Source organism: Cucumis sativus, chromosome 1 (assembly GCF_000004075.3).
Source record: "Cucumis sativus cultivar 9930 chromosome 1, Cucumber_9930_V3, whole genome shotgun sequence".
NCBI lineage: Eukaryota > Viridiplantae > Streptophyta > Magnoliopsida > Cucurbitales > Cucurbitaceae > Cucumis > Cucumis sativus.
In genome coordinates this window covers 3668295-3735198 of record NC_026655.2, presented here as the reverse complement: position 1 = coordinate 3735198, position 66904 = coordinate 3668295, and the positions used below count along the sequence as shown (strand labels likewise).

Genomic DNA, 66904 nt, shown 5'->3' with positions numbered 1-66904 from the left:
TAGCTTCTTTTCTTTCCATGTTCACCATGATTGTTCTGCTCATGAGATTTTGGGTTAGATTGGCACTTGGTGAATTCTGTCCAACTGATCTGTTTATTTGCTTATGCATAATTTGTAGATGATTTAGTAAGAAGAAAGGGCAACCATTTAGAGCAGAAGGAAAGGTTAGGATTGACTCATCATAAGGAGAGGACCAGTACAAAAGCTGCATTTGCTGAACCTACCAATGCAATTCAAAAAGTTGAGGTTTGTATTTGCTATCTATGAACAATTACTTAAAAGCAGTCAATGACATTTAAACAGGGCATGAATTATTGTATTTGCTTTTCGCTTAAGTATAGTCTTAAACAATTCTGTACCATGTTGCCCAAAAAGCATATTTATCATTCCCAAGGCGCAGTATCATTCATCTCACATAAGCTGTGTGTTTCAAAATTATACATGAAACAGGTAGAAAAGATGAAGCAAGATGATGCACTATCTGATATGAGCGATATCTTGGTACAACTGAAGGAAATGGCTGTTGACATGGGTAGTGAAATGGACAGGTTTGTTTCCATCTTATATCTTCCTGAAAAACTTGGATCTTTCTTGCAAGAGAAAAACAAAAGGACTAGGTGTATATTGGAAATTGAGATGAGCTGTTGTGCTTATTACAGGCAGAACGTTGCTCTGGATCATGCTTCTGTTGATGTTGAGGTGCTTGGTGACCGAGTTAAAGATGCCAACCGACGCGGTCGTCGTTTGCTTGGAAAATAGAGTTCAAGGTCCTCACTGTTGCAGTTGGCCGGCTGATGCTTATTTGCATCTTCCGTTTTCTTGGCTTTGTTTTCTTTTTGCTTTGAGGCATATCATTATGCCCCCTGTTCTTGATGACATTTTCCTTTACTTGAGATCAATAAATACTTCATTAGTACTAGAAAGTAACTGCACTGATTCAATAGTTCCAAGCATAATTCACCTTGAGCCATGTATACCAACTGTTAATCAACTAGAATCGTGCATTTTCGAACACGGGAATTTTTAATGATCCAAGTTCTGATCGGTCTAAAGTGATACGAACAAAGATGCAACAATGCCTTCTTTATAAAGAACTTAAATTTAAGCAAACAAGTATTCTTCATACTTTCAAGCTGAAATGAGCTCAAACGAGGTGAAATAAGTTCCTGGCAAATCAATTCTATTCCAGGATACGTATGAAAACATTATGGTATCAGCTAAATCATAAGAGTCCTGCAAAAGATCAGTTGCAAGATTCAACCTCAAAGCAACCAATTTTTTTTATTGAGTTAAATATTGAAATGGACAAAGTATTTCTCCAAAGTAATAACGTTCATATCCCAAACATGATTCATTAACATTCTGAATTTCAATTGGATGATCGGACATTATTTCATTAAAACCCAGAAGAGAAACCCAGGAATGCATACCTACGACTGGATAAATTGGCGAAAAGGGAAAAAAAAATCCCTAATTTCCCTTTCGGAATTAAACTCGCAAGAGAATTTCAGGATGGGATGGAAAATACTTTGCTCATAATTAATAACAACAGAACGTAAGTTTACAGTTCAATCCTCACAAAAATTGTCAAACACTACAAATTCATCGAACCATAAAAAAAGAAAAAGAAAAAAAAGAAATGGAAATCAATGGTTGACATCCATGATACTCTTGACCTTAGGCGCGTAAAGAGAGTAAACAATGGCCTGGCGCTTGGCAACCTCGAGCTGAGCTCTGCCGCCAGCGTAGACGGAGGAGATGGATGAAGCGTCGGAGAGGGTCTGATTTTCTCGGAAAGAATCAATGGTACGGCGTTTGATGTATTCTCTGATGTTGTAATCAGGAAATTGACGGGCGGTTCGCAGGAGAGAACGAAAGAGCGAGAGGATCTCAGAGGTGGACGGAGTTGCCATGTGTGGAGGAAGAGCTTAGGGATAGAGATTGTAATGTACATAATACTATATATATATGGATGTATACTATTATGTATATCAATTATAATATATGAGAATGTACATTACATGTACATGTATAGTTCATTCATTACCTATGTACAAAATCCACTATTTATTTAACCTATCCTTTCTTACCAAAATTACATAAATAAGAATTAAATTCAATCGACAAATCTGTTTAGAGTGTACATAAATCGGGTTGGGGAAAAAAATATATACTAATCTAAACTAATCCAGTTGTATAAAATTGAACCGATATGTAACGATCAACCCAATTCAAAAAAATTGGATTAGGCCATGTTGGATTGTAGAGTTAGTTTTTTTAAATTATATTGTTTTTCAAATTTTCACTCGTTTACCGGTCAAGAAAGAATAGTTTAAATTTCAAGCATTTTTTCTATAGTTTAATAAGAACTCGTGGATACAATTGTTTAAATTTGAAACCCTTTTAGAAATAATTCTACGATTACTTGCATAGATTTGAAACAATGACTACATGACATATGTTAGGGTTTTTTTATTTATGTATTATATACATAATCGGGTTGGTTGGATTTGGTCAATTCACCATTATTTGCACAACGTGAGACCCAACCCAAGTATTTTTTTTCTTCCACTTTTCTAACTCAACCCATGGATTGGATAATCCGGATTGGTCGGGTTATTTTTTTGAATCTGTTTGCATTTATCAAATCAGACTCCATCCATTTTCATCCTCTCCCCAAGATTTTGATGGAAACGTTGCTGCTTGAAAGGAATAGGGAAGTTCCAGACTTCAATCCAACACCACGACCTTCATTTCCTTCACTGACATCTCATTAGCCTATCAACAATTACACAATATCCCATTCTTAGTCTCAAACCTATAAGACAGAAGAAAAGCTTGTCCACAGTCCACATAATGGGATCTCATTTCCATAGACTTGTTCCTATACAATAAATTCAATTAAGCTTTTTTTTTTCATTTTGATCATCATAGTTTTACTTTTACATTACCATATCTAAAAGGGGTCTCCTTTTCTGTGGTCCTTTGGGTATTAAACATAGCAAATCATAATCACAACCTCTTGCAGCTATGGGTCAAAGTCAAGTGAAGAATTTGTTGGAAAACAAATTAATATACATATTCTAACTGTTGCAATATAATTTTATTTACTCTCATAACTATTTATTGTATTTAATAGAGGGGACAAAGTCAAAACCAATCATATTCATTTGGATAGAGATTGGTATAACTAGTTGAAAAGGACAGGGATGTGAGAAGTAAATGAAAATTCTAATTTGGAGAAGTCAGAGGGGTTTGTCACTGAATGGAATGGACCATGTGCATAACATTATGTATGCCTTTGACGTTGATAAACAAACAAAACCAAGGACAATTCTTTCTTTAGGATAAACAGGTTGATAGTTTTGTTATTTAATTGGTTTAGGTACTGCTGTTCGTTATTTATATGTAAGTACAATATATTCATTCTCTCTAAGAAACAACAGGATGAAAATAACATAACTATGGAAAATACTCTCATATTATCCAATAATTTTTGTAATAGAAGTCAGTATGTGTGTAGCTCAAGACATCTCTATGTTCTATAATGATTTTTGTGTTAGGCAACCAACTAAGATACTCTTTAGATCGGTTAGAAGATTCTTTCAATTTGCTAAATTAAGTTGAGAAGTGATCTGATAACGATGATTGTTCCTTAAATAACGATCAAGAGAAAGAAAAAACAATAGAAAAATCTTGGCATCACTTCTCTTTTCATTTCAAACATGAATACACCATGAGAAATTTAATATTTAATAATGCAAGATCATGTTTTTACATAATCCAATACCAATAATTCCTCGTAATAAATCATGAAATACAGATATTTTCAAAGTTCAGTCCTTGTCAACTAAACATAGAACTTATCAACAAATAAAGTTGAGTGCGAGTGCTCCTGTTCTTATCCAATCTTTGAGTTCCTTTAGCAAAAGCATTAACTTCCTTGCATATTGTTTGATTGTGTTGGGCTGCTCATTGCATTTGTTGTCTGATTAACTTGTTGGCGATAGAAAGCTGCCATTTTGTTGTAAATATCCATATTCATGGTCTGCACAAAAAAAAAACAAATAAATAAATAAAAAAGAACAAATTATGACATATAAAGAAGAATACAAGAACCAAAGAAGGGTATAAAAATCCAATGTCCCATACTTGTGCTAGAAAGGCACAAAATGGATCAACAGAGCCATTGGTGGCAGGCTTGGCTTGTGTTGGATCCTGCCTTGGAATTGAAGGGGGTAACAAGAAGTGTGGCGGAACAAATGCAGGAGGTGTAGTGGGAACGGATGTAGGATGGATGAGTGGAGGAAGTGTTTGCTGGGCTGAACGTGCCATACCACTCATGTCAAGCATCCCCATTCCCATGCCTAGACCAACCCCCATGCCCATACGAGCTAGGAGCGACATTTGAAGTTGTTGCTGCATTCCTATAGGCATTATCATCTGTTGCATACTCCTCACACTCATGAACTGAACTTGTGCTTGAAGCTGCTTTAAGTATTCAATTACCTCATCCAACATTGAAGCTTTATCAGTCTGCCTTAAGCAATTGTTATAGAGTTCAACATTAGCACTACAAAACCTCTATGGTGCAAAGACTCGAAACTTGCATACAACACAAAGAGTCTTAAGATATCAATATTTGAAAATTTAGAACAGGTAAATGGATAGGATTTAAAAAGAACAGATACAAATATGAGACATAACATGAACACAACTACACACTGTTTTTCAAAAATCTAGAACACTAACACAATAAGGACTCATTTATTAAGATATATATTATTTTCAACCCAAAGAAAGTTCAAAGTAAATGAGTTGATGCACTTGTATGTTTAAAAAATTATTTTGATGTATTTTACCCTCAAAATTTATTATTATTGTCATGTATGTGTGTTGGACTAAAGTGGCCATGCTTATTAGGTTAAGCTAGTCAATCTCATATCAAGTAGTATTTAAACGGCTTCTACACGGAGAATCTTGAGTTTTTATATTGATGAATGTCAAAAAGAAGATATTCATGCATACCTTGCTTGCATTTGGCACCAACTTCTGCAGGGCTTTCATCTTCTCATTAATTCTGTCTCTCCTCCTCTATGCAAATAATATAGAGCATGGATTTTATAATGTAGTTCTCTTAAATACTACCACTTCCACAATAAAACTTTTCAAGAATACTGCAGACTTTCAAATAACGACCATGTTTTAGAGACCAGATTGTTACCCGTTCTGATTGATTATGTATAGCAGCAGCTCGACTTCGTCTAGCTGAATGAGAACGATTCGCTACACGCTTTGTATCTTGTTCTTCCTCTTGATTTTCCTGAACCATGTAAATTTAGTATTAGTACATGCCATTTTACACTCTTTTTCTACCTTGCCACTTATCAAGTATAACAGTAGAGTTAAAAACACAACTCAATGACTATTCTTACAAGTTACCTTGACTTCTGAAAATCATAAGGCTAGAAACAGACAAAAACGTAATTGTAAAATTATAACTAATCCAGTGGCAAGGCTTATGGAGATGGCCACTGTTTTGTACATCCTCAAAGATACAAATCATCATATTTTTTCCGAAACAAAGAACATTCCAGTTGGTAGCTTGACTGTGCAATATAGTTTTCATCTTTCAAAACTAGCTTCTTAAAAGAATTTGTTGAATAATTTTCTTGGGTCCTTTTCGGCTGAGATCAATCCAAGATTCAACTACAAATTTAACTTTTACTTTTACATCGTACACTCAACCTATCGATTTTTTTATTTTTTTATTTTTTGGGGTTTCTCGGAAGGATCTTGTCCAGGACAAAGAATGAGATTGTAGATAATCTTTTCCAAATCATATAATCTTTCGTAAACTTTAATTCATCGTAAATATTAAAATATTGTAATTTTGGAAATCTCGGCAAATATTGTTTAGCATAACTCAATTAATAACTACAAACTTATGGTTTAAATCACTTGCTCAATTGAACTAAACAAATTGAAAATAGAAAATCTCTAGACATCATTTTGCACCACATTTCATCCAACTAATGAAGATTGTACTGAACATAAATGTTAAAATCAATCATTGAGAACTCTTCGAATGAAGAAAAACTATTACAACAAAACTAAAGATTACCGATTCAACATGACAAGCAGAATCTTCATCGATGGATTTAGTTTTCAAGCTTCGGGGGGAATCGAAGGAAGCCCATGTCATCAAAGTAGTCTCATTATCCCTACAAAACGCTGCACTCGCACTTCCACACACACTGTGATCACCGTGGTCGACTTGCATAGTATTGCTGTTGTTGTTGTTATTGTTGTTGCTTGTGCTGACATTTTTCCCACCATAATCGGAAGTTGATCGTGTTCTTTTTCTCGCCGTCGGTTCTTGGTTGTTCCCCCTCTCAACCCATTTCCCATTCGCGCCAGAGGGTGCGAGGGTGCGGCCAGTATGAACCACTGGCTCGCCTTGCTGGATCAAGTTTGGGCCTTGAGTTTGGAGTTTAGCTTGATTGACTACGGACTCCAACGTGTCATTGGCTCGGTTCCATGTGGGCTTTGGTGGGATTGTTGGCTGTAGCCCATCAATCCCATGCAGAGCGAGTTGCCCATTTTGCCAGGTTAGTTCTGTAATTCCTTGCTTTGCCCTGAATAAGACATAAATAATATATAAAAAAAAAAATCCAGCTTTGTAACTTGGGTTCGTGTAGATAGCAACTTGTATGAATGTTCAAGAAGAGAGTAAGTAAGAATACCAAATGGGTGTGCTTAAGATATGTTTTTAAGTGAAAATAGTACAACTTTCATGGATTTTTAGGAAGAAAAAGGGTTTTCTAACCTTTCAACAAAAAAAGGAAAAGGAAAAGGGAACTGAGTTTTGTACAGCAAAATTATTCAATAATAATGAGGGGAAAAGAATCAAAAGAAATTATTAGTAGAAAGGCAGTATTTTGAGCCTGAACTTGAAAAGGAAAAACTGACAAAAAGAACAAGAATGTCCTTGGCATCAGAGAATAGGGGTTGAAATGGATAAGAACCGTACATAAAAAGGAAAAAAACTTCAGAGGGGAAGAGGAAAAAAGCAACTTTTTGTTTGCAAATGGATGAATATTAAAGCAGAGCAGAAGAAGCTGTCATCAAGAAGTAACAATCAACAAGAGGAAATTTGATAAAGCCAGCCAGAGCATTATTTTTTTTTCCTCCTTATTTTGCATCAGAAATTATTCAAAACTTTCCATGAAGGAATTGAAATTTGTAGAAACAAAAGCGATAATTTACATTTGCTGGTAGAATGGGACAAGAGGTTTAGTGGTGGTACTGTGTTGATTCTTCTCAGCAGGCACGTGAAAAGATCTCTTTTCTTCCTCTTCTTCGACTTGCACTTGTCTTTCGTGGCTCAGATTCCATTTTGGAACTACACAATGACTCATGTAGGCTCTCTCTCTCTCTTTCTCTCTCTCCACTCTCAAGCAACACATAAACAAATGGAACAGGAGATTTAGGGTTCAACTTTGGACACTCTGTTATATCCTTGTCACCTGGTCCATTTCTTGTGTTAATATTAGCCACTGAACACGAGGTTTTACAACAACTCTTTTACTTGTGGCAGCAACCAGAAACTTGAGACACCTCATTGCTGAGTGTGGTAATATTTCTTTCTTTTTTATTTTGTTAAGCTTTTCTCTTTTTCCTTCATTACACACTAGTCAAATTCACTACCTGTGTAAAAAAGAAGAAGTGAAGGAGCCTCTTCAAAGGAATACCATAAGATGGAGGAGATGAACAATTTAAGTAACTGTATGCATCTGTTTCTAATTTTTAACTTGAAACAAACATATTGCAATCTGTAAATAGAGTAATTTATGATTCATAAAGTGGGTAGAAGAATAGAATGATGGAAAGAGAAGTTTTCATTTCTGGTGGGTGTGAGTATAGGAAGTGGAATTAATTGGATAGCATAGGAATTTACTTCAAATCATTATCACAATAGTAGGAGTCGTACAAACTCCTTCAAATCATGTCCACATTATATATTTAATAATACAATTGTCAGTTTTGTACTTATCCAATGGTAGCCATGCAAGTCTTTTATGAGGGTCCAAAGCCTATTTGATTTATCAACCCCTCAAGTTCAATGGAACCGTAAACCTGATTGATAAAGGGACCATGTTTATGTCAAAATTGAAGCTTTTATTTTTCTTTGTAGAAATAATCAATTGCATCCCATTCGTCTAGACTCCAGTGAAATGAAAGGCTTCAACCAAAACTTGTCCTTTTCTAAGTCATTGAACAATCATTATGTTCTCTGTTTATATTGTGTAGATACATAGGAATATAGGAAAATGTTTTTATTCCTCTGTTAAAAAAGGAGAAGCTGAAAACAAATAACAAAAGAAACATGATTCATTTAATCATTTCTCTAACATCATTTTGGATCACTTGAATTTTGGCAATAAACTTTCTTTACGATTTATTCTGCAAGGTACCCTTTAAAGGGAATGATTAAGAACAATCATTTTAAGTTCCTTGTTATTCCCCATTCTTTCGTACTTGTTGCAGAATGGTTTCTTTAGTTCTCCCCTAGCGTCGCAAAGTAGGCAATCCTTTGATGATTTTTTGTATGTGAAATGAATCTACATATTCCAATGCAAAGTAGGGTGGGAGCATTTAATAAAGTTAGGTGAATAAATAGACTAAAGGCTGTAACTTGACACCACAGGTTCGAGTCTCTTCCAATTTTGTTTAGAAGTTGTCATTGTCATCATTTTTTCTCTATCGAGTTTTTCTTTAACTAATGGCATGAGCTGCACTGCTGTGAAACATATAGTGCCTAAAAAGCCCTCAATAGGAGATTGTTAAATCATCCAACAGTGGAAATTATTGGATACAAACATGTGATATCACTGAATGCATTAATGTACTAGCATTTATGCGTTTAGAGTTGTTGAAGAGTTTTCCAAACCATAAGAACATGTATTCTATATTTGTAAGTGAAATATTCCTTGAAGCATAAATGATAGATTAGATGGGAGTTTTGAAGTTAATATAACAAACCCCAATCAAATTCGGTGTATCTTATACACATATTTGCATATTCACCAAAAATGAAATGTACCCATTTATCTTGTGTGATATTCAGTTTTGGCTTCAAAACATTTTTAAGAGTTTATGTGGACTAGTTTCATGCTTATTTGTTTTAGTTAGAAATTTAAAAATGATAATTTAAGATATGACCACTAGATTTTCTCTAACTTCTGCGTACGGAGGTTCACATTTGCTGATCAATTCATGGAAAAATCAGATGTGACGTCATGGATTACCTTTCAGTTGGTAAAAATGGTGGCAGATTGTGAAATTTGTTACTGAAAGAATGACGGATTAGACAAACATAGTTTAATGTCTATTTCACTGAAGCTGGCCTTGTAGTTGGGGTCCCTCAGTTGCAATTTTCAGTATGGTTTCTCTATCCTAACAGACAGGTTTGTTCACCCATTAAGAAACCTCACCATGTGTTATTCTTCTCAGATTCTGATTTATTTTCACCATGGAAGAATCTTGAAATTTGGTTGTAAATATTTAGAAATACTTGGGGAAAGAAAAGTAACATGTCCTAAGAAGACTTTTTCTTTTAAAATTTTGAAATATTTTGTGATATCATTCTACTCTGCCTGATCATCTGCTGCTTTCCTTTCTAAAATTTGATTGCTCATAGCTATCTATTATGGTTTTTGGCTAGAATTTCACAAGTTTTGTTGATTCAATTATCCTTTCCATGATTCATCCCATATAATTTGCAACTAGAAATCAAAAACTTGCTGTAACTTTTAAAAATAAATAAGTGAATGCTGAAAATCCTGTATTACTTTCCGTTCTCGTAGGATTTTGCATATTCGACTTCTTTGGTACTGTTGGATCAACAGTTAAATGCATTATAAATCCTAGAGCATAATTGTTTGCACTTGTGGATGAATAGAATTTAGACTTATGTATAATGGTGGGGAAAATTCAAACCAGGATCTCATATCATGATTCATGCATCTTTCCTTTGGCTCAAATTAGAATTATCAATGCCAATGAACTTTGTTAAAGGCCATTAAGATTTTTGTAAACTTGAGTGAAGTATGAACATTTGGAAGCATGGGGAAGAAAATTTAGTAAAACGAGACTCCCCAATCTTTCAAAACAGTGGAAGCTGTAATAAAAATGAGATAGATAACCATCATGGTTGGCCTAGAGCTAAAAAGGTCAAAAACTAACTTAGAGGTCATAGGTTTGATCCACGGATTTCCTTAACACCTAAATGTTGTAGAGTCAGGTGGGTGTCCTGTGAGATTAGTCGAGGTGTGCGTAAGCTGGCCTGGACACTTACGGATATAAAAACAAAACAAAAAAAAAAAAGAGATAGATTGTCATCTAGCGCGGTTGAAGCTAAACCCATCTCAGAAAGGGTGAATTGTGTTAGAATCTGTAACACATAGAGGGTATAGATGGAGAAAAGCATAAATAATAAATATGTTAAAAACTCTGTACTTGTATATTTTTTCTTCCATTATTTTATGCATGATTATTGTTTGAAGTGTTTGGTTCATTTGTTCCATGTAAAATTTGTAGAAGATTAAAGCTGTGCTTATCTATGTACATGCAATGAGATATATCATTCTTCGAGTGTTTGTGGCCACAAAGAAAGAAGCAAATGATACAGTTTACACCACACCACAATGACTTGATATTGATTTTGGATTAGAACTGGTTAGATGAAATGTAAGTAAATAGGAGTTGCATGATTTCATGTTTCTGTGTTCGCAAGACCAAATCTCATTCTTAGTAACACTGGAAGCAGAAACACGTCACAGGAAGTCGTCCAGTTGATCTGATTCTGTTGGCTGTTTCTCTTGCTTTTTTCTCTTCCCTTTTTCTCTTCTCTTCCAGCTGTGCCCTTGCTCCCCCCGCAATCTGGTCGATTCGTGCAATGTTTTCCTGGTAATATTGCTGGAACAATGCCTTTTTGCGCTCCAGTTCAGCCTTCATTAACATAATTTTTTTTTAATAGACCTTAAAAGAGAACATTCAAAAGGTGTGGGAAAGTGTGGACATACCTTTTTCTTTTCCATATGATGTTTTGCATGCATTTTTTTCTCATTTTCCCAGGCAAGAATTGAAGCTTTTATCTTCAGATACCTGAAATATGAGATTCTCAATGAAAAGATCTAGATAAGCAAATTTTAGGTGAGAAATCTAGTGCATGAGCTTCATGAACTAGAGAACCTGCAACTGAGGTCAACTTCTGAAGATTGATGGATGCAGCAGCAAACAGAATATTGAACTGATAAAGCACTTGGTATTTAGTATATACCTTTTACTAATCTTCTCCATCTTATTTCTCTCCCACACATCTGCTCTAGTTGGTACGAGGCTTCGTCTAGGCTGTGCCGGAGGTTTAGGAATTCCAGTCACTGATTCCCTCTTTTCCTGCCCCATTGGCTTCTTTATTGAAGATTGACCTAGTGTAGTGAACATGAACATGATATTTTTTGTGAGAAGAAGTTGTTATAAGAAATTTCTAAGCTCTACTTGAATTTACCAGGATTGGTTGTTTGTGTTTCCTTTTTGGATAATCTCCTTGTCATGCTGGGAGCAAGTGCAGCTGTGCCATCTTTTCTACTTTTAACCTTTGTTATTGAGGCTTCCACGCTTTCTCTCTTTTTTTTCTGATATTGTAAATCTGTTTCTTCTTGAGAGCGAATTGCTAATGCAGCTGATGCAACTGCAGTTGCAAACTCTATATCCTTTGAATCATAATCCTCATTCGTTTGGTTTGAAAAATACCATTGTAACGTCTTAGACTCCTTTTTATCTGGAAAGTTGAGGGGAGTAATAAGTTTTTTGCACTACAATCACATGGATGAAAACTGAAAATGCTTTAAAGTTATAGCAGTAGTTTGCTGAGGAAGCTTTCCATTATGTTTGTCAAATGATTAAATTTGGTGCAGGGAAAATATCATATCAGTACCCTTTTTGAAAGATGTTTTTTTCTGTGGAATTCCGTCACTAGGTTTGACAGTAGGATCCCTTTTTTGTTGTCCTGAATCAGAAAAACTCACTCTACAAGGCAGTCAAAGATCATATTACTTTCAATATTCAAATAAAAGAGGACAGAACCTAAGCTTCATGACTCTTGATCTAATTTGGTTACTTTTCTGTTTCAACTATAGTCATGTCATTTTAATCTTCTTTTATCTTTTACCTTTTAATACTTTTTGAGCTGTAAATGATGAACTGGATGAAAAACTGATGAAGAAACATCAAATGTTCAAAGTGCGTTATAGGAATAGAGAGAAAAACTATACCTTCTTTGACTAGTCAAAGTTTCCATATGACGAAATCTCTAGCTTATAATTTTCTGAACAAGGGCTCACAATGAACAGTGTTTGGTTTTGATATCTTTCAATTTTCTGCAACAGTTTCTGAAGTTTATATGGATCAGTATCTCTATCTTTACACAGGGGAGTTGTGAAGCAAAGGAAATGCCTTGTTTGCACACAACTCCATTATGAAGCAAGGGATTTTCTTCTTCTTCATCTTCCCCACACATAAAACACAAATAGTAATTTGATAATGAGACTTAATTGAGAAGTAAGTGGCTGTTTTGAACATGCCAGTCATTCTCCCTTGAAAACCCATCTGAGCAAAAACAAAAAGCCATCTTCTTGAAGTTCTTTGTTTCATGATCCCAAAAGCAGTCAGCCAAGTTTGGGGAAGGAGACATTAGAGATTGAAAGAATATCCTCTTTCTAAAGCTAAACTTGTAGTTATTCCTTGTTCCTCACAGAGGGAATGCTGTCGAGGATATTCAAGAAAAGCAATTTCCATTCTTTTGGATTGGAAACTTCTCCTCATAGTTGAGGTATCCTCTTCTGTATTTTTTTTTTTCTCTCTTTTTTTAGCTTTTGTTTATTCTTTTATGTTTCTCAATAACTTTGTTTTAATTGAGTGTTCGAGTGCTATCACTGAATTTCATGATTACCGTCGATGATAAAACACACTTGAATAGGCAGATTCTATCTCATTATCACATGGCAATGGAAATATAGATATTACATGCAAACTAAAAGGTGAAAGTTTTTAAAATTTTGTTTTTTTTAGCAGACTATAAATTCAAATTCAAATGACTCTGAGATGAAAATCATTAGAAAATTAAATAGTTCTCAAATAATTCTTATTAAATTCAAAAACAGACGACTTGAAGTCTTAGCTATAAAAATTATATTCAAATCCCATTAACATAGAGTGAAGTTTGAAGAGCAAAGTTTCATTGGATAAAGACAACAATGAGCTGGTCACATATTAACAACAACACATATATATAGTATGTGACAAAATACCATTCTTTTGACATGTTACACTTCTAAGATTCCATGATATGTACGTGTATGGTTGCAATAATGGTTTATTGCATGAACAATAAACATCTAACAATTTCTCAAGGTCATGTGTATAATGACTTTCTAAAAAGAGATTTCAATTTCTTTTTTCTTTTAATTCCAAACGTAGAGATACGGCGATGGGCAAATGAATACTAAGATGGAATAGATTTGTTAATATGATTTCATGTACATATGTTGTAATAGTAAATGTAACATTTTAGCTAGTGCATTGATGCATTGGTTGTGATTGCTATGAATACATAATAAAGTTTGACCATTAATTAAGCTTTCTAAAACTAAATTACATTTGACACAACCAAAAGGGGAAATAGAAAATTGAAAGTAATATTCTATTTCTATCTAACACTCAACTCTTTCATTTCTTTTCTTGGAGATAAATCTAATACTCAATTTTATAAGCTTCTTCTAACTATTTAATACACTTCTTCACATTCTTTTTCTATAAAATGGAAAAAATCCCAACCCCACTTTCTTTCCTTTGTCTCTACCCTCTTTTACAATTACAACTCATCAAGAAAAATCTTTTTTTTTTAGAGACAATACCTTTAATAATTGCATCTCTTATTTTTGTGAACATGATTCCGATTGAGATGCAATATTGATTAATTGTGTTAAAAGTTCATATCTTTCTACCTTGGAATTTTTGTATTAATCATTTAATCAACAAAAGCTAGAATTTTTAAGAGCTTGAAGAACAACCCAATTCTATTCAACTAAAAATGAAAATGAAAACTAAAGAACAAGTCAAGAACATGGATGACGAATTTTGTAACGATAAAAAAATGTTTTTTTTTTCAATATAGTATAATGAATGACATAATTACAGAATTGTTAGTCGCTATCGAATATTATATGTTCAGAAGTGGTCGGGATAATGATAACCATATTCCTTAACTATATGTGATATTGGGATTCAGTTATGGAGCAGTGGAAAGTGAAAAAAAAAAAAAATGGTAGGAAATGGAAATTTCTTGTTTTATTTGTAATTATATGAATGTTGGTGGCAGCAGGGCAACGGGAAATTTAGTGATGAAACTTTATTTTTCTTTCGGTGGGTATTACTTTTTGAAGGATATTCACGGATTGCGATGAAATGACAGAACACCCATCATCTTACCAAAATCTTCATTTTATCTATCTCAGTAAGCTATGAAGCTTCTTCATTGCTAAAACTGAAGTGAAAAGCCATCGTCAACGCTTTTGAAGATCATGTGAAGAAGATCCCAAATGGGTATTTTTCCTTAAGAATCAGAAACTATTCTTCTCAGAGCACAAGGATTTTGGTGAAGGCCTTTCCCTTTACCTTTACTTTTGAATGCAAACTTTTCTTCTAACCCATTTCATCAAGCATTCTGATATCTCAACTACCCTGATGTTATATACTTATATTATTTTATCACTATATCTTCTTCGTATTGTATCATTAGTTGTAAACTGTGACTTGTTTTTGACTAAAAAGATGCCCATCTTTTTAGTTTTTGGCATTTAGCACACATACCCTTCTGAATTCTTGATTAGTTTGATGCTTCTCCTTATTTATGTTGAAATACTAACCTGGGTGGGTGTATCAAAGGCTTACCCATGACGTGCAACTTGGTTTTCCTAGTTGTTGGAGTGGCCTAAAGTCCAAGATAGGAATTGGAAAGTCTGGTGGTTCAGCTAAAAATTCTTGACTTCAGGTTGTGGCAATTGCTTCAGAGGCCATCTCCATTTCATTTTCTTGTTTTATTGACGAAATCTCTCGAATTTGAGGTTGGGTTAGCCTTTTTTTTTCCCTTTTTTTCAATGGTTTTTGTTAAAAAGGATCTAAAAATGTGAGCATGAAATCACTTTTGATTCTTGTATGTATACTGTAGCAAATGCGAAGAGCATTGCTAGTTTACTTAACGTGTTGGAAATTTCTGGTGCTGTGGAAAAGGGGAAGGGTGTTAGAATACTGTATTGTTAAAAGCATCATCATTCAGGATAAACATATAATTTCTTGAGTTTCAAGTTGTACCTGGATCAAGCCTTTTGAATCTGATTATGCTTTTCAATTATTGTTTTGTTAATCCTCGTTATATCTTAGCTGAAAGTAATCTTCAATCAGTGTTCCCGTTTGGTCAAAATGGTTCTCTCAATTTCTTGATAGCGTTCTTTTTTCCCAAAGTTACTCATTTCCAGATCTGCAACGCCAAAGGATTGTTCTGTGGTTTCAATCCTTTTGTTGTGCTAATCTTTCAAAGATTAAATGATTACATCTGTTCTTGATTCTTGTCAGTCGGTATGTTTTGTTGAGCTGGTGAGAGACCGTATCGATTGCCCAAGCGATGGATGTCAGATCCTTCTTGCTTCTCCTTGTAGTTTCTCTACCTGCTATCTGGGCTCAAGACATAGAACATGCCAGAATTATAATCAATGCTAATGAGAAAGTTGCAGAAACAGACTATAATTTTATCTGTGCTACCTTGGATTGGTGGCCTCATGATAAGTGTGATTACAACCAATGTCCATGGGGGTACTCATCCGTCATTAATTTGGTAATGATTGTCGATGCGAATTGCCTTAGTTTAATTGGTTTATTTTTTAGATCTCAATTTTATGTAAATGGCAAATCAATTTTCTTATGCAGAACCTCTCTCATCCTCTTCTTTCCAAGGCAATTCAAGGTTTGTTCTGATCTTTTCATGTGGATACTATCGATCATTTCTTGCTCCAAATAATATTGATGTTCTTGTTCTTTTGGAAATAGCTTTCCATAATTTAAGGATCAGAATTGGTGGCTCTTTACAAGACCAAGTATTGTATGATGTCGAAAGCTTGAAAACCCCCTGCCGTCCATTTCAGAAGATAAGCTCGGGGTTATTTGGTTTCTCAAAGGGATGTTTACACTTGTATCGGTGGGATGAGCTAAACCATTTATTCTCCAGGACAGGGTAAGGTTTGTTCATTTTGCATCCCTATAATCTTTACCAGCTCTCTTAAAACTTAAATGTCCTTGTCCTTGATTTGATCAAAAGTTAAATGTCCTTCACAATGAGTATCTACTCAAGGGAGACTTACGCACATGTTTAAAGAATAAATATATAGTATTTTAATTGATTCAGATGGAGTTACAAGGAAATGAGGAATCTTATGCATAAAGGACCTTTTTTCTTAAGGCCTATATAAGTAAATTGGATACATTTTTTGAAGAAGGTAAAATGGTATTAGTAGGGAAATTTTAGTTGATTCAGTTTTCCTAAAGTTTCATTCAAAAATCTCAATTTTTTTGCTGGTTGTGGATGCACTTGGTGTTGTTTGATTGATGTATAATCATTTCAACTGTTTTCTCTCTTCAACTAATACGCTAACATGGCACATTCCCACAAGCATTGTATTCCTGCAGTCTGGTATACACTTCATAGAACTTTCTCTAGACAAGAAAGTAGAATAACCTTCTTATTTCAGCAAACAGTTGAATGTTTGATTACGTGCTTTTGCATCTCGTTCTTTTCTAATTTCTTATGATTTCAGAGCCATTGTGACATTTGGCTTGAATGCCCTTTATGGGAGGCACAAGATTGGTAGGATTCAGTGGGGTGGAGATTGGGACTCCAGTAATGCTCGTGATTTTATGAAGTACACAATTTCTAAGGGATATGTGATCGAGTCATGGGAATTTGGTATATACCATAAACTTTGTGCTCTGTTTTTATCAAGCTTGTTACCCGGAACCAAGTCAATGACTTTTTGCCATTGCAGGTAATGAATTGAGTGGAAGTGGTGTTGCTGCTAGTGTTGGTGCTGTTCAGTATGGAAAAGACCTGATACGACTCAAGAGCATCATCAACGAGCTGTACCAAGATTCCAACTCAAAACCGTCACTTATAGCACCTGGAGGATTTTTTGAGCAGGATTGGTATGCAAAACTTCTCCAGGTTTCAGGATCGAATGTCGTTGATGTCATCACCCATCATATATATAACTTGGGTCCAGGTGTGCTAATATAGAACCAACTTCTAGTTCTGGTTTTACTTCCTTTTTTTCTTTTTCTTTTTCCTTTTTCCCCTAATACATCTTATGGTAAAGGACCAGCTCCTTTGAAAGAGGATTTGAAAGGATAGTAATAATATTTCAAATGGACAATTGGAGAACAACATATTGAACATTCTTGCTACGTATGTGTAGGCTTCATTTTCATTTTTACGTAATCCTTCAACCTTTTCATAAGGGGATCATAAACACTTGCCACTGACTTTTCTTGTCTTCTAAATTTCTTCCTTTTATATCTTATTCTCTGGAATCTAGGTATCGATCCCAATCTAGTGAAAAAGATACTTGATCCCCAATACCTTAGCAGAGTATCAGAAACATTCAGCAAACTTGATCAAACCATCCAAACATATGGTCCATGGGCTTCTGCATGGATTGGGGAATCTGGTGGGGCATACAACAGTGGTGGCCGTAATATATCCAACACATTTGTCAACAGTTTTTGGTAATTTTTGGTATAACTAGTTTTTCCAACTTGTGGTTTCATGTTCCTGGAAAATGAAGTGTCTCAAAGTTTTTTTTTTCCTTTGTTTCTTGTGTTTGATGCATCACTTAGGTACCTAGATCAGCTGGGTATGGCTGCCAAGTACAGAACAAAGGTCTACTGTAGACAAACACTAATTGGTGGAAATTATGGTCTTCTAAACACTGGCACATTTGTGCCAAATCCAGATTTCTACAGGCAAGAATATAGAAATTGAAATTTTTTCTTGTCTTGGAAAGTGATGGAAGGGTTCTGTCAGTTTTTTTACTTTCATTTTCAGCTCCATCAGATCCTGAAATCTTTTTCTTTTATGAATAGTGCACTACTGTGGCATCGGCTTATGGGAACAGGTGTTCTTGATGTCAATAGTGATGCTTCTCCCTTTTTACGCTCCTATGCTCATTGCTCAAAAGAAAGGGTAAGACTTCAATACTTTTTCTATCTACCAAGTTATTATGAATCATAACTAGAGACAAGCTATGGAAATTTTTGCAATGTATGATACATGCTCTGCTTATCTTATCTTTGAAATTTGCGACTGCTTTAGGTTGTGAGCTTGTACATGTAAAGACATGCCTAAGTTGTGAAATGGCTAATTTTCCTAATCCCTAAAGCATACCTCGTTCCTCCACCCCAAATACCCTCAAATCTCGAATTTCTATAATCCTTATGAAACATGGTTTAAATGCCTATCCCAATGATCATCATTGAGTTTATGTGTTCTCGCAAAATACATTACATCTTTGGATGGATGCAATTGAATCATTGTTGTTTTCCTGTCTTATTCTTGTATCTCTATGGTTACGATTTCTTCTTGTTTACCTTCAACTTTCAATATAAGTTGTTGTGACAGTTGAAGTGAACTTGTTGCAGGCTGGTGTGACTGCACTGTTTATTAATTTAAGCAATCAGACACGTTTCGTAGTCAGTGTTCGGAACAGCTTAACTATAAAGCTGAGGAGGGTTCACAAAGGGAGCTCTTTCATGCAAGGGATTAAGAAAACAGTAAGTTGGGTTGGAAACAAGGCATCAGATTTGTCCATATCAAGAGAAGAATACCACTTGACTCCAAAAGATGGTTTCCTTCAAAGCCAAACCATGGTTCTAAATGATATCCCATTAGAACTGACTGAAGATGGAAACATTCCACAACTAAACCCTGTTCTTAATGATGTGAATTCTCCTATAGTTATAGCTCCATTGTCCATTGCTTTTATAGTGTTCCCAAATTTTGAAGCTCCAACTTGCAAATGATCTGTTTACAAACAGTAGTAATAAAGGTCTCACCTCTTTTTGAGGTTTGTTTTGTCAAATTGTAAGTTATATAATATCAAATATGTATGCCATTACCAAGCAACTCTTCATTTACTATTTAGTGTTGGGTAGATAATCATAATATGATTTCTTGATCGTTTGAGGAATACACATTCACTGAGGATGACACATGGGGAGGATATGACCTTTTGGAAAAGTTTCGTGGAGCGATTCCCCATTTAAAATTATTTGTAAATGTGTGGGATCAAATCAAGGGTATAGTGTTATGGTAACATTTTTATTTTAATATACAAATCTATTAGAGAATTAAATAGAATAAACTAAGTGCAATATATTTTCGATAATAACAATTCACATAAGATTAGATATATATGTTTTAGTAACTAAAATGAAACGTAACTCAATATCATGTTCATCCCGGCCCAATCCATAGTTATGGTAAACATATATAGAAAAAAAAAGTAGAAAGGCCTAACTCGCCCTAAGATTCATCCTCTACATTTTTCTGATTCCACAGACAAAATTAAAAGATAAAAAAAGTCATGAAAAAAGTGGAATGGATACAAGAAATAAGAAATGATCAAGTAGTAACATCCCTAGCCAAAATGAATGTTGGGGGAGAAGAAATGAAAAGAATACTTCCAAGAGAGAATCTAATAATCCTTAAAGAATTTGAATCATTTTGTGATTAAATATCTGGTCACACACAAAGAAATTTCTTCAAATTAGAGAGCAAGAAATTTCTCACCATCAACATTCGTACGCCACATCTCATTCCTTCCCGGATGAACCATTACTGTCCAAATCAACATATAATTAACAAAATTAATCGAAAGATAAAAAATCAAGAAAGAAAGAAAGACGTGAGGATGGATGCAAGAGTCATGGAGAGCAGCAAGCAACATACTAATTCCCTGCCAAAATGTTGGGGAGAGAATCAAAATGGATGGAGTCCATTTGACAAATGCGAAATGATCTCTTAACTATCCCCTTGACCTGATGTAGTTTCTCCAACTTCCTTGTCTTGGTATCATACAAGACTAAAAGAAACGAGTAAAAAAGACACAGAATCTTTCCATCCTTCCAAGGTTTGATGAGTTGAAAGTGATAGGAATCAAGACGTGTTGAACCTTTGTAAAACCTTGGTATGTTAATAAAAAATGGTAACTCCCACAATCCTTTTCCATTCATCATCAACACATGGTACTTAGAATCCGCTGTCACGTAATGACTTATATACAATTTTCCATTAAACACTCCACAGTAAGAAGTATGTTTCCAAATAGCTCCAGTTTCAGGAAGCCAAAGTTCTTCAAATTTCTCATTTGCTACGTTCAAACGCCACAACACATACACATTTTTTGCTGATGAATCAAACTTCTCTTCTTCCCCAACCCAATAGATGGCTCCGTTAAAGTAAGTACCATACATTTTATAGGTTGTAAAAGTAAGTACCATGGCGATACATTTTATAGGTTGTACTCATGCTAGCTACCTGTCTCCATTGACTTTGAACCTTCCCATCTTGATCCTCCAAACTTGTGCCAAATGCTAAAATCTCTACTAACAACTCACCATTTTTGTACGAATGTCTTCCTACTTTGTACCCCTTTGTCTTGGGACTATAACCAAGTCCATAAACGGACAACTCATATTGAGTACTACTCGGAAGCTCCATGTACTCATTTGTCATAGGATTTAACATTGCAACACGTTTGGTATTCAAGATACAAAGAAATCCATTACAACTATTGACAATTCCAGTAGAGGAGGAGCACCATGAAGAATGCAACTTAAATGACCCAATAAGATTCATCCCATCAAAATGTTTAGGATCCAAGTCCACACAGTCAAAGCGATTACGATTACGTCTACGATTACGACTAGGAGAAATTTGGGTAATGAAAAGGTTGGACTCAAACTTAAAACTTGAAATGCAATCGTTCCAAACTTTACTCACTAGCCTGCAAGTGAATAAATTGGAAAATGGTTGAAGCTTCAACAATATTTGGAGAAGAATATCGGATGGAAGCTCTGAATCTATTATGCTCTTGCTGTTCCACTTCTTCCCCATCTACTTCAACCTTGGAAAACAAATATACAAATATAATCAATGGAAAGAGAATGAAACTGGATTACTTGTTGTCTCATTCTCTGATAAATTCATATAAATTTACAGCTAAGGCTGAAGAGATCAATATACATATGATCAAAGACTCAAACAGATGCCACAAATCAAAATGGAATCGGAACAACCAAACAAATCACACCCCAATCCCAATTTTCCGTAAGGATAATATTTTTTGTTTTACTTTGTTATTCGGGTATTGAGAAGAAAGACAGAAATGGAGATTAGAAGCATACCAATCGTTAACAACAAGAGCTAAGGTAGAAAAATCAATGCAGTCTACGGCGTCGGCGTCAGCCTCGTTTAGAAAGTGATTATGGGAAATCATACAAACTAAATTATTATTAATCTATCAAAATCACTTTTAAAAAGTGAAGCTACTTAGCTTCTCGATTTAGCTTCCTGAAAATTTGCTGACTTCTCAACAATTTGTATATTTTGGCATATACGTTTCTAAATCTTAATGAATTATATTATGAGAAATGGTCAATTTTTTTTAAAAAATATCAAATATTTATACGAATTAGTTTAAATTGTTGACCATAAGTTGTTAGATATGGTCTGCCATTAAATATCTGTTCATTAATATGTAGTTGAACTCCAAGAAATTTCTTCAAATTATGGTCCCTTAACTCCAAATGGAGAACAACAGATTTTCTCAATCTTTTACGTTCAGACACCAATGGATGAACCACTTGGAGATGAGACTGTCCAAATTAATTATATGCATCAATAGAAATAAATAAAAGTAATTGAAAGATAAAAATCAAGCAAGAAAGGAGGATGGATACAAGAATCAAGCAGCAGCAGCATCCCTGCCAAAATGTTGGGAAGAGAATGGAAATGGAGGTAGTCAATGATGTAAATGCAGAAAGATTTCTGAACTTCCTCCTCGATTTGATTAAGTTTCTCCGACTTCCCATTCTTGGGATCATGCAAGATTAAAAAAAGAAATGATGAGTTGGAAGTGATGAGACTCACGAACTGTCAAACCTTCGCAAAACTTTGGATCTAAGCAGTATATTTCTAAATAGCTCCAACTATCAGAAGCCAAAGTTTTTCAAATTTCTCATCTTCTACATTAAAAAGCCACAACAGAATTTTTGTAGATATCTCCTTTTTCTCCAACTCTATAGATGGCTCCCTTAAGTAAGTACCACGGCGATGCATTTAAGCCAAAGTTGTACTCATTCAAATGACATGCCTCCATTGAATTTGAACATCATCCTGATCCTCTAGACTTGTGCCAAAGGCTAAAATCTCTACTAACACCTCACCATTTCTGAATCAGTACCCTTGCTACGTTGTATTAGGACTAAAACAAAATCCATAAACGTATTCTCTGATACCGTTCTCCTCTAGTATGTTTCATATACTCTTTTGTCAAAGAAGACCATTACAAGTATTGGCAATTTTAATAGAGATGACCCAACAAAATGCATCCTTTTCAAACATTTTGTAATACAACTTAAACGACCTTCAAATGTTTAAGATCCAAGCCCACACATTGAAGAAGATTAATAAAAAGTGTTTTAATAATTAGGAAATTTTAGATTCTTAGTAAAAACACGATTACATGATAGAATAAGTACATTTTATAATGCATTGGCATTGAGTGAAATTGATTTTTTTAGAATTACTTGGTAAGTGATTTTTTTGTTGAGATGATTGACTCCAAAAATAGCTATGTTAAAAAATGGTTGCTTAGAATTTGATATTTTTAAAATCATTGGCATGAGAAAAAGCACAAGACTAGAATTCCTTGATTACAAATACACTAATGATACATAAAGAGATCCTACAAAAGACCCAATAAACAAAGAACCTCATCACACAAGAAAAATAAAAACCAATCTTCCCAAAAGCTTTTATTGAAATAACCCAACCATTCTCCACATAGGCCATAGCATTTCCATCAAAGCTTTTTTTTTTTTTTTTTTTCTTTTTTTAACTTAACTTAACTCTCATGTCATATTTGAAGCTTTATACATATATATATATATTTATATTACCTTTTTCAGATTGTTATCTACATACAAGGTATATATAATATATATGTCATGTCACACACAAACTTATATCATGCAACACTTGTTGTTGCAGCAGGTTTGGTATCTTGAAGAGATATTACAGTTTCAAAGGCACCAACCAAAGCCTTCACCTTACTTTTTCTGGTTTTTGCAAGCTTGCTTGCTGTCTCTTCAATGACATTATTAAACAGATTTAGGATTTCTTTCTTTCCTTTTGAATCTTGATGCCTAAGGACAACTCTCTCAGATTTGAATCTACTAGAAATCAATTTACCATCCCTAAAGCTTCTCTTTTTCTTTAAATCCTTATCTTGCTGTCTTAAAGAACTATTCTCACCTTCCTTCCCATTTTGGTTCCCATCTTTACCCATGATGTTTCTCTTCCTTGAATCACCTTTAGGACTTTGAGTCTCACCGAGTAAACGTACATGCCGAAATTTGAGCCTCCTTGGCGAACTGGTTTCAGGTTGAAGTTCAACCGTCTTGCCCTTCCTAAACTTAAGCTTTCTAGACTGGCAGTCTCCATTTTCTGAATCGGTTAGAGTCATCCCTTTGGTCTTAAGCCTGTGGTCCACCTTTGAATTCTCACTTTTTTTCACATCATTTCCTGAGGTAGAGCCACGGTGCTCAACATGGATGGGTTCAGATTGGAACCTAGATGACAATGGTGATGAAGGAGCTGATCGAGTCTCGGACCTTTGAACCATACCAAATCTCTTAGGTCTAATACCTTTGAATACTTTGGATGCTGTTGGAGATGTACATAAAATCTTAGCACTGGTACCATTTCTAGCACGTTTCACGACGTTCTTTTTCACTGACATTGGTGGCACTATGGAGTTCGCAGCTGCTTCTTGTTCATGCTTCAAGTTGTTGTCTGTTGTTGATGAAGATTGTGGTTGAGATGACTCGGTTGTATGAACACTATTCTGAGAGATCTCCTCTGTTTCATCCTTGGTAGACGGTTCAATCATGTACAAAGTTTTCTCCTCCACATCCTCATTGTTAGATGGATCGGGTTTACATTTTATAGGATGGGTTTGGCTTTTCAAGCCATTCCTCCCAATGTTTTTCTTATCTGCAATTGCAACTCGCTTGACACGAGTTCTTGGAGTCCTAGAACCTACTTCTGGCACCAAGGCTGTTATGTCCTCCTCTGCGGAGACATTCATCTCTAGGCTTCTACTTGTACTATTTGAACTGCTTAAACTTCCATCTCCTTCTTTTTTCTTTCCTTTTCGAATTTCTTTATTTCTTTTGGTTCGTGAACCGCCTTGTCCTGCAAAAGAAGACACCTTTGATAAAGACAAATTAAGTTTCGTTCGACTATAATGCACTGCTGCAGCCTGTACTTCCTTGGTGGAAGGTAAAAGCCTCTTTGGAGAAGGAGTAACAATCTCTGGGGAAGATATTATATCTTCCTTCAAGTCGGTAACATTGCTGGGGTTGTACTCCAGGGAGGACTTCCGACTGTTTGATTCTTTGTTTTGTTTCGCCAAAGAAACTACAGTCCTCCTCAAATCCTGGCCATTGCCTCCAACTAACTTAGCTTTTCTCGAGATTGGACTTGCAGGCTTCCCTTCAAGATCATGTTTTGAACCATATTTGCAAAAATCGTGGCAGGAGCCTGTGTAGGGTAGAAGGTAGCGAGAGAGAACCCTTGGTCTGATCTTTGGGATATTACTATTAATGTCCATGATAACTTCTACCTTGCAACTCTCGGGCTCACTTACCTCTATAGTGGCTGGGATATCAACGATGTCGGGCTCATTTACCTCTATAGTGGCTGGGATATCAATGATGTCAATTATATCAATGATTTCCTCGGTGATATCTTCAGGCTCACTTATATTGGCAACTGCAATGACAGGGATATCAAAGCTCTCTTCTTGGCTAACTTCAGCCTCACTAACCTCCTCCATAGCAAGTGGTATATCACTATTCTCGTTGGCCATTACACGAAAAAATTATTGAACAGAACCCTGCAGGAGATTAGAATTACTCAGACAAAGAGAATGTGATAATTGTTGGATTAAAAGATAGAAGAAAGTTTAAGCATTTCGATTTGTATTTCTGAGCTACAAGAGAGTGAATAACAACCCAAGAAAACAATCACAATCATAATCTAAGAAGCACAAGTACAACACGAGAAAGCCACAATGACACGCCATTTCTTAAAAATCTAGAACACGGACATGACAATAACACATTCATTAAAATATACACTTTTGAAAATATTTATCAGTTTTGAACGAGAAGAAAATTCAAAGTTATTGAGTTTATGCATTTAAATGCTTCAAAATTAGTTTGATGTATTTTGCTCCTAAATTTTATTTTTGTCATACACGTACCTATTTTAATATACATAAGAAGTGAGATGTATGTCTAGCAAATTGTGGTTCTATTTTGACTTCGCATCTAATCCAATAAGTGTTGAACTGTCCAACTGTCCAACAGGTGTCGAAAACCAAAAAGTGTCTTTGCTTCTTAACAACAAGAGAAAGCAACAAAACGTGGCAAACAAACAATCACAACTATGAACAGATTGTTCCTAGATTGTTATATCATCTCATTGTTCATTGCAAGCGAGAGCAAAAACAATTGATGCACACAAAAATCACAGGCATGATCATATAATTCCTGTATTATTATATGAATTGGCATTTAATTATCTACAGGGGAGAGCAAAAACCAATTATTCTCATCTGCAAGAGCAAAAAAAATTACAAAAACAATCAATCGCAACTATGATCATATGTTATAAATTACGTTCTTGAGAATATATAGTTATATCAGAGCCAAGAAAAACAATCCACACAGACAATGACAACCACGATCTTAGCATTATTATTATATTCTTGAGAATATAAAACTTGCTTCTCATCACACAAAAGGGAGCTCTCTGCTCAACGATTTCTCCATCTACAAATACACAGCTAGAATATCTAATGAAATCAATGTGTTGGTGATATATAATTAAATTTGCCTTCAACCACTGACTTAAGCTTTTTGATGAATTGGTGGTTTAATACAATTCCATTGTGCTAATATCCAGAAAGGAACATTTAGGGAAGAAAAAAAAAAAGAACACAATAACCTGAAAAAAAGAACTCGTCAAACTATTGATATCTCCTTAAAATTCAATATACCAAACAGAACAGAACAGAGAAATACCATCTGTAACTTGATACTACTGTCCATTCTTATGATCAAAACACAGAAAACCCAATAAACTTGTCTAGAAAATTTCCATTTTTTTTCCGATCACAATCCTGCATTATACCAGAAACTACTAAAAGAGGCGGACCTAATTCATATAATGCAAAAAACAAAAGCAAAACAATCAGAAAAAGAGAAGTTACCTAATTTTAGGCGTTGATCAAGAAGGCAAAAAGCAAAGAAAAAAGAGAAGACCCAAAAAAGGGTCCTTCTAATTTTCTTGCTGCAGAGAGATAGGAGAAAAGATTTGGGGTTCTGACGAAAAGAGCTGAAACGTTATAAAGAACCCGCGTTTGTTGCAGCAAAACAATCTCCCTCTTCCAATTTAGAGCATATGTTATAACTAATCGGACTTGACGAACGAGAATCCCATTGAAATTAAACCACCATTTTTCTTTTCAACTTATTTTTTGGTTTCATAAACTCCCTAGTCATTTCCGCAAACAGTTGGTTTGCATGAAAAAAAATGAGGTGAGATTAATCAAGATGACAAATTTAATTAACTAACCAAAAGATTATCATAACTGTATACTAATCATCTAAGTTTCATATTCATATACTTGAAACTTTAGAGAGCAGGGACAGAACCAAAATGAAAAACTTAGAAAGTTTGTTTAATGCAAATAAAATAAAGTAATAAAACAGTACTATCATATACAAAAGACTAACAATATTTTTCTAAAAAACAATTGTTCCTGAAAGAGTTCCAAAAGTATATCGAATATTGACCTTTCTAGGCGAGATTATAATCTCTTAATGAAATTATTGAGAGCTTTATTCTTCTTCTATCAAATCAAAGCAAATGGGAAGGTTTGATCTATTTTGATATTGAAAAAGAGTTGATTGATGATACAAACAGCATGGATAGAGTTTATTGATCCAATAAGCCATATCCCATGATGGGCCCAAAGTTGAGATTCAACGATATTATATCGTGTAAATCCGTCTCGACCAACCAACGAATAGAAGTAATCTCATAAATAATGAGAATTATCTCATTTGTTGTCTTACGAAACTATAATATTAACTACTATATTTTGAAATCTTGTCGAATGTGACGAAACTGAATCTCTAATTATACCACATAAGTTGAACATCTTTCACGGTTCATTTCGCTCCCATTGACATGTCTTTTGCATAATGTCAATATACGCATTGTCATGCTATTCGACTCCGCCCACTAATGATAAATTGCATAGCCAAAACTACAACTCGTAAACCTCGTACTATAGCATAAACTTCAACGAATAAGGCATCAAACCCTAAACCCTAAATTATAAATTATCCTTTCTTTTCAGTAGAAAATTTCCACCTAAATCTACGTAAAGGTACCGAACTTATTATTTCCAACTTTTCATTCAAAACAATACCAAACATTTAACTTCACCATACAACACATAAGGGTCAAGGTATAAACTTAGGTTTTGTATAAAAATGATGTGTAAAAACATTGAAATGAATTAATATTCTTCATTTATATTAGTACTATATACTAATATTGAAATTTTAAAAAAGAAAAACTACTTTTGACTTGAGACACAATCTAGAAGGTCAAAAGCAAGAATCATATAATTTATGTAAAGGGAAATTTGTAAAGAAGTGATTTGAAGCCAAAGTGATCAGAATGATTATTGGCAATATGTATATATATCATATATTGTATATATCTATCCTTCATTATTCTTCATTTTAATTGGTTGTTTCTTGTTCAATTACTTTTATAATTATCATATTCATTCATTTCTCTAAATTTCTATATATATATATATATTATGTGAATTAAGCTTAAAGAGAAGAAAATTGAATCAAATTTGTGTTTTGCTTCTAAGGGATCAAATATGTTCATTTTTTCTTTTCCCAACAACCAAATTAAATTACAATTAATTTCTTCTTTTTTTTCCCCTCTTTTTCACCCACCATTAACCACAAGTAGCTGCCTTTTATTTATTTTATATATAATTTTATAAACATGATGAACTATTTTTATTTTTAAAAATATAATTAATATAAAATAAATTATTTAAAGGATTTGATTCTTCTTTTTGGGATAATTGGAAAGCAAATAAATTGAATATATAATTTCATTTAAGCCCCTATTTAATTAACTTTTTATTTACTCTTCTTAATTACCACAATACATATATATATATAAATAAATAAATAATCAAATTCCATTCTTCTTCTTCCTCTCGATTACGGTTCTTTTTATTCGATCACGTATGTTAGTTTTGCAGTTCAATGATATTTAGAGTTAGATCAATGGATTAACTTCTAACCTCATATATTCATTGGGTTATACGAAGAGTGATTCATATTAGTTTTTTCTTATCTAAACTAGGGTTTAATTTGAAAGTAATGGAAGAACCTCTCATGTGTAAAGAAAAAAAAGAAGAAGTGAGAATTAGGGTTTATGGTAGTGAGTATATGGGTGTTATAATTATGATATATATAGTTTAGAATTATAATGAGAGCTGTCTTGTAAGTTAATTTTCCATAAATAGCTTTCCTTTGAAATGGGAAATAACTCTTTTGGGTAATTGATAATTCACTCCTTATACTTACTTAGCTTAGTGTATATTTCTTTAACTACTACTACACATTTTATTATATGTATAATTATCAAAAAGTAATAATGATATTAATACAATTCTTAAGTTCTGTTTTATCTAATCATTACAAATTAATGGATTAATTTATTTCAATCCAACCAAATCCCAATACAAATATATAATAATTTATAAACACATAGAATGAAAAATGAGAAAATTAATTTTGTCGAGTGTAAATAAACTAAAGATATGGTAGTTGGATTAGGTAAGAATTGAACATGAATAATACGGATGATTTTTTTAGTTCGAAGATCGAATCATTCACCATTAATTATATTCGAACGGCTTATATTTACGTTTATTATTATATATTTTGTATGTAGGTATGTTTTTCACGTGGGTTACCTAATTCATTGTTAAGTATTTTTCATAGATTTTTTTTTTTGAGAAGGTGTGTTTCATAGAAATAACAATGATTGTTGTGGTAAAAAAAACTATATTTTAATTAAACACCAAATTCATACCTTTATGGATTTAATGTAAATTATTAAAAAAAAAAAAGTTGATTTGAAATAAATTGTGCAATAAAGTTGATTAAGACAAATTTTGGGAAAGCAACAAAAAAAATAAAAACATATATTTTAATAAAAATCATAATATAGTAAAATCTTATAATTAACAATAGTGTTTTTCAAATTAAAATAAGAAATGGACTTTGATTATTGAAAATTCCACATAGACCCAAATGCATCCTCTAAATCAAATTTAAGATACTCAAAAGTGTATATATTTTCTCCCCATCAAAATCATGTTGGCAAACAATATATGTATCTTTACAATAATTTTATATATTCATAACAAAAACAGCTTTGGAAGCAAAGTTAGAGAATGGGAATATAAGAAGATTAAAAGAAAAGTTATAAAATGAGAATTTGACCTAAAAAGTTATAGAAGGAATTAATTTTTGTGATTGAAAAAATAGATAATTAATGATATGATCATATGGAATTAGTTTGTGTTGAATTTGATCTCTTGACCTTTCATATTATTCTTTTCCTTAGCTTCAAGAAGTGGCATTCTCTTCCCCCAACTTGATTATAATCAATTATATTTTCAAACTTTCAATTGTAAAAATCGAGTATTTCAATTTATATGTATGTTAAAATTAGACCCTTATGTTTATATTTGAACATTTTATAACATTTGAATGAAGATAAACACAAATGACAAATCTAAAGGTTAGAGTGAAAACTAAGCTTAATAATAACTATGCTATCAGTTAACGTTTTGTTTCAAAGGTTGGAATGTTCGATCCTTCTTCGTCCCTATAAATCTCGAAGTCTATATCGATACACACATCATATCATATATAAAGTAGGGGAAAACAAAGAAAAATGAGAAAATCTAGAAATAGGGTTTGGTCGGTAAAAGAAAAAATGATGGGTTTATGCATTATATGTTCCCATGCATTGCTGCTCATTGATTGCTACTCAATCCTACGTAATCCCCACTACCTTTGATCTTCTTCTTCCTTTCTAATTTCACCTTAAAAAATGTGCACCAAGATCTAGGGTTATTTTTAAATCAATGAAGTACTGTTTCAATGTTAAACAGATTAATACTAATTAATTATATTCAATCTACTTTTATAGTAAGTTTTTCAATCTTAAATCAATTACATTACAATTTAAAATAGTTTCTGAACATATATATACATGATGATCATCAAAAGTAACATTTATATATATATATATTATATAGGGTGATATAATTGGTTGTTATCGAAGGTCGGTCAGTATAACTTAAAGCTAAGGGAAGTCTTAAAGTTATGGGAGTTGAAAAGTGTATGGAAGCAGGACGAAGAACGAAATTAAACTAAGTTTCATGATTGTTGAAGGGTCATGTGTGTCTCCTTCCTAGCAAACCATCCCCATTCCCAACCATTATTGCCTTTTCTTTGGACTCAATTCTCTTCCACAACAATCTATAATAACTTTCTTCTCCTTATACATATGCTAATTTAATCTTTTCATATAATTGAAAATTTTTAGTACGTATATACGTAGTTCGATTAAGTTTATAATATAACAGTTTAAGTATGTCATTCAGTCTTGATTTGTTATCTAACAACATATAAAGATTTTTAAATCATCTACACAACAGTACTGTTGTGGTGGACTTGGATTGTATATAAATTTTGAACTTGAATTGTGTTCTCTTTGTTTCAAGATTAAATCATCTACATCAATAATGATTTGTTGTCTTGATTTGTTTTCCATTAAAAAAAATTCAAAAGAAAAAAGAAGCTGCCCACATGGCCAAATTTCCACTATAAAACCCCACTATCTCTCTGTCAATCTCTCCCCACCAAAAAAAAACTCACATAATATTACATACTATCTCTCTCTCTCTCTCCCTATTACCGTAAGCAATGGTTTCAGAGAGAGTAAAGAATGGTGTAAAAGTTGATGATCATCAGTTATTCAGGAACAGTACAAACATGAAGAAGGTTTGTGTAATTGGAGCTGGAGCTTCAGGCTTGGTAGCAGCCAGAGAGCTAAGAAAAGAAGGCCACAAAGTTATCGTTTTTGAGCAAAACGACGACGTGGGTGGCCAATGGTTATACGATCCAAATGTACAAAATGAACATCCTTTAGGAAGATCCAAATTCCTTAATGTTCATAGCAGTATTTATTCTTCTTTAAGGATTGCTTCTCCAAGAGAAATCATGGGTTTCTCTGATTTTCCTTTTGTTGCTAAGAAATTTGGGCATGATTCTAGGAGGTTTCCTGGCCATTATGAGTTGTTTTTGTATTTGAAAGATTTTTGTCGTTGTTTTGATTTGAATCAACTTATAAGGTTTAATACTAGAGTTGAATACGTGGGAGTTATTGATCATAATAAAAACAGTATTGTTGCTGGTGATATTCAATGGGTTGTTAGAAGTAGAGATTATAAGTCTAAGCATAAGAAGATTAATGGGGATGATGATGATGATGATGATGATGATGATGATGATGATCTGATTGAAGAAGTTTTTGATGCTGTTGTTGTTGCTAATGGACATTATTCTCATCCTAGATTGCCTACCATTAAAGGTATATATATTTATCTATATATATGTATTAATAGTTCTTTTTCTTTTTCATATATATATATAATTTATCTAACTTTTTAATTTGTGTTGTTGTTTTTCTGTTGGAATTAAAGGAATGGACAAATGGAAGAGAAAGCAAATTCATAGTCATGTTTATAGGGTTCCTGATCCATTTTGCAATGAGGTAAAATTAAATTTATTATATTATATGGTTTTATTTCATCAGTCTACTTTGGTTTAATTCATTTTTCTACTCTTAAAATGTTCGATTTGGTTCATGTACTATTTTATCTCTTAAACTTTTAACAAATGTTCATTTATGAACACTTTAAAGATAAGAAAAAAAAAACGAATAGAATAGAATAAAATGGTAACTTTTTGAGATACGAAAACTAAAATGAATATTAAATTAATTATAAGTTCAATATATGAACTCCTGACATACTGTGGGTCGTCGAAAGTGTTACTGATGGATTGCCTCAAAGTCTTACTGATCTTTTGTGTTGTGATTAAACAAACAGGTAGTGGTGGTGGTGGGAAACTCTCAAAGTGGGCAAGACATATCGCTAGATCTAATAGAAGTGGCAAAGGAAATTCATTTAAGCACAAAATTCTTAGACAATGTTACTCAAGGTTTATCCAAAGTCATTCAAAAGTATCAAAACTTGCACCTTCAGCCACAGGTGGTTATATCATTTTCTTTGCTTTTATTGTTTATAAACTTAGTTAATGCATAATTGATTAAATTAAATTTACTCTCTCTGATTTTTGAGTTTGCTTGCAGATTGAATCTCTTGAAGAAGATGGGAGAGTGGTGTTTGTTGATGGATCTTCTATAGTTGCTGATACTATTTTATATTGCACTGGGTGGGTATTATTTAATTAACCTTTCTATTTTTAATACCAAACAAATGTTATGATTAATAATTTATGTAGCTCAATAGATAAGACATGTATAGATTATCATTCTTTTTGTATTGTAGGTATTCATATGCGTTTCCATTTCTTGACACGAAAGGAATAGTTGTTGTGGATGATGATCGAGTGGGACCTTTGTACGAGCATACATTTCCCCCTTCCTTGGCTCCCTCACTTTCATTTATAGGCATTCCACGAAAGGTAATAACATCACATCTTTTCTTGGACAATTACTTAAACGGAAGGAATCAAACTTCTAAATTCGAGATTGATGGTACAAATAGTTTGTGTCCATTTTAAGAAATGATGTATATAAGTTGGAGCATTTTTTACCCAAAAGAAACAGTAGAGTACTTTTTAATTTAGAGGCGAAAGCTATGTATTATAAGGCAAAAGATTAATATACCCTTAATGATATATACCTTATAAAATATTTTAGGTTCTATATGATGTGAATATAGTTTTTTTTGTTGTTGTTATTTATTGGATAATTAATTACTCAAAACAGTTTAAAGTAGTTGAGTATTATTGACTGACTTTATTAGGTATAAATATTCCAACATATGCAATGATTGTTAGCAAGTATTATTGCATATGTTTCTTTCTATACAATTATGTAATGTTTGGTAGGGTAGAAGAATGGAATATTGAAGATGTAGGAACCCTTAAAAGAATATATAGAAAAAGAAAGTTGAAGTAATTATATAGGATTGTTGTGTGCAGCTCATAGGTTTCCCTTTCTTTGAATCACAAGCAATATGGATAGCTCAACTGCTGTCTGGGAAAAGGACATTGCCATCATATGATGATATGATGCAATCCATCAAACAGTTTTATCACTCGAAAGATATTGCTGGCATCCCAAAGCATAACACACATGATTTAGCTGAATTTGAGGTACTCGTGTTTTTGCAACAATCACGATCAATTGAAACTAATCATAAACTTCAAATATTTTGTACTCAAATTAGATTCTTCAATCTGACCCGATTTCTTTATGTCGTAGTATTGTGACAGGTATGGGGATAACGTCGGATTTCCACATTTGGAGGAATGGAGGAAGAAACTGTGTGTAACAGCTATTATAAATTCCTCAAACAATCTCGAAACGTTTCGAGATTCGATGGATGACGATGAGGATCTTCAAGAGGCCTATCAAAGCCCTCATTTCACTCAACTTGAAGCTCAAGTTTTTCCTTTGGACCACATGTAAAAGCTTCAAGAATCAGTTCCTTCTTTCTAAGCCTTTTTGGGTGGCCAAGTAAAATTCCACATGTAGAGAACAGAAACAATATGAAAAGAAAGAGGGCATCAAATATCATTTCACCAAGTTTATGTATTCCATTTTTTGTTGTTCAATTTGTAGTGTTCCAAAATAATTCAGCCATTGTTGTTAGTATTTGTTATACCATCAAGGTTTTTGTCTAGTTATAAATTTTGATGTTCAAGTTACTTTAAGATAAGATTTTCTTTTCCAATTTATTAGACTATGAAAAATTCAGTTTTGTAAGTGTTAAGTGTAAAATACGACTTTGTTAAATGTTTAAATAAGTATAAAAAATTGTTTAATTCAATCTAAAGGAGCCATGAAACCTATGACATAAACTCGGATGGCTTCAAACCTATGACTAAACTCAGATCAGTTTCCATGGTGTATGTGTTCTTCAAAGGCAAAGGAAATTAATTTGTAAGAGACCAGATAAGTTGGCTGTAATCCATGACTCATTAACCAAACCAGCATGAGATGACTTTATTTTACAAAAGTATGGTCTAAATGTACATGGTGAATGGTGGCTTCCTTCTTTAATTTTGTATTAAATGGAACAAACAATCGACTCAAGATGGAGTGTAGAACAGAACTCGGCATAATTTACACATAACATATAATTATTTGAAGTAACTTCTCAAGACAAGTCCAACTATACTATACTTGTCCTAAGATAATTTTTCTATTACGAGCAGGATATCTCTGCCCTCTCCGTCGCCGAGTAATATTTCCCCAAACTATTACCTTTCTTTCTTTGTTCTCTCGTTCATTGTCACTGCTTACTTGATCCGTGGTTGACCTTATAACAGTCTCTGTAGTTTTTGAAGATGAATCACACAACCGTCTCTTCCCTCTCGTCCCTGTCATTCTACCTCTACATGTAGTTTTCGTTACACCGGCGATCGAATGAGAACTTGCTACTTCCATCAGGCCTCCAATCATCTGAATATCTTCTGTAACCTCATACCTCGACAAAGTTGCAAGACTTGGAAGAATTTCTGTCTGGAAATTTTTGCGCTGACCCCGCCTTGCACGCCCCTTCCCTGGTTGACATGAAGGTGAAGAAACGTTTTTTAATGCGTCCACTTGGTGGTTACTTGCTGTCAAGGAACACCCTTTTTCTTCTATTTCTTTCAACTTCAGTGTCATGACCTCAAATTCATCCATGAAATCTGCCAAAAGCTCCTCTGAGTCAGTATCCTTGCATTTCAAGGCTAATTCATCCTTCTCTGGATCAGCTCCTATTGAAGAAACTATTTCAGCAAGCCAGCATAAGGATTCAAATGAAGGTTGAACAGACGAACAACCGGTGATTTTATGATAATTTTGAGCCACAGATGATGAAATAGAAACCAAAGCTTCAGCTGCAATCGTACTGAGGTCCTCCAACGATTTTCCATCATCTTCGATTCCAACTGACTCTAGAAAATGTGACTCCACCCGGTTATCACCAAACTCTCCTGGAGTTGAAGAGTGGTTTTCCTTTCCTGGACTCACGGGTACCTCCAGTTTCATTTCAGTGGAGCAACAAGGTGTTGCCAAAAACTCTTCGTTTATGCATACGTTGAGATCAATTTGACCTTCCATCCAATTTGCAGAAGCCTTGAACAATGGGCGAGCTTCTTCTTTCACTATCTCAGACTTGGAGCTGTTACAGAAGCTTCCTTCGACAGGGCTGACACTATCAGACCCAAAGCTAGGCCTCAAGTTCTTAACACAACAGAGATCAACTTCAGCAAGCATTGCATTTTCTACCAACATTTTGGAACTCTCGGTATCTAAAATATGGTGTCCTATAGGGCCTTGTGCAGATTTTGTCACAGATGTAGTGGATGATGACAGACTTGAATTTGCAATATCTTTGTTGGGTTGATATCTTTGGCTTCTGTCATAAAAGCTAATTGGTTCAGAATAGCCATTGGTAGAGAGTCCATTCCTTCTGCCATTGCTATCTTGCTCTGAGAAACCAAACAACTTCGAATTGGCTTTGCCATATAAATCATGGAAAAGGATCTCCCTGTGGCCAGAAGCATTCACTGAATCAATGGATCTACAGGCCGATTCTTCGGCAGAGTTAGGAGGATTATTTAAATCAACCGAGACCTTGGTTTTCTTTAATAATGAATCATACTTGAATTGTCTATCACTAATATGAACAATCTCAGGCATTCTCTTGAGATGACAGCTTGACATCTCAGACACATTTGTCAATTCATCTTGGCTATTCAAGTAATTTCTGTCAGTTGGAAGTTCAAGATCAAACATCCCTTTCCTCAAAATCTTAGTCTTAGATTCTGAATAATAAGGATTCTTAGAACTCATTCCATTCAGAGGAGAGTCAGAACCTGTTTGAGTGTTCTTCCCTAACCTTGAAAGTAATGAGGTCGTTTTTTCACCTGAAATAAATAATTGACTGTATACAGAGAAGTTACGTGCATCCTGAGCACACAATGCAGAGACCCGAGACTTATAAAAATCAGACTGAGTTGTAGTGATGCACATATCATGCTTACGAGATTCCCTCTTCATCTCAGCTATAAACTCCCTCTGTCTTTTGTAGAGGCGATGGAGTTCATAAATCTGAACAGATTATTAATACTTCAGATGAATTTATAAGCTCAGAATTACGAATATTAAGAATATCAGATTTCTAAAGAAGCAAACAATTGCAAATACATAGTAGGATTCGCTAATAATAATACATGATTCCATAATGATTCCAAGCCAAAAGATAAATTGCATACCAAGGATATACCTGATCCCTAAAAATCGCTTCTTGCTTAAGCATTATCTGCTTTAGTGCTTCTCGGCCACATTCAACATACAGACCAGCTGACAATGGTGATAAGAAACTTTTGGTGTTACGTCCACCATTCAGCATTTTATCCTCACTAATTTGAGGCCATATACATCCACCAACAACTCCTTTTAGATCCCTACTGAAATAAAAATTTGGATAGTTGCCAGAACCCTGCATATTTGCTCCAATACCAAGAAGTTCCATAAATAACACAAAAGCTTTACCGGATATTCTGGCAGATTAGGACCTGAGGACAAAAGGACAGCAAGAATTAATTGGTACAAGTAGGCTCGTGATAAAATTTAACAGAATTACCTAATTAACTTACTGAGTACATCTCAACTGCATACTTTGGTTTGATCAACTCCAGCTAAAACTTTCTAAGTTACAACCAAAACCATTTATAATTTCAAATTCCAACATTATACTTTTGGTATATACAGTCAATGATAACATTTTGTAAGGCATAATAAATTGAGAAGAATCATATGCAAAAGTTAAGAGTCTGCACAAGGATCGAATCCACAAAAGGGACGAGTACAGTTAATCAGTTTAAAATCTACCTCAGGCAGAGCTCCCCCCAAAAATGGTAACGAGATTTCACATTGAAGTGACACTGTTAACTCCATTTAATAGAATGAAATTCATCTCGATGACCTTAAAAGCTTGAAGAACCTGAACACAAAAGGACCAAAGAACAAATGAAAACTTCTCCCTAAACAACTTGCACTTAAATAAAGAAGACGACAAAGACTGCAGAAAAACAAGTTCAACACACAAAGTTGCTAAGATATTTCATAAGAAATGGGAAGAAATGAGGTCAACCATGTCAAAATCTGGGCACTCAGAGTCACAGGCGGAGAAGAAGATTTCCAGAAATGAAATCCACTCTAGAGAAAAGGGGAAGAGCTCTCAGAGCTCAATCGACAGAACCCACGAAGGAAATTCAATGAAATAAAGAAAAGAAAGCAAAAAGATGAAAGAATCACCTGGTAAACGGAGAAAAAGAGACGACCCATGAAGGAGAAATCAGGGGAAAGTGGTGGGGAATGGGTGAAGAAGAATTAGATGGAAAAGGAAATCAGATAAAAAAGAAAAAAAAGAAAAAAGAATAAGAAATTTGGATCTGGTAGTGATAGAGAAGAAGGGTAATGGGCAAATGGGCCATTTTTTCTAGGAAGATTTAGAGAGAGAGTAGAAAGGAATTGGAAAAAGACGAACAAAACTTCCATTGGAAGGGACAGGGAGACTGTTTGTTACCATTTATATTGTCTTTTTCTTTCCTTCTCTCCGATTTTAATGTCCACTTTTTTGGATTTTTTTATTACTTCAAACAAAGCTTCTACCTATCAACTAAACCCTTTATCATCTTTTCTTTATTTCTCTATTCAAATATCAAAACTTATTCCCAACACTTTCTATTCCCCACTTTCGCTCAACCATAATTCATATAACTCATCCAACATCTAATATCAATCCAACATCTAAGATTAAAAAGTTAAAAAGTTTTTTATTCTCTTGCGCTCACCTTGAATATAAAAGCTAAACCCACATTTTTGTTAGATCATTACAAATTTTTCAATTAATTTTGTTAACTTTATTTTTTTGTTGATCTTTTCTTGGTACTTTTTCTTTAATTTCAAAATAATATCTTTGAGAATGGTTCCTTGATAGTGGATTGTTTTGTCTTCTAATTATTAATATACTAATTTCATTCTCCATTATTCTAGTATTGTGTACTTACCCATGCACAAATTATGGAGAACTAGAGAAAATAGAGTTTTTAAAACAAAAAATATATTGATTATCAATGTTCAGTAAAATAAAGTATTTAAATAAATGCTAAAAATCAGAAAAATGAAATTTGAAATTCCTCAACAAAGTTAAGCCCAAAAGTACTGGGCCGGTTCACGTTGGGTTGTATCGGGCTTAGAACAATCATTTTCAAACGAGTGATAATAATGAAAGATATAATAATATTTAAAAAATTACAAATATTTACGATATCGATAGATTTTTATGATCGATAGAATTTGAAAAATTTTGCTATATTTACAATTTTTTTAAGATGTTGGTATATACTTAATTATTTTACATCTGATGGTTAAATTTGTAACTATCCCTTTTGAATTGAGATAACTATCCCTTTTGGATTGAGATACTGAGTTCATTTCTTTTTTAAAATTCCTATTCTTATTCTCAATTTCTCACTTTTCAAACTATATTTTCTTGAAATACTGAATTCTTAAACAAATTTTAGGAAAAAATATATATTTTTCAATTAATAAATAAATACTTAACACTTCATTAATGAATTAAATAATTGGTATTATATATATTACAATTTTTATAAGAAGAAGTGTTAAATATGAAAAAGACAATTGAATATGGTTATTTAATAGCTTCATATTGAGGTTACAAAAAGAGCAATCCAATCCCCCGTTAAGGTCCCAAAGACATTATTATTGAAATGTGAAAGGACAATAATGTCAATCCTTTCATTTCATGGAACTTTGAACACTTTCTCTCATTTTCTTTTCTTTTTTTAAATAGCAGACCTCTCCTACATCCGTTTATGTTGAATTTGACTCTTTAAATCGGTCCAGAACTTATATAAAACCTTTAATTCTTACCATCTATATTCAATTCTCCAACTTTAGAAATCACAATCAATGGTGTTTTTCTTTTGTGAGTACTTCAAGTGAAGACAATCAAACTTTAGTTTTGTTTAGATGTGATAATTTTAATCAAAGACAAGATATATAGAGAGAGGATTTGATTAAAACTAATTAATGACAATGTTGATGAAATGATTAGATGAAGTGGTGTCATCAGACTCATTTATCATTTCTTGCATTATAATTCATTCCCATTATTATATATCTATATGTATGTATCCATTTTGCTTTTGAATATTTGTTCTTGAAGCATCAAACCACCTCCATCACTCTCCACTTCATATCCAAAGATCGGATATCATTAAACATAGCTTTCTAGATAAAACATCAATATTGATACAATTATTAGCATAGGATTTAGGAGCATCAATGGATGCTTTATTGGTTGGATGAGAGTGACAGAGCTCCAATAACATATATGGGAAGGAAGAGAGTTTTCTCTTTTCTATTGAGGAATTAATTAAGCTTAGAGAGAAAATTAACAATAATGGAGAAGACAATGGCAAAAGTTGGGAGTTTTTGGATATCAAAGAAAGCAAAGCAAGAGATCACCACCATCACTGCTCAACTCTCAGTATGTATATATATAAAAAGTTGTTGTAGTTAATTTGTTTCTATATTTTATAGCTTAAATTGTTACATTATTATGATTTGATTTCAGTCATTCTCCAATACTATAGAGGACAAGGCAAAAATGGTACTTGACAAGATCAAAGGTACATATAAAAGTTCTGGTTTCAGTAAAGGTATTAAATTAACAAGATAAATGAAGTTTTGATAGATTGGATTTATTGATGATATGATGTTAAATTTGGTGATTGAATGTTAAATTGGGCTACTTATCTAGTGATTTGTTAATTAAATTACTAATGAAATGGAAAAAACACATTACCAACCTTTTTGTTTCCAATGGCGATGCCGATGAGAAGGGAAGCCGCAGAAATCATTGCCGGAGCTACTCCGAGAGCACAATCTTCCGGCGGGATTATTCCCAAAGAACATAATCTGCTACGAATTGGATGAATCGAAGGGGAAACTGGTGGTGCATTTGGCGTCGGCGTGCGAGGTAAGCTTCAAGGACTCGTCAATCGTAAGATACGCTACTCGCGTAAAGGCGAAGCTGGCGAAAGGGAAATTGAGTTCCGTTGAAGGAATGAAGACAAAAATTGTGGTGTGGACCAAAGTCACCACCGTCTCCGTCGAGAGTTACAAGTCGGAGAAGGTCTGGTTTGTGGCCGGAATCAAGAAATCGCGTCCCAAAGACGCTTATGAAATGCCTCGTCAAGCTCTTGGAGTTGACGATTTCTAAATGCTTAGAGTAACATTTCATGGCCTAAAATAGCTATGAGGTATAAGGTATGTGTTCAAATCTTATTAAAAAAATTATACAGTTATACAAATCACTCGTCTCTTACCAAACTATAAATTATAACCATAATTTCTTACGTTACAAATGAAATATCATTGTATATATATTTTATCGACGTTTTTAGAATCTTTGATGTGAGATATTTACATAAAGTTTATCATTTTTAGGGATGGTCATGTGTAAGTACTAATCCTATCACGAACTTACTTTTTTTTGTTACGATTTCTCTATATGAAAAAATCAATTGTGATCGTGTTAAAACGAATATAGTCATTCCTAACGCGATAAAATGATAAAAGAAAGGTATATTTAATTAGATTTTTCACTCCGTCTAACTAAGAGTAATTATAATTTGTGACAATTTTATTAATAATAATTAAATATATAATAACATTTTTTAAAAAAATATAAATATAGTAAAATATATGAGTGATAGCGATAAACTTTTATAATTTATTAGTAATCTATGACAATAAAATCGGATCTATTTTATTATATTTATAATTAAGTACTCACACTGCACCATCACCATCACCATCACCTTCACCTTCACCTTCTCCCTCTTGTAATCATTGTTGGGCTTAGGATTGTGGGCCTTAAAGAAGTGGGCAATATTCCTCCACAAAGGCCCATAAATGATTTTGCATCACTATAAAGAATGCAATTAATTTTACAAAATACCATCATGCTCCAAAAGCAATTTTATTTATATTGAAGATCTATTTATTTGGAAAGTAATGTAAAGTTTTGATATGAATACAATGGAGATATATATATATATATATAAGTAGGATGGGGGCACTTAGAGAATTGAAGATTTTTGTGGGTAAAATTGATTGCAAAAATGGCCCCTATATGCAATAACTAATCCATGTAGTCATGAACCAACCTAACTTTAAAACCCCATTCTTTACTCAATTCCTTTTCCTCTTTTTCACATGACATTAATGAGGATTTCTCTCTTTAGCATATGGTGGATGTTGAAGCTTCATCTTTTCTCTACCACACCTTGCATCCACACCTTCAACCCCTACCTATTACCTTCTTAATTCCTCAATTAACTTATCCTATTTTAATTACATGAAAAAAAAATTAGTAGAGACTAAGTTTAAGATTTATTGAGAATTCTGAGACTAAAATTAAAACTCTAAATTTTTTATCTATTTGGTTAATTAGATAAATATTTATTTAGTATATATATTAAATAATTGTAGCTTGATCTTAATTTTGATTTTGTATGAAAATGATTTAAGTGAAGCTTAATTATTATTTTTATTTAGAAGAAGTAAAATAAATAAATGTGACTAGAAAGGGTCACATGGATTTTCAAAGTGTATAAATTTGTGTATTTTTTTTTTATAAGCCTAGAAATGAGGAATCTTGACTAATGAATGAAATAAATTAATGGAAATTAAACTCTAATATAATCAAAGTGATTAGTAAAGTCGTTAGAAAATGATTAGACTAATCCAACTACGTAACACTTGACTTCTGTCTCTCTCTCTCTTATTATATAATATGATTAATTAGATCACAAATCTCCAAACTAAATAAATCAATATTGTCTAATCTTTAATTTATTTCTCTTTAACAAAAGCTACAAATTATACATATTCTTTCTTTTAAGTCATGTGAGTGTGTATTTTAAAAACGCTAAATATGGTTTGAGCTTTGAAAAGTACTTTTTTTTTCTTCTAACTTTAATTTCTACTACTTTTTTTTAGATGATGTATTTTTGTGAATTAAATTAAAAATTTAAAGAGAGAAGTTTGATATTTCTTCCCTCGATATTAACTTTTGTAGTAAAATATATTTTCGTGTTTTTCAAATTATCATTTTTAATAAACTCGTTGAATTCTGAACTAGAACTATCATGAATTGGCCTAGTGATAGAAAGGGAGACATAATTTCAATATCTCATGTATAAAAATTAATTTCTTACGAGTTTTCTTGACACTCAAATGTTATAGAAGCCTGTTGAGTTGTCCCGTGAGAAATAAAACAAAGAGTTAGAGTTTGTAATGACGTGAAAAAACAGGAATTGAGTAATGAATGGGGAAGAAGGAGTAAAATGGGAATGTAATCATAGCCTTTTTTCCAAGAAGAGACATCACATGCTAATTTCATAAACACACAAACACCCTAAAAGTGAAACACTTAATCAAAAAACCCACCACTTCCATTTTTTTTTTCTATTGTATTTTATCATTTATACTTTATCGAAAACATTTAATCACGTAATAGATCTATATTATTGAAAGTATAAAGACTAAAATATTAAACTCTCGAATGTAAGATTGGAAAAAGGAAGCATGCATGTATGCTTCATTATATATATATATATATATATATATAGTTATGATTGGCATTTCAAAGGGGAAGAAGAGAGAATATCTTCAATGTATATGTTTCTTTTTGGGTCTCTTTTTGCTACAAAAAGGGGAATTCATGATATTGTTGAGAAATAATGCTTTCTACTAAAGTAATTGATCAAAAAGCAATTATTACCAAAACAATTCCATATGGGTAAAATAGTTTTACTAAATTTTGATGATTACAAAGTGAAAAAAGTGGGGGAGAAAAGTCAACTATATGTGAAGAATTTGTGAATTATTGTATGTTAATTAAAAGAAAGGCAAAGGAAATTGATGAACATTATGGGTTTAATTGCATGCATTAGTTTAATAATCAAATTGGGGAAAAGGCTATATTTGGTGCTATACTTTATTAAGATATTCCCAATCAATTGATTTAAAGATTTTAGAAAATGTAATACCATATATATATATATATATATAATTGCAAATAGGGATTTTTTTAGGGCAAAGTCAAAGCTTATAATTTGACTTTAAAGGGAAATTATTATAGCTCATCCATGGCATGTGAAATGATGAATAATCTAGGGTTTGTTGGTGTCCCTTGTGATTGTGGTTGTAACATTTTTATTTTTAGGTTAATCTCTATTTAACATCAATAATTTTCTATTAAATATTTTTCTTCACTACACATCTAAACATATAACTCAACTAGTATAACTTGTATGTTTTTAACCAAAAAAAAAAAAAAAAAATAGAAAATAGAAATTTGAATTTCTTACGTTAAAATATTCATCTGTTTATAAAAATCGATTTTTCTACTAAATCGTCACTGAACTGGTTATGGTTAGTTTAGTAAATGTTCAAATTAGTTGATTGGTCGATCTATCGGTTTAAGCTTTTGAAATTGGATTACCAACATTGATTAAACGAGTGACAGACCTAGTTGAAGAAGAAGCAAAAATAAATAGAATGCCTAACAAACAAAGTAACCACTAAACTAATTCAAATATTAAAAATAAAGTAGTTCCAGGTCTATACTAAATCTATCGGTGGATTAAATTCATCCTTATCTCCAAACCGACCACCTTTAGGTCGATGGGTTTTAGTTTTTTTTTTATCCATTATGCAGATTGTGATGTTTTTTTTTACTCGGAATATTATTCAATTTAGTAGGTTTGGAAGTAACGAAAGAAGGTATAGATATACATATATGGATACTTTTAAGAAATAGGAAAAGTATTTGATATTAGTATAAACTTTGAATTTCAATTTTGATTGATAGATGATCTAATGCCATCATCTTTCAATTTCATTGATTGGATTGATTTTAATTTGTTGACCACCACTTTCATTCATTAAAATGAATAAAAACTAGGAATAATATATGTTGACATCTTCTAATTTTGATTTCCACATGAAATAATCCTTTCCAAAGAATAGTATATATGGAAAATTTGATTTTCGACCCATTCTTAACACTTATAGAAGAATAGTACTTGAAACTCTTTTTTAAAATTTTAATTTTAAATGTTATGGTTTTATTTTGTTATTTAATCTAAAAAAATAATTCATGGACTAATTATTTTTCTACCATTTTCGTTAATTCAAAACATGTTTTCTTAAAAATGTTAATTAAATAATAACTTAAGCAAAGACTATAATTGTGAAATAAATAAATAAGAAAAAGAATTGGTTGGATTTATTATATAGTTACTTAAATACACATAGAAGTATAGAAATGATATGAATTAATATTTTGATTGGGAAAGGGAATGCATGAGGGCATGGAGAGATGGAGAGAGATGGGAGAGATCTCTCCTTTTCTTATTTTATTTTTTAATTGGAGTGGGACCCAATAAAGTCAAGAAATGGAGAGAGTGTGGGGCCCGCCCTCAGAAGAGGAGAAAATGTAAAGCTGGCAAAGCTTATTCACTAAAAGCAAACCCCTTCTCTTCTCAAAAGTACCAAACCAACCACACACACACATATATATACATACACATAAAGTAGACCAATTTATATCACTTTTTCTTTTCTTTACTTTTCTTTTTGTTTTAAATAAATTCCTTTATACAATTGCAGCTCGACAATTTGACCCGACCTCGTGGTTCACGTAGGTACTAGTTGAGTTAAGCTCTTATTGACGTTGCTTTTCATTAGTTTTGTTAATTTATAAGAACAATGGACCAAAATGAAAGTCTACAAGTGCTACTTTTCTTTTACTTTTTACTATAGAATTATTTCAAATGACATGAAATACTTATACAAATTATTATAGTCTATGTTAGGAGTGTTCAAAAAAGTCATAACACCAACAATTCAAATTCTTCCATCCAAACCAATGGGTTGGGTTAAATTTTGTGATGGATTGATTTGAGTCAGAAAATTGAAAGAAACAACAAAGTTGAGTCTGATACCAAGGTTGTGTAAGTAAGGAGTCGGGATGAAATTATATGTGTGTGCGCATCTTGAGTGACAATTTGTTTATCTTGCATATTAAAAAACAATATAAAAATTTTGTTTAAATTATTGAGAGATAAAAAACAAACTCCGTCAACCCAACCCAAGTTGAGTTGGGTTGACTATTGCATATTAAACGGTTCATTTTTTGGCAAGCTAACTTGTACACACTTATTAGTCTATCCCAATATTAGTTCATGCTATATACATATACCGTCGTCTATCTCAATCTATAATATAAATAGTTATATTTATGGTTATTTGAATTTTGGTTGGTATGTTTTCTGCTCTTACCATACTCTACGGTATATTTTGTATTGTTCCTATTGTCCCCTCCCACTTATTATTAATATCAACTTCTCTAACACTACACATTTTTCCAAAAGAAAAAATGTTCTACTTAATAGTGAATTTAATTTTGGAAACACATTATAATAATATATTTGGATTTAATGATAAAGAAACGACTTTCGAGACTCTAATTGGAAATCGGGACACCTTTCGGCTTCCATCCATCCATCCATCCCCTCCTAAATTATCCTCCAATTCTTGTTTTACATTTCTTAACTCCCAAAATTACAATTTTAGTTTTTTACATTTTTCTTCGATCAAACATTAGTTATTTAATTAATTTAGCACATACCAATCCTTAATCTTCTCGTTACAAATCTTGTAACTTTATATATAGGTCACAATTAATTTAAATAATTTTTTTATAAAATTAACGTATATCTATTCAAAAGATTAAATATCAATTAAGAGGCTAATGAAATGGATTAACGTATATGGATGCAAGTCACATTCTCGTAATAGGGCGTCAGTAGAATTGTTGTTATATCTTTAACAAAACCCAATATAGGATTAATGAAAAGCAAAAAAAAAAAAAATGAAGATTGATGTGAATTGTGAGGGAATGGTACAAAAATAGTAAAATAGTCCAATTTTACCCAATTATTTGAAAAAGTAGCCCACTTTTAGTTAAAGAAAAGAAGACCCGTGTGTTTATAGGTTAAAAAAGACAAAGAACGAATCTTCGAAGGTAATAAGTGGAAAATCAGAGGTTGAAAATTATATACAAAATTACATAAATATATATATAAAAAAGAAAAATGGGAATATGCGTTTAGTCAACAACTACCCAAACTAAAAACCCACTCCTACGCGCGGGTGTGGGGAACACGCGGGGTTTGATTGGGGTAAATAAAGTGGGGTCGATTGTGATTTGCCGGTCAGACACACGCGACGACTGGAGAGAAGGAAGTCTTTGGAAGATAGTAAATGCGAAGAAGCGAGTCTAATTAAAAATACAAAGGGGAGACTGATGCAATAAGGGAACAAAAACAGAGAATAAACACATACTGCTTCCAAACTTTCCCTCCTTTCCCATTTGTTTTTCTCCCTTCTTAAAAAACTAAATCCAAAAGAGGTTTTTTCTTTCTTTCTTTAAGTATATTTAAGTTGTAGATTGAGGCTAAAGCATACCCTAATTGGGTTTTAATATTTACTTGCAATAATTTAGTTCAAAGGTAATCAAGTGTTGGAAAGAAAGTTGAGTTGGAATTGGAGAAGAAGAAGGAAATAGATGGAAGTTTTATTGGGTAGAATTTTATTCTTTACTGCTGTTGATGTTGGTGTTGGTGTTGGTATTGGTGTTGGTGTTGGTGTTGGTGTTGGTGGTGCAGTGGGTATTTAACTTTCCGTTGATTTCGCTGTTTCAATTGTGGAGCCGAGCTTTAATGGCTTCTTCTAATCCACCATCTTCCGCAATCGCCGCATTATGGATCCATTACAGTAACTGAGAACACAGCACAACAAATTGTATTCCCACGCAAACAACCTAAATTAGACTCCACATTCCATTGTTGTAACCTGGTATAAAACTCCACCCTCTTCTTTTTTTTCTTTTCTTCTCTTCATTCTTCAATACACTACCATTTTCGTTTGGGATTAAAAGAAAAAAAAACCAATCTTCCCGCTAACGCATTTGATTTCTCTCTTTTCCCCTTTCTGGGTCGACCCAGGTTGTTTGATTCTTGAAATCTTTGTTTCTCACTAATGGTTCTCAAGTTGCAGTGATCCGCCATGGGGTGTGTGAATACGAAGCAGGCGGTGTCTGTCACGCCTGCATTCGATCATTCAGGCGTGTTTCGAGATAATGAATCAACGGCGGTGGGGAACTCGGGTCGGAGCCGACTTGGGTTGGTGGGGGAGATTGAGAAGGTTTCGAAGCCCAAGGCTAAGGTGAAGAAGAAGAGTTCCAGTGAGTTTAATGGGGTTGGGAGTGAGTTTGGTGAGTCGGGGAGAGCGAGTTCAAAAGGCGGAGGGAATGAAACTTTGAGCTTCAGATTGGGGAATTTGAACAAGTATATAGAAGGTGAACAAGTGGCGGCGGGTTGGCCGGCTTGGCTTAGCGCTGTCGCCGGTGAGGCCATTCAAGGTTGGGTTCCACTCCGGTCCGATGCCTATGAGAAGTTGGAAAAGGTTCTTACTTTTTTTTTCTTACGCTCTTTCATCTCCGTTTTTCTTTTAATCATATCCAATCTAAATTTTATCCATATCTAATCATTTATCATTATTTTTTTTCCATTGCTTGACTTGGGTTTATAGTTGATTTTGGTAATTATACTTCCATTTAGGGGGAGGGGACATGTAATTAATTCTTCTCATCCGTTAAGTTGCTTTGTCCAATCAGTTCAACCTGCCACTGTGGGAGCATGATGAGTTGCATGCATTTTTTTGAAACAGTAATTTTTGTATTTCATCTGCTGCTGGATGGATTCTGTTAGCTTTCACTTTCAGTTTGAAACTTTTGAAAGGATTTATGTTTTTCTTTAATTGTCATGGAAGGTGTCTAAACTTGCTAATTTGATGATCCCTTCTTCCCTTCATGTTTCTGCGAAACAAAGAATCGTCCACTGTTAGATTTACAACCTTTTAATGAGATACCCTGAAATCTATTCATTAGGAACAGAGTTCTATATGTTTGGTAATTTCTGCTTTTTGAAAAGTGTATTTGTCCTTTTTTTTTCTTTTCTACACCTGCTTCAATTTCATTATAACTTTCTTGTTGAAATTTCTAATTCTCAAATGTGGTAGTTGAAGTGTTATATTAGAAAGTCATTTTGGTCTGGATGGACTTGGTCTAACTTCTTTCTGCTTGTTGATGTTCAATTTTAATAGATTGGACAAGGTACGTATAGCAGTGTATTCCGAGCACGGGAACTCGAAACGGGAAGGATAGTTGCTTTAAAGAAGGTTCGATTCGACAATTTTGAGCCCGAAAGTGTTAGATTTATGGCACGAGAGATCATGATTCTCCGCGGACTTGATCACCCTAACATCATCAAATTGGAGGGCTTAATTACATCTCGTTTATCATGTAGCATTTACCTTGTGTTCGAGTACATGGACCACGACATTACTGGACTCTTGTCTTGTCCTGATATCACTTTTAGTGAATCACAGGTATGCTTGATTCAGTTTTGTAATGAGTTGCTTAACTTTCTATTATACAGTTATAAAACCTACTTGTTAAGTAAGTAGATTGTATCTATCAGTACTTTAGAATGAAGGTTCTGAGTTCGTATAGAAATTTTTTTCATCCAGAACAATAAGTTGGGTAGCATTCTTTTGCAGAATATGAAGTGGAAATGAAACTTTCTATTTCTTATGGACAAATGAATGAGTACAGTAAAATGAATCTGTTGCTCTTTACCTTTTCTGTAGATTAAATGCTACATGAAACAATTGTTATCCGGGCTTGAGCATTGTCACTCGCGTGGAGTGATGCATCGGGATATTAAAGGATCTAATCTTCTAGTCAATAATGAAGGAGTATTGAAGGTGGCTGATTTTGGATTGGCAAACTTCTGTAATACTGGGCACCGGCAACCTCTAACTAGTCGTGTTGTCACTCTGTGGTATCGACCTCCTGAACTTCTACTGGGTTCAACAGACTATAATGCATCTGTGGATCTTTGGAGTGTTGGCTGTGTTTTTGCAGAACTTCTAGTTGGGAAACCTATTCTTCAAGGAAGAACAGAGGTAATATATTTTTTGTTCCCTTCTTAAAATTGTTATTGTACTATTTATTATCATATTCTTCCTAATCTGTCTTCACATTTGAAGAAATAGATGATTTTAGGGACAAGTAGAAGTACTTCAATGAGAAATTAACATTCCCAGTAAAAGTGGCTTCTTTAGATTTCTGTGAGTTGCCTATCTAAGTAACATTATTTCTTGAAAGAAGAAATTTGTGAAACATCAAGACAGAACTTGGAACAGATTTGGACTTTTAAAGGATTCAATGTTTTACATTAGTGTTTTAAGATGAACAATTCTATATTTTGGTGAATAAATGTCAATGATGACGTTAATGCTCTGATATTTTTCCAAGGTGATATTGACTTTACATTTGGGGTCTTATATTGATACTTTCTTCTTTCTACCAACAGGTGGAACAGCTACACAAGATCTTCAAGCTTTGCGGCTCACCTCCTGATGAATACTGGAAAAAATCTAAACTTCCTCATGCCACTTTGTTCAAGCCGCAGCATCCTTATAATAATTGTTTACGGCAGACCTTCAAAGATCATCCTTCAACGACTGTGAACTTGTTAGAAACTCTTCTTTCCGTTGAACCATACAAGCGTGGAGTTGCCTCCTCTGCTCTCATATCTGAGGTAATAATGCTGATTACCTTATGCTGTCTCGCAAAATTCTAGCTACTCTTGTTGCACTACACTAATTTGATTATACTAGAACCAAGTAATCAGTTTGTTCAATGAATTTTCTCATACTAAATCCTTTATGGTTTCTTTCAGTATTTCAGTACCAAACCGTATGCATGTGATCCATCAAGCATGCCTATATATCCACCTAACAAAGAGATTGATGCGAAACAAAGAGAGGAAACTAGAAGGTTGGTTCTCATTTTTTTTTTTTAATCATAAAAGAGTTTGAAACTCAAGTGGGAAGAAAATGTCTTGTCCATCTTCATCAGTGCCGAAATTTGTCAAGCCCGTGGAACGAATATTTTGAGCCTATTTGGAATTACTTTTGGAGTGCCTACGAAATTTCTTTTAAGTACAAAAAAGTGTTTTTAAGCCCTTGAAATTCATTCCAAGTAGACCCTAAAATTCAGGTTTCTATTAGCAATGTGTGCATTACCTTGAAAATGTATGTTACAATGGCACATTCTCTGGATTTTGTAAAGGTATTGTAAATGACTAAACATAAAGGCAGCAATTCATTCCTAATCAAATTGCTTCTTCTGCTTCACTATTGTTATTTGTGTTGTTCTTCATGATCTATAATCTAAATAACCTTGAACTTGCAGGAAGAAAGGTAGTGGAAGATCCCGTGGACTAGATAACAGAAGGTTAACGCGAAAGCATCTTGGAATCAGTAAATTGGCACCAGCAGAGGTATTTCTTTTTTTTCACACTCTTTCCCTTTTTGTTCTCTTTTCAGAAACAAATGTATGAGAAGCATGCTAAGGAGGCACCCGTTGGATTTATAATTTTACTATTCTTAGTGTTTACCACACTACAAGGAAGTTCTCATTCATCTGGTTTGAATGTTTACAGGACTTATCAGTCTCAGCTCGAGATTTGCATAAAATTAGTATTAATGCACAAAATCTTAAAGAAGAGAAAGTTATCAAAGGTGTTGAGGCGGAAAAAATGTCTATGGATAAATTGGAAGAGACTATACATGTAAAGAATTCATCTCAAGGAGACATTCCCTTCTCTGGCCCCCTGCAAGTTTCGACATCAAGTGGTTTTGCATGGGCTAGACGACGAAGAGACGATGCCTCTATTAGATGTTATTCCAGATCAATTTCAAGAGGACACCTAATTAATGGACTGGAAGATTCTACTACATTGCATTCTATAAGCAATTTGGACTCCAAGATTCATGAAAAGAGTGACATGTCATCCATCAGCCGATCAAGTTCCAAGGGCCATGAATCAAATGAGAGATCAAAGGTTGTGATGAGGAACCCGTGGGGCAAGTTCGAGCGTCCTGATTCCTTCGATACTTCGGATGAGTACCACTCACAGGAATTTGCAGCGGCATTGTATTTGCGAGATGAAAAGGAAGCCAAGAGGAAACAGCTGGTGAGTTTAAGATCATTAGCACCAGCCCTTTGATGTTTGCCATTGTTTTACAATATTGTAAGGATTGTTCCACCACCTAAACCTTTATGACATGATCTTGTGACAGAGTTATCAGGACCAAGTGGACAAAGTTGAATATTCTGGGCCCTTGTTATCTCAATCTAGCAGAGTGGATGAACTGCTAGATAGACACGAGAGGCATATCCGACAGACAGTTAGAAGATCATGGTTCCAAAGAGGTACCACTATTGATATATATTTCCTTCATTCAAATTTGTACGTTGTACTTTACATCTTCCATAGGGTTTTAAAGATCGTTGAAATTCCCCATCAGACACGACCAGTTTGCAGCACCGACGTTGCGAACTTGTTTGTCTTTCTGTCTGCTTATATTTCTACTTTTACACTCTTTTCAAGATTTATCTGTTCTCATCCTTGCATTTTGGGCTCGTAACATGTAGGTAAAAATTGATTGCTTATCAGTTGGAAAAACTCAGGAGATTGGCCATTTTGTAACAGAAGAAAGCACCAAGTGAAGAGATCCTTCTCTCGTTCAAGATGAAAATCACTTGATAAACTATTGATTGCTGAAGATTTCACAACAACAAGTTCATAACCAAGGAATTTAAGTCATTGCTGTTCAACACCACAACAGAAATATACACACGTTGGAACATCTTGACTAAAGCAGAAACATTTGGATGATCAAACTTGTTGATTGCGATCCAAGCAGCCATTTTTTCCCCTCTTTTCTATTTAGTTCCCTGATTTTTTTTATCCAATGTTGTAATGTATAGAGTAGTACCGATAGATGGTGAGAAAGTATTACTGTAAATGTTCCTGATTTGTAAACATGACAGTGTACTTTAAAGATGTTTCCATTCTTGAAAGCAGTAATTTCTTCACTTGATTGGTTTCTTCAATGAAGAGAAAAGGAGGGAAATAATTATGAAGCAAAACAAAGGGCATCATAAAACATGTATCACATCCAAGATGCTGCGTACCTTGTTCTTTTCTCTTCTCCAATTTTGTTAATGAATCATTATCTCCATAGAATCGTTCAAGTAGATAGGAGTTAAGACACCTAATAAGCACACGAGAAAGAAGTCGAACCGAAATCAGATCGCAAATCAAATCATAAACATGTTGTTTTGCAATCAAATCGCTTCCATTGTTTGGAAGCCAAGGACGAAAGGGAGAGGACATTAACAATGTACAAAGTCTAAACCATTTGGGGTCATGAAAAACAAGATAAATCTTGCTGTGGAAAGATGGGGGCAAAGGGATGTGAAGATTCAGAGTGGAACAGTGGCTTTTAGAATTAAGATTGTGAAAATTTTGAGGGCTCCATACTTGAAATGATAATGTAGAAAAGAAAGCAAATGGGGCAGTTATGTTAAAGGCCAAAGCAGAGCTTAAGCCACACATGGATTTGCCTCTTCCTTTGTCCATATCTGCTTTGGTAATTAGCATTCATCCTTATTAGAAGCTTCAATTCTTCTCTCAATGAGTTGAAATCATGATCACGTACCAAACTTGACCAAGAAAAATGTAAATAATTCATTTCTAGTAGAACAAAGCACAAAGTGAGAAGGCTTTATTTGCAAAATGAATCAATATTCAAACACATACAATTAGGAGGAAAGTGAATATCATATAGTATCCTAACTATCTTAATTTGTTCTTTTCTTCTTTGTTCATTTCTTTTTGGCACCAATCATGCTCATTTATGAAGGTGGGATCCTTTTCCTTCACTCACCCTTCAACAAATGCCTATTACCCATATGCCCTTCATTATTGCTTCTAACAATCAAAGGGATTTCCACTATGCTTTTCTTTGCTTTCATTTCATGATTTCTTATGATTTTTATCAAAGTAAAGATAAAAAATATCATTAGTTCATAAGAAGTACAATGCTTTCAAATGATACGAGGGCTTTTGGGTGAAACTAAAAACAAAGCTACGTGGGTTTATGTCCAAAGTGAAAGATATCATATCATCGTGGACATATCAAGTAGTTTGTTATTCTCAACAACTTTGAATAAATCATCTACGTACAAGTAGATATTAAATACTTCTTCATTGTTTATATTTATTATTTGGATTTGTGCTTTGGTAAAATAATCACTTACATGAAAATAACCAAGAGAAAGAAGAGAAGAGATCATCATCTAATAGAAAACTTTGCTATGGGTTTGAAAAGTCAAAATAATTAAAACTACAATTGTCTTCTCAATATACATCAATAATCACAAAATGATTCTTGCTTGGGTAGTGTCCAAAAAATGATTATTTGTATTTGATTTCAAGAATACTAAAATTCCCTCATAATTAATATGGCTTTTTAGTTACAACTTTATTATTATATAATAGATATTGTGTATAATTATATCTCTCAAAAGAAAAACTATGTATAAGATATTTGATAAAGATAAAAGATTTAGAATGCAAAAAAAAAAAAAAAAAAAATTACAATCAAAAGATAATATATAAACAATGATATCAACAATTGTAAATTTAAGAGTTAAAGTAAGAAAACAATAACGTTCTTTTCTCTAAGATAATCATTTTAATAATATGTCAAATATACTAAAGAAAAACTTATTTCTTTTCATTCTTTTAAAAGATGATATCAACAAACTTTAGGCTAAATTTGTAGATTCAAAAGCTAAGTTTTATCAATAAAGCAATGAGATCATTATATTTAAAATGATGATAATTTTTATATTCCATTCTATAGTATAATTGGTTTTAAAAATAGGATTAAAGTTGAAATGATCATAAATCTCTAAATTAAGTCTTTATAACTGTCAACTAATTTGTATTTGTATGTTAATTATTAAAAGAAGGCTTAATTATTCAAATAAATAAATACTTTTGGAATTATTCCAAACTTGTCACACTAATCCATATTAAGTATGAATCACGTGCATTGCACGTGCTGTAGAAATCATTCTCTCCTTCACTATGATATGTTAATGTTTTAATTACTTTGGCTTTGTATGATTAACACATTTTTTCTCACTAATACTTTATAATAGGGAATTATATTATTATTGCTTTTTAGACTATGGTTTTATTTTATTTATTTATTAAGATTTTTGACAGTCCCATGTTTCAAAAAGTAAGATCCTTGCACGTTTCCTTTAATAAATACTTAATTTTTTTTCATAACTTATTCAACTTCTTAAAAGTCTTCGTTTTGATTTGTAATTTTTATTAAGCTTGATTAAGATATTGATAAGCTTTGTTAAAAGTAAGGTTTGAATTTGTTTGTAAATTTATGTGATTAGTGGGAAAGATTAGGAAGAGAATGTCGTTAAATAAAATAAAAAAAGTAGGTGCCACGTGTATGCCACGTAGAGAAACGGATTCTCTTCATCGTAGGGGAAGAGAATAGAAAAGTTGACGTTGCAGGAAAGCCAAGTGGAGAATAGCAGACAGCATATAAAGCTCTTCTTCCACTGCTCTCCTTTTTCCATTTCCATTTCCATTTCCATTTCCATTTCTCTTCCTTCCTTCCTCTCTCTCTCTCTTTCTTGCTCTGCTTTAAAATTGTCTTCTGATCATTTCATTTTCTTCATGTTCCTCTTTTCTTCTAACCTGTTTCTCTCTCACTCTCTTACTTTACCTTTTCATTTGTTTCTCTGCTCCTGCATTCTCTCCCTCCTCTGTTTTCTATGATTTTCTCCTGCTTTTGTGTTCATCCTCCATTTTCATCTTTTGTTGAGTACTTTTGAGCTATCTCTTTTGTCTCAAGCTGTTTTCTCACTCTGTTTTTCCTTGTATTTTCTGACTTTGTTCTCAAATTGAGCTACGTACTCTGTTTCTTCCGGTTTTCTATTTTGTTTCTTCTTTGGGTCTTGCTGAATTTAAGATTCCATTTTGACATTCTGGGTGTGTTGAATTTCTTTACTTTTCTACGGTTTCTGAGGTTGCGTTTTGGTTAGTGTATTTCCTCTGTTTTTTCTTCTGGTTGAGTAGATTTGGGCCTGACTGAGGGAGGAACAGCGCCATAGATGGCGCTGTTTAGAAAATTATTCTACCGGAAGCCTCCAGATCGGCTTCTTGAGATCGCGGAAAGAGTGTACGGTATGCTTCCCTTTCGAATTCCTTGTTGTTCTTGTGCTGTGAGTGAGGAAATGTATGTTGTCTCTGTTACGTACTGTTTGCTTGGTGAATAATTGAGCTTTGTTCTTTACTTCGATGCGCGTTTGAGTGTGGTTTATGGTGGTTTAACATACTAATAACAGTTCTTCTCTTCTCCAATTCTCTGTAGAAGCTCACTGTTGTTGTGTACGTCATTTTAATTTTGCCATGATTTTTTTTTCCCATTTACCTTTTGTAAGAGCAAGTAGTTTTGAGTTGCTAAGATCTTTATTTTAACACCCCTTGTTGCATGGGTTCTATGGTCATTGGGAGAGATCTACAATTAGCAAGTTGAGTTAGTTAATTGTTGCTTTGTAAACTGGTTCTGTTCACCTGAAGTTTCTTTTAAATATATGAAAATATTTTGTAGTGTTGTTCTAAAACTTACTATAGTTGTATCTGCATGTTACTACTAATGAAGAAGTTTCCAATTATTTTTTTTCAGTGTTTGATTGTTGCTTCTCTAATGAGGTCCTGGAGGAGGATGAGTACAAAGTGTACTTGGCTAGCATTATACCAAAGCTGCAAGACCACTTTCCTGACGCATCTTTCATGGTGTTCAACTTTAGTGAACGAAAGAGGAAGACTAAAACTTCGGACATACTGTCTCAATATGGTATGACAGTGATGGAATATCCTCTTCAATATGAAGGGTGTTCCCTACTGCCATTGGAGATGATCCACCACTTCATTCGGTCGAGTGAAAGCTGGTTGTCACTGGAGAGACAGAAAAATGTACTGTTGATGAACTGTGAACGAGGAGGATGGCCAATCCTTGCTTTCATGCTTTCAGCCATTTTGTTGTACCGTAAACAATATGAAGGGGAGCAGAAGACCCTTGAAATGGTCTACAGGCAAGCACCTAGAGAACTTTTCCAAGTCCTTTCCCCTGTAAACTCACAGCCTTCTCAAATGAGATATCTTCAGTACATTTCTAGGAGAAACCTAGGTTCTGATTGGCCTCCACCTGACGCACCTTTAATTTTAGACTGTCTGATACTTCGAGAGCTTCCTATGCTTAATGGTGGAAAGGGATGGAGGCCTATCATACGCATTTACGGTCAGGATCCATTAACACCACGTAATAGAAGCCCAAAACTTGTTTTTTCAAGTGCAAAGATGGAAGGACATGGTCGCCAGTATCTACAGGTAAAATCTATTTTACAAGATTTACAAAGCCAAGAATTTGGCAAATATTTCAGTGCTCTCTTGCATTTTAATTGCAGGTAGCAAGCAGACTGGTAAAAGTGGATGTCCATTGTCACGTTCAAGGCGATGTTGTTCTTGAATGCATCCGTTTAAATGGAGATCTACTACGCGAGGAAGTGATATTTAGAATTATGTTTCACACAGCATTTGTGCATTCAAACAGTTTGAAGCTCAATCGTGATGAGGTTGATGTTTTATGGGATGCCAGGGATCAGTTTCCTAAAGATTTTAGAGCAGAGGTAGGCTGCTGTTTCTTTTCTGGTGATATGTACTTTTTTCTTTTGAAGCCTTCATATTTGAAGGAATACTCGTGTGTCAGGTAATTTTTCGGGATGCTGATCATGTTGTGCCAAACCACTCTACAACGGCAAGAAGTGATGATAAAATTGAAATTGAAAGCAACTCGACTGAGGAGTTTTTTGAAGTGGAGGAAATATTTAGCAATACTGTTGACGTGCAGGAAGTTAAGAAGGATTATGATGTTCAAATGGTACATACAAACGAAACAGATTATATTGACCATCAAACAGTTTGGAAGGAGGATGCAGATCCTCCTACATTCCAACGCTGTAAATCATTTGTAGGGAGTCAAAATTTTGACAAGAAGATGGATTGTAACATTGAAGCGGTGAAGGACATTACTGTTGATGATATAACTTTTAAGACAGCTGAAAAAGTGGACTCTGGTCTTCAAGTAGTGAAGGACATTGTTGTGGATTATGGAGATAAGAAGCCGAATCCTCTGCTATTTTCTGTTAATGTACTGAGACGTATGGCAATCAAGGAACTGATAGATGATGCTTACGACAAGTTGGAAGGGGTGCAGCATAAAGGCTACGGAGAGGATACTGCCATTGCACACTTAGAATCAAAACTTCCTTTGAAGAAGTTGGAAGCTGATGCATGGAGGGTTGAATATGAGAAGTTGCAATCAGCTTCAAGGAAACAGCCGTCATCAACAGTTAAGCTAACAAATCATACAACTGTAGCTAAACAGAAAACCAAACAACCAGAAGATCAGAACTTTATTGTAAAACAGGCAAAACCAAATACTCTTTCTAGATGGATTTCACATGAGAAAGAATCTTGCACAAACTCCATGCATTTGTTTTATCCATCAACAAGACAAACTGTTGCCTCGCCAACATCTATCAGTTCTCCTACTAAAGATTCTTATTCATATTCGACTTCAAAACCTGCTGCCGCTTCTGCTATTTCAGGACTGCTTCTGTCTGAGACAGCTGATGAACAAAAAAGTAACAAGACGACTCCTAAAAAACCTTTAAGTTCTGCAGCAGAGATTCTGACGAGTAAACCACAATCACCACTCGGTTCCCCAAGACCATTGCCAAACACTGTTCTGCATCAAGATCCTACTCTTCCTCTATCTCCTACTACACTTCTACAGCCACCAGCTCTTCAGGCTAACACATCTTTCTTCCAGGCATCATCTCCTAAATCTTCTTTATCACCCTCTTCATATTTTCACAAAAATGCAAGATCTCCTCCTCCAGCCCCGCCTCCACCACCACCTCCACCTTCCAATCATGCTGCACCAAAAAGTTCATTATTAGTGTGTGGAAATAAACCTAAACAAAATGCTCCACCAGCACCACCTCCACCTCCGATACGTAGAGCTCACCCACAATTACCACTACCACGACCACTCCCTTCACATGGAGCTCTGCTTTCTCCACGCCTATCAGATGCTGGAGCTTTGCCACCACCCCCACCGCCACCTCCTCCAATTCAGAGGACAGCTCCTCCACATTTAACTCAGGGGCAACCGGCTTTAACAGCAACAACTTGTGTTGTCACTTCCCTGCCATCTCCAATTTGTGAAGCATCATCACCTCCTCAACCCACAACTAGTCCTCTTCCAATGGTTCCTTCTTCATCCCAACCTTCAGGAGGTGTGAGTCCACACTTGGGAGCTAAAGGGGTAAGTTCTTCAACTGATATGAAAACAGCACCTACGGTAAGGGGACGTGGGTTCTTGCGATCAATGGGCATAGGGGTGGCTACTCCAGGGCCTCAGCGGTCATCATTGAAACCTCTGCACTGGAGCAAGGTAACTCGGGTACTGCAAGGGAGCTTATGGGAAGAATTGCAAAGATGTGGAGAGTCTGAAAGGTATTATAAATTCTCCTATGAATCTAGGTGGCTTGTTCATTCGAGTGTGAAATCATCACTTTCAAAATTGTAGTTTGGCCTAGATGCAATGTGTTCCTTCACACTTAAACATTCATTATGCTTTCTAATAACCAATTTCCTACATTCATTTCAGTGTACCCGAATTTGATGTATCTGAGCTGGAGACACTTTTCTCTGTGATTGTCCCTAAGCCTATGGTTGATTCCGGAGGTAAATCTGGAGGACGAAGGAAGTCAGTTGGATCAAAATTGGACAAAGTTCACTTGGTATTTAAACTTCAATATTGCTCCCTAGAAACAAGTCCCCCCACCCCACCTCCAACACCTTATGATATATATAATATATGTATGAGATCACGGTCCTAACTATTGGTGCAACTAATTAGTGGATGAAATATTTAATTGCAGATTGATCTGAGAAGGGCAAACAACACTGAAATCATGCTAACAAAAGTTAGGATGCCACTATCTGACATGATGGTAAGCCAAGAAAAGTTACAGACACATTAGATATTTCTGCTTTGGTACAGACTGATTTCTTCTGTCATCAACATGTTAGCACTTATACCATGTTAGCACTCTTTGCCAGTATGGAGTAGATTGTATTTTTCTTACTGTAATTGTCAATTCATCATGTGTTATATAATACAGGCAGCAGTACTCTCCATGGATGAGTCAGTATTAGATGTAGATCAAGTGGAAAATCTTATCAAATTTTGCCCCACCAAAGAAGAAATGGAGCTTCTCAAGGTGAATATCTTGTGCTCTAATGTTGGATTAGCCTTTATTCATTTTGTCATTCTTAGATTCTTCATCTTATTCAAGGGATATCCTGCTCTTTTTACATGTTATGTCAAACCATGCTCTTTACTTACGATCAAAACTGAAGGTTTGTTTGTGCATCACTTTGTAAGGGATACTCTGGCGACAAGGATAAACTTGGAAAGTGTGAACAGGTAATTTTCAGTTGTTCTGGTGAATACGTCATAACTTGTGTTTCTTCAACTAAATAATTTCTTTAAATTCTTGCATGTGACAGGCATGCCGTCTTTGAACATATAGTTGTTATTTTTGTTATATTTTTAATTTTATTTATAATTTCATTATTATGATTATTAGAGCCATCTGCAGTTTTTGGAGATGGTGCAATTACGTGTGTGTTCTTTTTTTTCCTTACATTTATTTGTCTATTGCTACGTATCAGTACTTTTTGGAGATGATGCAAGTTCCTCGTGTGGAATCGAAGTTAAGAGTGTTTTCTTTCAAGATTCACTTCAGCTCTCAGGTTTTGTGGTATCTGCAACTCTTCATCTGTAACGTATTTTTAGTTTCTCTGGTGTGTAAGCGTACTCTTTTGCTCTATGTTCTTATTCTTGACTTCCTTTGCAGATAGTAGAGTTCAAAAAAAGCCTAAACACTGTAAACTCTGTCTGTCAAGAGGTATATTGCTAATGATAATGAATATCTTATTCCATTCATTTGATATGTGTCAATTCTCAGCCCATTAATTTACGTTGTTGTTGTTTACTAGGTGAAGAGTTCTCGCAAATTGAAGGAGATTTTGAAGAAAATTCTTTGCCTGGGAAATATGTTGAACCAAGGAACTGCTAGGGGTAAGAAGTTTCTTGCACCCTTGTTGGAAGACACATTTTTACCAACATCATGACACCTAATTGGGTTTATACCGTCATGTTTAGAGTAAACGAGAAATATTTATCATGTAAAGTTACTATTATCATTTTTATAAAAATGAATTTCCACGGTTGAAGGTATTTTGTATTGATGACAAGGGCAAGAGAAAAATATGTCAAACTTTTGATAGGTTTTTTCCCTCTCCTTTCCTGTCTCCAAAGTCTTCCAACTTTCGCCTAATTAGCTAGGGTTACATCATGCTCCACAATATTTATTACATTCTTCTTCACATTATATTGACTGTCAATAACTATTACAAAGGTGGTTTTCCCTTATTACTAAAGGGAACCATGGGTGAGTATGCCTGAGTTCCTCACTTTTATCCAATCACATGTTTGATGAACAAAATATATCTCAATCCTATATTATTCTCTGCTTTTCTATGATGCTGACTTTCTTCACGAGAAATTCATGTTACTGAAATGTTTTAGCAAATGAATTCTGAACACATTACCAGCCAAATGGCTCAATACCAATTATACTATGCAGGTTCTGCAATTGGATTCAGGTTGGATAGTCTCTCAAAACTCACTGATACACGTGCTTCTAACAATAAGTTGACTCTCATGCATTATCTCTGTAAGGTACTTTTCTAATATCAACTGTTTTATTGATAAATTTTAGTTTTTAAATATAGTGGGAGTCGGGAGAGAATAAATGTGCTTGTTAAATAAATTATATCTTACTGAATGGTATGTCAACCGAAAGTTACTTCTATCCTGAAAAAAATATCTGTAAAGTATGAGAACTGAGAGGCTGTAAAGGTTTGATCTGTTTATATTTCCCCCAGCTTCCCCCAAGTGTGACAGGCTGATCACAAATTTGGTTTATGCATGTGCTTCAGGTCCTTGCTTCGAAGTCACCATCACTTCTTGATTTTCATCTGGACCTTGGTAGCTTGGAAGCTGCGTCTAAGGTCTACATATTTCTTGGTATTGAATTCAATCATTATGATCAAAAGAAAAGAAAGAAACCTGTTTGACTTGGGGTCTTGCTTCTTATGCAGATACAATTGAAATCTTTGGCAGAGGAAATGCAAGCAATAACAAAAGGATTGGAAAAGGTGAAGCAGGAACTGATTGCATCTAAAAGCGATGGCCCCATCTCTGAAATTTTTCATAAGGTGTAAAATCTTTCTTCCTTCCCCCTTCCCTACCCCAGCATCCTCTAGGATATTTTGTGTTCATATCATGATTATGAACTATTTTTTTTGTCAATGTTAACGGAGTGATCCTCAAGCTACATGTGCGTAAGCATCTCTTTGTAAGGGATGGTACTGTGTACAAAAATTCCAATACTCAATAACTTAGACCCATTGGCCTATTTGATAACCATTGGATTCTTAGTCAGGTTTTATATTTGATTGTTCTGTCTGTCCCTTGCACCGTGGCACCAAATTAAGAGGGTTTTAACTGTGAGGCCTTTTACACAAATTTTTAAGTGCAAAGCCCATCAATCTTTTTCAGGTTCTTCATCTGGGATTTTAAATAGAACGTAGGGAAATTTGAATAGTTGAACTATCTGCTGGGAAAATTTCAATTCTGCCTTCTTATTTGGCCTTTTGATTGATGATTGGAGTAATTCTGTATGGATGAATAGATGTTTTCTACGTCAAATGAGTGTGATATGACAACTACTTTGGAAGAATTGGTACTCTTCGATAGAGAGTTTGATACAATGAAGTTATTTCTGTTTATAGGTCAAAAAATGTAAATAGCCAAGCGTTGTGCAAATACTCTTTTGGTTCTCTATCCCTCTCATCACCCAGATGCGCATACAAAAAACATCATTGAGGACACTTTTCCAGTGTATTAAACAATTCATTGTCTTGTATTTTTAGATATTGGAAGGATTTGTTACTCTTGCCGAGAGGGAGGTGGAATCTGTGACAGTTCTTTACTCAGTGGCGGTAATCTTCTTGACTATATCATCAATTTTGCAATATAGTTTGAGGCTATTAAGAAATAAAAGAGACCATGCCTTTGCTTACTGGTTGGTGGCAGGGTAGAAATGCTGATGCACTTGCACTATATTTTGGTGAGGATCCTGCCCGTTGTCCGTTTGAACAAGGTTAGTTAATGCTGCACACCTTGTCTTTTTATCGTTCATTGTTGTAGATGTTTTTATACAACGCTTGACAGTCTAAACCTTGTCTTTTTATCGTTCAATTCATAAACATGACCCATGTGTTCAATTCCATGCAGTTACTGGAACCCTCTTCCATTTTACAAGGTCCTTTCTGAAAGCACATGAAGAGAATTGCAAGCAATTGGAAATGGAGATGAGAAAGCTGAGAAAGTAGATCAAATTCGAAAACACCAGAAGCACCATGAAGTAGATGAAGAAGTTTGTAAAGGGTGAAGATCGTTTGGTATTTTTCTGAGTGCAGGAGTATCGATACCTAACAAAGATCAATCCAGAGGTTGCAGAACTGGCACCCAAAATGTTGGAAAGATTCATTCTTTTAAACCTCACCAGAAATCTAACAAGAATGATATACAAAACTGAGTTTGGAGCTGGCAGAAACTTTAGCCTCCCATAAGGTTTAATCCATGACCTGAATTTTACCATGTTGTGCCAACCAAACAAAAACTTACTTCAATCTTCATAATGTAGAACCAAGAAGAGAAAAGGTTCTACAGACTTAGCTTTCGCCGATTCTGAAAAAAACTGTGGGAGAATTCTCGTAAACTGGAAGTGAAAAACTACAGCAGGCTGTCTGACAGTAGCTTTTTTTTTAAAGAAGATTTCATGTACAAACGGATTAGGCATTCAAGTAGAGTATTTTGAATAGCTTCACAACAGAGCAGCATCTAAGAACCAAATCATTCAGACTTTCAGCCGTAGGTAGGGATAATCTTGCATTCACCAGCCATAGCCTACTATATGTACAAACCTCTCTCCCTGTTCATATTTTATGACTTAACCAATTCTGTAACATAAATTTCTGAATTTCTGTCCTTAGAGATGTTGTATAGCTCTTGTAAATAAGATTGTAGAAGTCAGATACTAACTTCTGCTTGTTAGAAATTATTCTTAGTTCAATCTTTTTGGTTGGTTTTGGAAATTTGAACCTCCAACCTCACGACACAGTATGACTTCACATAACCTTACCATGTATTACAATCTTGTTTCAAGAATTGAAACCATAGTTCTTCAAATCACCACAAATTCATGGAAATCTTTTAAAACTTCAATAAACTAGACAGACAGGAATTTATCCACATTTAACCTAGGTTTGGTAATCTTTCAGTTAAATTTTACTATTTATACACACACAAAAAAGATCACATGTTTGTTCTCTCAATTCTTCCATCCCTCTACCTAAAGTTGTAATTTTTCTTAATATTTATTTACTTCACACATACATATATAAAACATTCTCAACCCACCATGGTACCATTAAATTTTCTTAACGTCGGCAATGTGGGGGACATTTGATCGAAAGGATAGAGAAATTTCATGAGATGTTTTGGAAAAAAATGTCTCTTGAGGTCAATTTTGAATTGTAGCCATTCATTTACTTCCAAAGCCCAAATCTTTGACGCCATTACCTTCGTTCCCATTTCTTCTGGTATAACAGTCAACGATTGTGTGAAGCCAATGTCTAGACCAGTTCATTTCGATTGAATTTCCGATCTGGGTTCGTCAATTATTGCTTGTTTTTTTCCAACAGAATGCTCAAATCTCAAGTGGGAAATCGCAAACATTTGTATTAGAATCAAGAATCATAGATGTTCAACACATTTATTTCAAGATTTGAACCAAGCTTTCCAAGCCATCTAAACTATAACAATTCAAGCTTGAGTCTGTATATTCTTTCACGATGTAACTATCGGCTATCTACAATACGAACACCAAGCTAAAATAAATAAAGAAAAGCACAAATGGCAAGAACAGAGAGACTCAAGGAACAGTTACAAATTTTCACATGGTTTCTGTTCATGAATCTCTGTATCTTCTCTGGATTCTTGTCTGTATTTGAAGAAAAGAGAGGAAAAAAAGGTGGTTTCTTGTTGAATGATTTCCATGTGTTCTTATTCTTTAACTGAATTCTATGTACTTTTTTTTCTGTTGGATGGATTATCCTCAACTTGTTGAATGTAAATTTTGTTCAACTTTTGAATCCATGTAATCACCATTGTGTTCTTCAGCAGATTCTATTTGAAGAGCTTGTCTTCCTTCCAGATCCACCCAAAAAACCTTCTTGCAGTTCATGAAGAACATACAACAAACCGTCGTGTCGAGTACGATGAAAACTGAGTACAGATAAGCAATGATAACCCCTTCAAACAACATGGAAAGACTAAGGATTCCAACACCATTATAAGCTCTCACTACACGATATTGAAACAAAGCTTCAATTGCAGCCATGGCTAAATTTGTTGGCAAAGCCAAAAGTAGTGCTGTGGAAGTTTTCCCTCTAATTACAACACAAGCTTTGAGTATTGCTAAATAACCTCCAAGCTTCTCCATACCCGATAAAACCAATGATAAATTGCTGATAACCAAAGTGTTTGCTAAAACTATTGAATACAGAACAGCTCCTGCTGCCGAGAGGTAAAGAAAGTGGGTAGAAGAAGAAAAGCCAAATTCTTGAAGACAAGCAAAAGCAAAGAACAGAATGGAAAAAACTGTTGCATTTGCTGAGAGTATGAAGATTGAATTACAAATGTTGGTTAAAAAAATTGGACTGTAAAGGGACTTGATAGAAGAAAAAGAAGGTTGGGATGTTGATTTGGTCTCTTTTAAAGCTTGAATCACAGAAGCTTTAGCAATAAGAAGGAAAGTGAGAGTGAAAGGAATGGTGAAAATGGAAGAAAAGATTGTTTGTGAAAGCTTTTGAATGAAGAATTCCAATGAAGAAGGGAAAGCAGCAGCATCAAAAACAATCTTCATATGATAATATATGTTATCAAGAAGAGAAATCGAAGAAGTAAAAACAAAAGTTTGAGAAAGAAGAAGAGCAACAGAGAAAGGGAATGCATACAATGCTGAGACAGAAGTAAAGTACTGATATTTCTGCAAGAAACAGAAGATTGATCTTCTGATGATGCTGTTTGTTTTTCCCATTTGAATCTCTTTGAGGTTTTCTTCTTCTTTTGTATTCAAAAGGGTAAAGAAAGAATAAAATGGAGGGGGGCTTTGTTCTTGAGGTGTATATATTAGAGGAATTGGGGAATGGTTTGGTTTTTTCCTTCCTTTATATTCCTTTTGTTTTATTGGTTTTTTGGGTGTGGGGTGGGAATATGTTTAGAAAGTATTGTCTTTTCTTGAAGGGTTTGATAATGATTTCTCAAGCTTTGGTTAAATGGATAGCTCAACTACTAAAATAAATAACAAAAACTGCAAAGAGTGAGTTGTTCAAGTATTGTTTTTACCAAAGATTCACTTGTATTCTCCAAACCCCAATTGCCTATCTGGCAAAAGGATTGACTCTCCTTTAAAGAGAGATTACTATTACATATAAATATAAGAAGGCCATATGATTGGATTGATTTATTTATTCTTTGGATAGGAAGTTGTTATGTTATTGC

General features: G+C 34.0%; 12 protein-coding genes across 37 annotated transcripts in view; 6 read left to right on the top strand and 6 right to left on the bottom strand.

Moving 5' to 3' along the window:
* Window positions 1-1012, top strand: part of LOC101221282 (SNAP25 homologous protein SNAP33) — a 2538-nt gene extending 1526 nt beyond the window's left edge. For both annotated transcript variants that reach the window (XM_004137376.3, XM_031887283.1), the window contains 3 exons: window positions 119-246; window positions 451-548; window positions 660-1012. In XM_004137376.3, the coding sequence (XP_004137424.1) occupies window positions 119-246; window positions 451-548; window positions 660-759 (326 nt within the window). In that variant the 3' untranslated portion in view covers window positions 760-1012. The remainder of the gene's footprint in view (window positions 1-118; window positions 247-450; window positions 549-659) is intronic.
* A 2674-nt stretch (window positions 1013-3686) lies between these two features.
* On the bottom strand, window positions 3687-7836 carry LOC101222307 (transcription factor PIF7). Of its 2 annotated transcripts, none has more exons than XM_004137548.3 (6): window positions 7270-7836; window positions 6125-6638; window positions 5225-5323; window positions 5029-5094; window positions 4153-4536; window positions 3687-4048 (listed from the first exon to the last, which is right to left on the bottom strand). In XM_004137548.3, the coding sequence occupies exons 1-6, from the start codon at window positions 7467-7469 to the stop codon at window positions 3935-3937; spliced, it is 1377 nt and encodes a 458-aa protein (XP_004137596.1). In that variant the 5' UTR covers window positions 7470-7836; the 3' UTR covers window positions 3687-3934. The 2 variants fall into 2 exon arrangements, with proteins under 2 accessions (XP_004137596.1, XP_011650055.1); XM_011651753.2 differs by lacking the exon at window positions 7270-7836 and adding an exon at window positions 7034-7242.
* A 2662-nt stretch (window positions 7837-10498) lies between these two features.
* LOC101222069 (remorin 1.4) lies at window positions 10499-13123 on the bottom strand. Its single transcript, XM_011651762.2, has 6 exons — window positions 12339-13123; window positions 12002-12093; window positions 11573-11845; window positions 11345-11492; window positions 11088-11169; window positions 10499-11013 (listed from the first exon to the last, which is right to left on the bottom strand). Exons 1-6 carry the CDS (start codon window positions 12362-12364, stop codon window positions 10813-10815), a joined length of 822 nt encoding a protein of 273 aa, XP_011650064.1. The 5' UTR covers window positions 12365-13123; the 3' UTR covers window positions 10499-10812.
* A 1224-nt stretch (window positions 13124-14347) lies between these two features.
* LOC101220813 (heparanase-like protein 1) lies at window positions 14348-19302 on the top strand. 4 transcript variants are annotated; one of them, XM_031880144.1, is made up of 11 exons: window positions 14348-14719; window positions 15010-15115; window positions 15697-15955; window positions 16048-16084; window positions 16168-16351; window positions 16932-17080; window positions 17160-17393; window positions 17706-17895; window positions 18007-18132; window positions 18253-18352; window positions 18808-19302. In XM_031880144.1, exons 3-11 carry the CDS (start codon window positions 15746-15748, stop codon window positions 19186-19188), a joined length of 1611 nt encoding a protein of 536 aa, XP_031736004.1. In that variant the 5' UTR covers window positions 14348-14719; window positions 15010-15115; window positions 15697-15745; the 3' UTR covers window positions 19189-19302. The 4 variants fall into 4 exon arrangements, with proteins under 4 accessions (XP_031736004.1, XP_011650033.1, XP_011650044.1 ...); XM_011651731.2 differs by having other exon boundaries at window positions 14349-14719; window positions 15010-15188; XM_011651742.2 differs by lacking the exon at window positions 15010-15115 and having other exon boundaries at window positions 14349-14719.
* Window positions 19303-20641: 1339 nt separating this feature from the next.
* Window positions 20642-21283, bottom strand: LOC101221833 (F-box protein At5g65850). Its single transcript, XM_004137546.1, has one exon. The coding sequence runs from the start codon at window positions 21281-21283 to the stop codon at window positions 20642-20644; it is 642 nt and encodes a 213-aa protein (XP_004137594.1).
* Window positions 21284-23072: 1789 nt separating this feature from the next.
* Window positions 23073-27142, bottom strand: LOC105434693. 2 transcript variants are annotated; one of them, XM_011651717.2, is made up of 2 exons: window positions 26730-27142; window positions 23073-25349 (listed from the first exon to the last, which is right to left on the bottom strand). In XM_011651717.2, exon 2 carries the CDS (start codon window positions 25320-25322, stop codon window positions 23418-23420), a length of 1905 nt encoding a protein of 634 aa, XP_011650019.1. In that variant the 5' UTR covers window positions 25323-25349; window positions 26730-27142; the 3' UTR covers window positions 23073-23417. The 2 variants fall into 2 exon arrangements, with proteins under 2 accessions (XP_011650019.1, XP_011650022.1); XM_011651720.2 differs by lacking the exon at window positions 26730-27142 and adding an exon at window positions 26542-26697.
* A 4350-nt stretch (window positions 27143-31492) lies between these two features.
* On the top strand, window positions 31493-34701 carry LOC101221607 (flavin-containing monooxygenase FMO GS-OX-like 8). Its single transcript, XM_031886120.1, has 7 exons — window positions 31493-32233; window positions 32346-32416; window positions 32754-32915; window positions 33017-33099; window positions 33216-33351; window positions 33874-34047; window positions 34157-34701. The coding sequence occupies exons 1-7, from the start codon at window positions 31567-31569 to the stop codon at window positions 34361-34363; spliced, it is 1500 nt and encodes a 499-aa protein (XP_031741980.1). The 5' UTR covers window positions 31493-31566; the 3' UTR covers window positions 34364-34701.
* A 153-nt stretch (window positions 34702-34854) lies between these two features.
* Window positions 34855-38463, bottom strand: LOC101221366. Of its 8 annotated transcripts, XM_031886112.1 has the most exons (5): window positions 38207-38463; window positions 38043-38107; window positions 37781-37892; window positions 37173-37464; window positions 34855-36997 (listed from the first exon to the last, which is right to left on the bottom strand). In XM_031886112.1, exons 4-5 carry the CDS (start codon window positions 37419-37421, stop codon window positions 35075-35077), a joined length of 2172 nt encoding a protein of 723 aa, XP_031741972.1. In that variant the 5' UTR covers window positions 37422-37464; window positions 37781-37892; window positions 38043-38107; window positions 38207-38463; the 3' UTR covers window positions 34855-35074. The 8 variants fall into 8 exon arrangements, with proteins under 8 accessions (XP_031741972.1, XP_031741969.1, XP_011649997.1 ...); XM_031886109.1 differs by having other exon boundaries at window positions 37173-37892; XM_011651695.2 differs by lacking the exon at window positions 38043-38107 and having other exon boundaries at window positions 37546-37892.
* Window positions 38464-40250: 1787 nt separating this feature from the next.
* LOC101220576 (uncharacterized protein At5g01610) lies at window positions 40251-41434 on the top strand. The gene is made up of 3 exons (XM_004137373.3): window positions 40251-40469; window positions 40557-40611; window positions 40825-41434. The coding sequence occupies exons 1-3, from the start codon at window positions 40383-40385 to the stop codon at window positions 41202-41204; spliced, it is 522 nt and encodes a 173-aa protein (XP_004137421.1). The 5' UTR covers window positions 40251-40382; the 3' UTR covers window positions 41205-41434.
* Window positions 41435-47388: 5954 nt separating this feature from the next.
* On the top strand, window positions 47389-53074 carry LOC101220347 (protein IMPAIRED IN BABA-INDUCED STERILITY 1). Of its 2 annotated transcripts, XM_011651679.2 has the most exons (10): window positions 47389-47914; window positions 48116-48523; window positions 49223-49507; window positions 49769-50086; window positions 50497-50724; window positions 50866-50963; window positions 51381-51468; window positions 51631-52164; window positions 52271-52403; window positions 52626-53074. In XM_011651679.2, the coding sequence occupies exons 2-10, from the start codon at window positions 48125-48127 to the stop codon at window positions 52634-52636; spliced, it is 2094 nt and encodes a 697-aa protein (XP_011649981.1). In that variant the 5' UTR covers window positions 47389-47914; window positions 48116-48124; the 3' UTR covers window positions 52637-53074. The 2 variants fall into 2 exon arrangements, with proteins under 2 accessions (XP_011649981.1, XP_004137420.1); XM_004137372.3 differs by having other exon boundaries at window positions 47389-48523.
* Window positions 53075-55651: 2577 nt separating this feature from the next.
* Window positions 55652-64457, top strand: LOC101221127 (formin-like protein 20). 12 transcript variants are annotated; one of them, XR_968788.2, is made up of 17 exons: window positions 55653-56256; window positions 56759-57462; window positions 57540-57761; window positions 57842-59655; window positions 59810-59942; window positions 60084-60155; window positions 60327-60425; window positions 60590-60631; window positions 60880-60960; window positions 61065-61115; window positions 61207-61288; window positions 61857-61951; window positions 62212-62283; window positions 62374-62490; window positions 63208-63276; window positions 63376-63437; window positions 63572-63637. XR_968788.2 is itself a non-coding variant. In XM_004137543.3 (17 exons), the coding sequence occupies exons 1-17, from the start codon at window positions 56184-56186 to the stop codon at window positions 63667-63669; spliced, it is 3891 nt and encodes a 1296-aa protein (XP_004137591.1). In that variant the 5' UTR covers window positions 55654-56183; the 3' UTR covers window positions 63670-64457. The 12 variants fall into 12 exon arrangements, 4 of the variants coding, with proteins under 4 accessions (XP_011649939.1, XP_011649951.1, XP_011649958.1 ...); XM_004137543.3 differs by having other exon boundaries at window positions 55654-56256; window positions 63371-63437; window positions 63572-64457; XR_004215661.1 differs by lacking the exon at window positions 63572-63637 and having other exon boundaries at window positions 55652-56256; window positions 62212-62299.
* Window positions 64458-65055: 598 nt separating this feature from the next.
* On the bottom strand, window positions 65056-66685 carry LOC101220892. The gene has a single exon (XM_004137542.3). It carries the CDS (start codon window positions 66438-66440, stop codon window positions 65457-65459), a length of 984 nt encoding a protein of 327 aa, XP_004137590.1. The 5' UTR covers window positions 66441-66685; the 3' UTR covers window positions 65056-65456.
* Window positions 66686-66904: the final 219 nt, after the last annotated feature.

What these genes read in the sequence shown, in the direction of transcription:
- LOC101220813 (XM_031880144.1), top strand. Translation starts at nt 15,746, where the DNA reads ATGGATGTCAGATCCTTCTTGCTTCTCCTTGTAGTTTCTCTACCTGCT. An exon ending in ACATTTGTCAACAGTTTTTG is followed by an intron (nt 17,896 to 18,006) that starts GTAATTTTTGGT and finishes TGCATCACTTAG; the next exon opens with GTACCTAGATCAGCTGGGTA. An exon ending in CCAAATCCAGATTTCTACAG is followed by an intron (nt 18,133 to 18,252) that starts GCAAGAATATAG and finishes TTTTATGAATAG; the next exon opens with TGCACTACTGTGGCATCGGC.
- LOC101222069 (XM_011651762.2), bottom strand. Translation starts at nt 12,364, where the DNA reads ATGGAAACTTTGACTAGTCAAAGAAG. An exon ending in ACTTTGACTAGTCAAAGAAG is followed by an intron (nt 12,094 to 12,338) that starts GTATAGTTTTTC and finishes ACTGCCTTGTAG; the next exon opens with AGTGAGTTTTTCTGATTCAG. An exon ending in ATCATATGGAAAAGAAAAAG is followed by an intron (nt 11,014 to 11,087) that starts GTATGTCCACAC and finishes ATGTTAATGAAG; the next exon opens with GCTGAACTGGAGCGCAAAAA.
- LOC101221833 (XM_004137546.1), bottom strand. Translation starts at nt 21,283, where the DNA reads ATGGGGAAGAAGTGGAACAGCAAGAGCATAATAGATTCAGAGCTTCCA.
- LOC101220892 (XM_004137542.3), bottom strand. Translation starts at nt 66,440, where the DNA reads ATGGGAAAAACAAACAGCATCATCAGAAGATCAATCTTCTGTTTCTTG.
- LOC101220576 (XM_004137373.3), top strand. Translation starts at nt 40,383, where the DNA reads ATGGAGAAGACAATGGCAAAAGTTGGGAGTTTTTGGATATCAAAGAAA. An exon ending in CCATCACTGCTCAACTCTCA is followed by an intron (nt 40,470 to 40,556) that starts GTATGTATATAT and finishes ATTTGATTTCAG; the next exon opens with TCATTCTCCAATACTATAGA. An exon ending in GGTACTTGACAAGATCAAAG is followed by an intron (nt 40,612 to 40,824) that starts GTACATATAAAA and finishes GCCGATGAGAAG; the next exon opens with GGAAGCCGCAGAAATCATTG.
- LOC101220347 (XM_011651679.2), top strand. Translation starts at nt 48,125, where the DNA reads ATGGGGTGTGTGAATACGAAGCAGGCGGTGTCTGTCACGCCTGCATTC. An exon ending in CCTATGAGAAGTTGGAAAAG is followed by an intron (nt 48,524 to 49,222) that starts GTTCTTACTTTT and finishes CAATTTTAATAG; the next exon opens with ATTGGACAAGGTACGTATAG. An exon ending in AAGCCAAGAGGAAACAGCTG is followed by an intron (nt 52,165 to 52,270) that starts GTGAGTTTAAGA and finishes ATCTTGTGACAG; the next exon opens with AGTTATCAGGACCAAGTGGA.
- LOC105434693 (XM_011651717.2), bottom strand. Translation starts at nt 25,322, where the DNA reads ATGGCCAACGAGAATAGTGATATACCACTTGCTATGGAGGAGGTTAGT.
- LOC101221366 (XM_031886109.1), bottom strand. Translation starts at nt 37,421, where the DNA reads ATGGAACTTCTTGGTATTGGAGCAAATATGCAGGGTTCTGGCAACTAT. An exon ending in AAGCGATTTTTAGGGATCAG is followed by an intron (nt 36,998 to 37,172) that starts GTATATCCTTGG and finishes TAATCTGTTCAG; the next exon opens with ATTTATGAACTCCATCGCCT.
- LOC101221607 (XM_031886120.1), top strand. Translation starts at nt 31,567, where the DNA reads ATGGTTTCAGAGAGAGTAAAGAATGGTGTAAAAGTTGATGATCATCAG. An exon ending in CTGATCCATTTTGCAATGAG is followed by an intron (nt 32,417 to 32,753) that starts GTAAAATTAAAT and finishes TTAAACAAACAG; the next exon opens with GTAGTGGTGGTGGTGGGAAA. An exon ending in ACTTGCACCTTCAGCCACAG is followed by an intron (nt 32,916 to 33,016) that starts GTGGTTATATCA and finishes GTTTGCTTGCAG; the next exon opens with ATTGAATCTCTTGAAGAAGA.
- LOC101221127 (XM_004137543.3), top strand. Translation starts at nt 56,184, where the DNA reads ATGGCGCTGTTTAGAAAATTATTCTACCGGAAGCCTCCAGATCGGCTT. An exon ending in AATTGGACAAAGTTCACTTG is followed by an intron (nt 59,943 to 60,083) that starts GTATTTAAACTT and finishes ATTTAATTGCAG; the next exon opens with ATTGATCTGAGAAGGGCAAA. An exon ending in CCGTTGTCCGTTTGAACAAG is followed by an intron (nt 63,438 to 63,571) that starts GTTAGTTAATGC and finishes AATTCCATGCAG; the next exon opens with TTACTGGAACCCTCTTCCAT.
- LOC101222307 (XM_004137548.3), bottom strand. Translation starts at nt 7,469, where the DNA reads ATGTGTTGCTTGAGAGTGGAGAGAGAGAAAGAGAGAGAGAGAGCCTAC. An exon ending in TGGTGCCAAATGCAAGCAAG is followed by an intron (nt 4,537 to 5,028) that starts GTATGCATGAAT and finishes TGCTTAAGGCAG; the next exon opens with ACTGATAAAGCTTCAATGTT. An exon ending in TTTGTGCCTTTCTAGCACAA is followed by an intron (nt 4,049 to 4,152) that starts GTATGGGACATT and finishes TTTTTTGTGCAG; the next exon opens with ACCATGAATATGGATATTTA.